This window comes from Impatiens glandulifera, chromosome 7 (genome assembly GCF_907164915.1).
Source record: "Impatiens glandulifera chromosome 7, dImpGla2.1, whole genome shotgun sequence".
Taxonomy (NCBI): Eukaryota; Viridiplantae; Streptophyta; class Magnoliopsida; order Ericales; family Balsaminaceae; genus Impatiens; species Impatiens glandulifera.
The window spans coordinates 48,640,698-48,710,086 of record NC_061868.1 but is presented as its reverse complement, the minus strand read 5'-3'; the positions used below and the strand labels follow the sequence as shown (position 1 = coordinate 48,710,086).

Genomic DNA, 69,389 nt, shown 5'->3' with positions numbered 1-69,389 from the left:
ATGTAAGTCAGTTTTTCCTTCATATCCCTAACAATTTCCCTGGTAAATGAATAACCACCTTTTATCAGGATCTTCATCAAATGATTTGTCAGGTCTCGACCAGCCAAATCAAGACGAAAGGTTGTGTGTGGAATGGCTTGTCCATTGTATATGGGGACTGTGTGACTCACACCTTCACCCGATTCCAGCACAATACCTACCTAGATGAAAAGTACAAGTATTGAATGAGGGTCACTATTCTTCTTTTTTATCAAATTCACATAAAGAGATTGCATTAATTACTTTAAATGACTTACCGTTGTAACGACCACTTGCATATAGAGAAAGTACGGCCTGATTGACAACGTACATGGAAGGGGTGTGAAATGTCTCAAACATAATTTGGGTCATCTTTTCACGATTAGCCTTGGGGTTAAGAGGTGCTTCAGTAACAAGAACGGGATGATCTTGTGGAGAAACCCTAAGATCGTAGAATGTTTCATGCCATACTTTCTCCATATCGTCCCAATTGCTCACAATACCATCCTCAATTGGGTATTTTAAATTTAAAAAACTTCTCAACATCTCAGCTTTATTACCGACGTAGACATCTTTCTGTCTTCCAAGCATCACACGCATGTGATGCCTTTCAACCCTCACACGCATGCGACGAAGACGACCCACAATGTTAGGAAAGAAAACTAGTGGAGCTTCATCTCCGGCAAATCCAGCCTACCAAAATTGAATTTTTCCGATTGCAATTTAGTAATATATTATGTATGAAAACTCATGACTCCATTTGAAATACCTTAATCATTTCAGTCCCATTCTCGCACACAATTGGCTTAATGTCTTCACCTTCTAACATCTTATTTACTGTCCACATATTCAAATAAGAAGAGATAAGATCACGCATCATCAATTCTTTGAAATCTTAACTAATAATTATGATAACTTTAGTGGCAAAAGGTTAAAATTAGCATCCCATCATATAATTATAGTCAAAAGAGATAATCATTCAATCCACCTATTTTGGAAAACAAAGATGATAAAGATTGTAGGTCTTTAGCTTAAAATGTTAAAAGATCATATTGCATCAAGTTCAATTGACAAATTATAGATCTGACTCTACACTTAATGAGATAGTGTGAATTTTAACAATTCATACGGAAAAATGAATACAATAAGCACAATAGACAATGAACACGAAAGCATAAGATATATTTATTGCACAGATCAGATAACTAGCAAAGATTATGAAGTATCATCATCTAAGTCAGCCAGAACCAACATTAAACAACTATTGTAATATAGAAATGGATAGATACAACATAGAGAGAAAGAGGAATCGGTTAAGAAATCTTACATTAAAAAAAACTAGATCTGCAGCTGAACAAAAAGAGAAGAAGATAGATAGAGAGAAGGGAAAATGATCGATATATCGAATTTTAAGGAATAACCGTAAGAAGTTTAAAAAAATTCTGTATGTCTATTATTTATAAATTAATATATATATATATATATATATATATATATATATATAATACTTATAAAAAAAATTAATATTAATTAATTATAAAAATGTAAATTTTAAAAATCAAATCAAAATTCAATTATGTTATATTATTCCATCTATATATATATATAAATTCTAGAATTCTATTTTAGAAATATAAAATTAATTTTATTTTATTATTTACTTTTTTAAATAGATCTATTAGAGTCTAATATATTGTAAAGATAATCTCAAATATAAAACACAAAAACAATTACTAAACATCACTTTTAAATAAAAGTAAAACTTAAGGATATAGGTAATAGGATCACGAAAAAAAAACCTTATACTCTTATATATGTTTTTGTGTAAATTATTCATGGTCCATATATTTTTATTTATTATATTTTTTTTATTAGATATATATTTATTCATTGTTGTTGATGGACAAGCGTGTAAGTTTGTAACTACACAATAAACAATATTGACTAGCTATTATTTATTTTAGTATGTTTAGTATTTTTTTATTTTTTTTATTTTGTCAATCTTATCGATGTAAAAAATTATTAATGCATTTTAAAAATATTTTAATGTTTTTAAATATTAAATCAATTTAAGCTATATTTAAGTCACAATTTTAATTTTAAATTTTAGACTAACATTTTTTATTTATTTTAATATTTTAAGTAGGGCTGACAATTTTGGACACGACACGAAAACACGACCCGGACCGAACACGAAAAAATTAGGTTAGGGTCATGTATTTTTTTGTTCGGGTCAAAATCAGGTCGACCTGTTTAACCTGAATAATAAACAGGTCAAAATCGGGTCGACTTGACATAACCCAAAGTAGACCTGATAATCCGTTTCAAGTTTCTTTTGTTGAGTTTTGTGTTATTTTTTCTCAGTCGCGAAGCATGTATCAACTTTATCATCACCGTCGCTGGATGATGAGTCGTCTGAATCGCTATCGGCCCATTTGCTATTGATTTCAGTAGCTATCAGAGCCTTATGCTCTTTTCGGTTCTCCTTTATTTGGTCGCTGCCCTCACACAGTTGAATCAACTTCTCCCAAATTTCTTTAGCAGAGGAGCACAACTTGATCTTACTAAACATGTTTTTGTTCAGCGACTTGAACAAAATGTTTTTGGCAACATTATCCAGGTTATTCATCTTCTTATCTTCCGTCGTCCATTTGTATCTTGGCTTATCAATCTTTATCGGACCATCAGTAATAACATACCACATGTCGTCGTCTTGTGAGGCCAAATGCACTTTCATCTGTATCTTTCAATCAACATATTCTTCGATGCAGAACATGGGGGGCTCGTTGATGAAAGACATGATGGTATTCGATTGCTTGAGTGTTAAGAACCTCGCTCTGATACCACTTGTTAGGATCGGGGATGCCCTTGGAGGACCGGGGTGTTTCCGGTTTTAGGAAGGGTGGCCGCTTACACAACACAACACACTTTGGTGATAGTCCGGTTAGAGACTATAACCGTTCTTAACACTACACAGATTATCACAGGCTCTTGAACCGAGTTCAAGTGCGGAAATGTCCGTTTCAATCTGAAGCAACGAATACGATTTGGATGAGATTTATGAGGAGTCGGTTTAAGGAGTATGTATAGACCGATTTTGATTATTGGAGTAGGATTATATTTCGGTTAATGTATTTCGGTTTTGGAGTAAATAAGCGGGAAATAAATAAAAGACACGAGACAAGATTTTTTATGGATGTTCAGAGCAAACTCTCCTACGTCACCCATTCTTCTCAGATTATGAGAAGGATCTCTACTAACTTTCAAAGTTACAACAATTACAATGCCGGTCGAGCCTAATTCGCTACTCGCCGGTTACACCAACTCACTCTTGATGTAATACAATAACACAACACAATACAACTTTCGGTAAATGAAACAATAGATTTCTTTCTCTCTCTTAATAACTTTCAGAAACGTTTTTGACAATTTGATGCTTGACAAAATTTCTTCCTTGGCTTCTATTTATATGAAAAATATGACAACGGTCATATTTTCTCTCTCCAGGAGATTGGCCGCTGGAAACCGGTAATGATCAAGAGGCTTGCACGCCTTCCTTCTTGGACAGATCAATTTGGACACATGGCAGACATGCACTTAACCGGTTTGCATTTTGGACACATGGCAGACATGCACTTAGCCGGTTTGCATTTTGGACACATGACAGACATGCACTTAGCCGGTTTGCATTTTGGACACGTGGTAGACATGCACTTAGCCGGTTTGCATTTTGGACACGTGGTAGACATACACTTATCCGGTTTGCATTTTGGACACATGGCAGACATGCACTTAGCCGGCCGCCTGTTTCAGAGATTTGCTAGAGATCTTGGATAAACCTACCTAACAGCTACCTGCTACTTGGAGGTTGCTTATGGATTTAGACAATCATGCCTGACAGCTACCTGCAGTTTATTTAATAACCGGAGCATTTATTACGATTGGAGCAACTCATTTAATAACCGGAGCTTGACAGCATTTAATCAACCGGAACATTTATGACCGGAACATATTTATGACTGGGGCGACTGCATTTAATCAACCAGAACATTTATGACCGAGCGGCTTCATTAAGTGTCCGTTGACCGGTCCGGTTGACCGAACTCCTTGACCGAGCCGGTTTGACCAGAGCCTTTTACTTCAAACCGAACGATGGTCACCTGTGTAATAGACAGATGTATTTACCACTACGCTACAACAACTTCTTGTTATATTTAAACCAATTAATATATTTGATATGACTTAGCGGTTTAACATATTTATTTGAACTTCATTTATCTATTCATTAAACCTTTCATAAGTTCTAACAATTATTTTCTAACAATTTCTCCTTTTTTGATTATTTAGAATAAATATTCAAAAATTGTAATGTGTGGCCGGTTTAAAATTAATCTACTTAATTTTTCTAACAGTGTTTCTTTGTCTTTTTCGTTGTTTTTATTAGTTTATGAAACGTGTGGTCCATTTTTGTTGTCTTCTGTTTAGTATATTTTTTTGCCATTAGGGTTTCGCTAGGTACCTCCCGATTCGCTAAATACCTCCCGATTCGCTAAGTACCTAGCGATTCGCTAAGTACCTAGCGATTCGCTAAATACCTAGTGGTGGCCGATCATTTTCTGGTTTTTTGTTTATGGATTTTGGTCTTTGCATGTTAAGTTTAAGTGTTTGTTTCAGATTTTTTGTTTAGGGTTTTTGCATGTTAAGTTTTATTGTTTGTTTCTGATTAGTTATGTATGGTTAATGCTGTCTTATGTTCAGTTAACGGTTTTGCTAGGTACCTCTTGATTCGCTAAGTACCTCCCGATTCGCTAAGTACCTAGCGATTCGCTAAGTACCTCCCGATTCGCTAAGTACCTCCAATTCGCTAAGTTCTTATGGTGTATATGTTTGTTCTTACATTTTTGATGATGTTGTTCCTTTTGTAGATGGCAGAAACAACAGTTACTGAGTTTCCTGGTTGGATTTCGTGGAAAAGTGCCCTCACCCTGAAGAAGATTGTTAATAAGTTCGAGGAAATGGATCTTTTGGAGAGTGTGTACAATACCTAGTTCAGATCATTATTCACAGCCCCCCTCTTGCAGTTCTCAGGAACTATTGTACATCATATGTTGATGAGGAGGTTAAGCTCAAACTCCAAGGAGATAACTTTCATGGTGAATGGGCAAAAGCTTGTATTTGGTATGAAGGAGTATGCGTTGATTACCGACCTATGTTTCAGCATTTTTCCTGAGTTGGACCAAGAAAAATTGCGTTGTTGTCCACCTTTCTCGGTGAAATATTTTAAAGGGAGCATGAGTGTGAAAATGTGCGACTTGGAGAAAGCTTTTTTCAAATGCAAAGACAAGGAAGATGCATTCAAGATGGGGCTGGTATCCCTGATTTTCCAGTACCTATTCACATTTGACCCAAAAAGAGTTATATTTCCAAAAATACTCAACATGGTGGAAGACAAGGACACTTTCCTCCAATATCCATGGGGGAAGGTCACCTTTAGAGCCACCCTCAAGGGTTTAAACAAGAACATGAAACATCTCAGTACCTCATATTTTGAGAAGAAGGAGGAGGTTGAAGATCATTATGCTCCTTTTGCATATAACATATATGGGTTCGCATTGGCACTTCAAGTGTGGACGTATGAGGTCATCGAAAACTTTATTCCTAAATTCGCCAGAAGGAATCAGATTAATGACCCTCTACCCCCAAGGTTGTTACTCTATCATTCCAACAAGAAAAACACATCGGTCGAGGTAAAGACTGCCCTAGAGACCACGGATGTGACTAAGATGGAAGAGTCCTCCATGGAGAAGAGGTTATACAGTGGTGAGGAATTTGAACAAATCGACGAGACAACTGATGATTTTTTGAGGGATTTACTGATGGGAAGGTAATAAAAGATGATTTTGATGAAGATGAAGAAAGTGAACATGAAGAAGTTACTCCCAATCCCCCCAAACTTGCCACCAGGAAGAGAAAGGCTGATGCTACTCTTAAAGAAGCAGCCAACTTGAAGAAGAAGCTTGATTATGAATCGATTCCGGCCCGCATTCTTACTTCCCCCCTCCGCGACCTCAAGTCCTCGGGCTCATACACCTTCTCCTCGGGCTCCAACACCTTCTGTTGGATGTGAATTTAATGAGATGAAGGAGGAGCTGAAAATAGAGATGAAAGAGGAGCTGAAAAAGCTGAAAACAGAGCTCATCAAAGAGCTGAAAATCACAATCCAAGAAACTCAAGAAACTCACCTTGAGTCGTTCAAGAAGATGGTTTTTAGTATGTCCAAACAGTTGTTAGATAAATCCAACAAAAGGATGTCCATATTATTAACCAGATTAGATGATATGGAGGAGAATATAAAGAAGAAGAAGAGTAAGAAGAAGGATTCTAAGAAGGATGTGAAGGTCGAAGAGGAGAAGACTACTGAGGTATGGAGATATTGAATTTTGCACTTTACATTTCATTTCGCTAAGTACATATCTGATCTGACCAGTACCTATTTTGCAGGTTAAGGATTCTAAGAAGGATGTCGAAGTTGAGAAGAGCAAGGTTGAACAGAAGGAGGAGAAGACAGAGGTATTCTGCGTACTTGTCGTTTCGCCAAGTACTCTTCGTTTCGCTAAGTTAGTACTCTGCGTTTTGCCAAGTACTTGTCGATTCGCTAAGTTAGTACTCTGCGTTTCGCCAAGTACTTGTTTAGTATTATGCGTTTCGCTGAGTACTTGTCGTTTCGCTAAGTTAGTACTCTGCGTTTCGCCAAGTACTTATCGTTTCGCTAAGTTAGTACCACTAGCTAAGTACTGACCAGAATTTTGTCTATTTTGTAGGAGATGATAGCGATGCAGGAGACTGTGGGGGATGATGAGAAGGTGAATGATGGGAATGATGGGAAGAAAGATGATGTAAAGGAGCACGATGAGAAGGTGGAGGACGAATAGAAGGTGGAAAATTATGAGAGGGTGGAGGATGATGAGAAGATGGATGAGAAGGTGGAGGACGGTGAGAAGGTGGAGGATGATGTAAATGAGAACGATGCGAAGGTGGAGGACGTAAAGGTGGAGGATGATGAGAAGTTGAATGGTGTGGCTAAGGTGGATGATGTGGAGGTTGATCTGAAAGTGAAGGTGAAGGATCTGAAAGTAAAAGTGAAGGATGAGAAGAGTGTGGGTTTGGATGTGAAGGCACAGACAAATGAGGAAATTATGGGAGGAGATGACAATGATGAGAATGATGATTTCCAGTTATACAATACTCCTCCTAAAGGAAATTATGGGAGGAGAGTGAGGAAGCCGAAAAAAGATGACTCGTACACCAACCCTTCTTTGTCAAAACTGCCCAAGACAAAGGATCCAATGAAAGTGAATCACCTTCAAAAATTTGAAGATGAGCTGCTGGATAAAGTAAAAGCGTGGTTGGTTGATCCAGAAACCGATAATCAGACAAAGGATGTACATCTTTGCCAAGCAAAGAAGGATATGTTTGTTAGAGTTATAACAAGGTTGACATGTCTTGAAGACACTATAAGTCGTGCAAATTAATTCATTCATGGATACATCTTGCATGTGATAAGTTCATGTGCAAACCTGAATATTGAAATGAAAGTGTCGATGGAGAAGCAAAAATGTTAATTCAGAATTTAGGATAAAAGGAAAATACAGACCGAAACCCAATAAACAATTGGGGTCAGAGATGATTTGAATCTTCCATGTGTCCGAAAATTCATAAATAATTCTTCATATTTTTCGGACACATGTAGGAGAAGTCATAGACACTATACGATGCACTAGATGATAAAAGATGTCCAAACATCTTCAAAAACAAAATATTTTTATTTTACAAAATGTGTAGAAAATTAATTCTAATCATTATATATATTTTTTTCAAATCAGATTTTTTTCTTTTTTAATTATTTAAACAATTCTGGATTAAAAATTTATTTAACAAACCATGAGTTCAACCCAAATTAGGCTTAGTTTTTAGTTAAATTCAATCAGCCGGCTAAAGCTTTTGAACCGGGAGAAGTCATGATGGACCGGACTAGGCAATTCCTAATAACATTTTGTTTTTTTCACAAACACAAACTTATGATGAACTAATTCTTTACCTATCTTGATTAGGTACATTCATTACTAATTTACTACTAACAGCATATCCACGTATATTTACTATCTAGACACCATATATCAAATAAATCATAGAATTTTAGACAGGGAGACCATACAAATTCAAATATATTAATTATAAATTTTTTTAAATTAAGGAGTTAGTAATTATAAAATTTATCAAAAACAAAATATACATCCAAATTAAATAATAAAAATATTATTTAGGAGTTAGGAGTTCTTCTTTAATTGTATATTTTTTCTCTCCATAAACATACATTTTTGATGTCCCTCTAAGAATCGTAACGGTTTCAGGAGCGAATAATAAAAAGCAGAAATTGTGTACGATTTCTGCATCAATAATAAAAACATGAATGGTGTGTGCGAGTGTTGTGTATATATAGTTCCACCAGGGAACATTTTTTTAATAGTTATCCACAACTGTTTCTGCAAAAATGAGTGATGAAATGAAAGGGAAAGGGAAAGAGAAAAAAAAGGATGATGCTGGAGTAGAAGCAATCAAAAGACTGTTAATGATGATGTGCGCGGAGAAAGTTGATCCTAAGGAAATGAAAGAATGCGGAGAAGAATTTAACTTACTAGAAATAAGGTCATGCTTCCCCCAACCATTCAAGGAAAGGCTCGACGAAGGGAGGGTAAGGAAAACGCTTTCGGAGATCGTTATTTGTTTTTCATCGAAAACGAAGAAGGTTAACGTAGTCAAGCCTAGGGTGCGTGTTATCTGAAGGGAACACGCTTTTTCGACCGCGGTTCTATGATTGCCGGGCCTCTCCTCGTTCCGCCCGCTGGCCTATTGGGATAGCATCGTTGCATGCCCTTTCTAATAAAGAATTCCGGCTCGGCCTGGGAAAGCGCTGGCAAAGAAAGGAAGGGGTCCATGTAGCTGCTGCGTCCGCCCCCTTCTTAGTCAATGGGGCAGCAGGTTCGGCATCTACTACAAAAGATAGAATCCACTTTAGATAACCACACCTCTGCTAGGCAGCGTGTGGAATGGCCGAGAGCGGACCTTTTTGGATATATAATCCAAGTCGAGAGTAGAGTTACGGGAACAGCCGTCTGATGGAAAACAACTTTCACGTTCGGTTCAGAGAGCACTTTTTTCGTTGAGAATGATTCGTTCCCTTTCGTGTGAATTCCCCAACGGCGAATTAAAGGGCCCTATCTATTCCATCTCTCGAGCCCCGAATAAAAACCCCCTCCCCTTCGGAATCCATATCTCTTTTGACTCTATATATGTGGGCACCTGATATCTATGAGGGTTCACCCACCCCGGTTACAGCATTCCTTTCTATTGCGCCTAAAATATCTATTTCTGCTAATATTTCACGTCTTTCTATTTATGGTTCCTATGGAGCTACATTGCAACAAATCTTCTTTTTCTGCAGCATTGCTTCTATGATCTTAGGAGCACTGGCCGCCATGGCCCAAACGAAAGTGAAAAGACTTTTAGCTCATAGTTCTATTGGACATGTAGGTTATATTCGTACTGGTTTCTCATGTGGAACCATAGAAGGAATTCAATCACTACTAATTGGTCTCTTTATTTATGCATCAATGACGATAGATGCATTCGCCATAGTTTCAGCATTACGGCAAACCCGTGTCAAATATATAGCGGATTTGGGCGCTCTAGCCAAAACGAATCCTATTTTGGCTATTACATTCTCCATTACTATGTTCTCATACGCGGGAATACCCCCGTTAGCCGGCTTTTGTAGCAAATTCTATTTGTTCTTCGCCGCTTTGGGTTGTGGGGCTTATTTCCTAGCCCCAGTGGGAGTAGTGACTAGCGTTATAGGTCGTTGGGCGGCCGGAAGGTTACCACGAGTAAGTCAGTTTGGGAGACCGAAGGCAGTTTTCCGTGCACCGGACACGTAGCTTACCGAATCCGTTGCGACACAGATGGGAATGCATGCTACGAAGGATAGAGTCGAGTCTGATACATCAACCGTCTACTCAATATCCTTGTACGAGTCCACAATCACTACACGAGATGAACCTTGGTTTGGTGAATTGAAGTTGGCCTTAGGTGTAATAGGACTCCCAGTTACTGCGCGCGATCGTATACTGAGGTACTCTCTGCCGGTTGTTGGAACGACGCGAGCCGGGCCTCGATTCAGAAAGATGAAGGGCCCAAAAGTTTAAATAGGGGGTTCCAAATTCCCCATCTCATTGAGGGCGGAAACGAATCGACATCTCGATGTAATACAGCCTTTTCTATTTTAGTTGGGAAAGAACGGTGAAGTCCATCCCAACCGTCCAATGAAGAATAAGAGGAGAGCGTCAATGGCGCGCGAAGCGCATGCGGAACGGGCACAAAGATAAATTAAATAAGTGTGGAGGAAAAGCAGCCGAGCTCATTCCCTTCGCTTCCTGGACCCAAAGCAGTGCATTTCTGGCCAAATCAAGGATTTGGGGCTTCTTGGTATGGGACTTAAATGAATCCATTTTTTGAGTAATATATATGAATAGAAAGATAAATCGGATAGGATAGATGGATGGATTTCTCTTTTAATATCTAAAAAATAATCGATTGAATTCAACTTTGATTCAAAGAACTGCGCTTAGCCCTCCCGCTCATGAAACGGCTCTGCTGTAATGGATGGCAGAGGGTCCGTAGTACCCGAAGCACTGGAGTGATCCAGTAGCCGAGAAGGGGCCTAGAAGTGCCTACTACGGAACCACACTACACATTTACAAAGTTCACCCCTGTCCAGTGCCTGGCAGAGCTAAGGGGGCTTCAATCCTTACTCCTTATCCCCTCGTCGGGGTCTTACTTATGAAGGGGGAAGAGTGGAGAGCCTCGAGAAGCACTGTTGAGAGGAAGATCCTTATCCCCTCTTCATTCGGGTTCCAAACCTTTCTTCAACATAGGTGAGAATTCACGAGGCAGAGATGAAAGAGATCAAACACGGGAATAAAAAGTTAACTACGTCAAGCCTTTTGATCATTTTTAAAGAGGGGGATGAAGAAAGTGGACAAAACAGACTCGCTTTTCCCAGCAATCTCTGGTATGCGGCTTTAGGCTTTCCGCGCGCTCCATCCCTTGTTGGGCTGGGCCTTTTTTGTCTCGCATTTATCATCGAACAAATACAGGAAAAGAATCATATTGAAAACGCTCCTAAGCCAAGCCCTTCCTTCATAGAGCCGTGTATTGTAAGTGATCCGAACCTGCCCGGAGCGATCCTCCCATAGAGGCAAGTTCAGTTGGTGAGCCGTATGATGGGCAACTATCTCCTGCGGTTCGGAGAGGACTCAGCTGTTAGTTAATACCCCTTTGGTTTCGGGGTGGACCCTTTCACTCTATTTTATTATATACGCTTAGCGAAAAGAATGTTTTTTGATACACCTAGGACATGGATTCTATATGAACCAATGGATCGTGACAAGTCGTTACTACTAGCAATGACTTCCTCTTTCAATACTTTATTCTTTTCATATCCCTCTCCTTTGTTCTCAGTTACTCATCAAATGGCACTCAGTTTATATCTTTAAGTTCTCTTATTGACAAGGTTCAAAGAAAGGGTGGGTCGAAGATTGTAAGTAATCATAAAGAGCACCTTCCCCCACCCCAGGGTCTCAGCTCCTAGTTACCACATAATCCATCCGCGATTGCATCTTAGTATGTTAGGATTTCACAGGATAGAAAACAAATGGTTGTTGAGAAGGTTTCTGAGTTCTCCCTCCCCTTCTCTCCTTTAGTTTAGTTAAGGGGGGCTATCGGCTGCTCCATTGATAAGAACAGCCTTCCGGAGATGTGATTCTAGAGGATGAACTTGCGTTGGAATTATATAAATATATATAACATTTTATAAAGAATCTCCGCTCCGTCTTTGATTCCGTAGAGAACCGTCTTTGTCTCTCCGCTCGAGTAGGTGCTTTGGTTGACTTTGATTCATCAAGGGTCCAGTCCCAGAGCTTCCGTCAAGTGGGCTTGCCCCGCCCGAAAGTGGTTTACATGGGGCTGGTGAGACATAGTAGTCACTCTCCTTAGGGAACTGGTTGACTGCAAGAAGTTCATCCGAAACCCTCCTAGTTAAGGAGCAAAAGTCTATCGGCGGTGTACTATAATAGTGCCGGTGCACTATAGAAGAAGAGAGAAGGGAAGACTCTGAGTGTACGAAAAGAGCTTAAAGCACTTACTCGAATTTTGAAGTTATGACTGACCGGCCAGAAGGAATCAACGAATGTGCTTAACACAGTCTCAGCGAAAGCCGCAAAGGATACTCCACTTTCCTACCAAATCTCTCCTTATTTTGGTTACATACCTCCTGCATGTACTTATTGATTCATTTCCCTCTCCACCTACTTCCTGGTGGCTACTATCTCCCATCTCGCTTTAGAAGAGAAAGGGGGGAATAATACCTGGGACTATCAAACAAAGGTCCCACAGCGCCGACAACAGCCTAACCGGAATTCTATCGTGCCATTTTCTCCTTTCCGGGTGGGCAAACAACTAATGTATTGATCAGGACTAAAACGAAACTCATTACATTAACATGATTGTTGCTTAAAACGCGGTTTCCTTGTTATCATGTACGTACCCCGACCCTTAATAAGTTTGAAAAGCTGTTTCCTCGCTTATCAGTTGGCCTCCGAATCCATATTTGAGCTATTTACTTTTTTCCCTCTACTGGTGAGGTACTTAGACGAAAGGCAAGAAAGATAGTAACTAACCGAAATTACTGGAGTATACCTCTCTCCTTTATGACTTGCCCGCGCTGATTAGCTTGCTTTGCTGAGGAATGGAGTTGGTGGACAGACTCCCAACCTGGACAGAGCGATTTGAAAGAGCAGAGATTGGAGATTGATTCAATAGCTTTGGACAGCCGGGTGTGAGCAACTCTCGTACTCTATTTACTGGATCGTGCGTGGGGTGGGCTACCCATCATATGACGAGCAATCCGGCTGCATTTTTCTCATCCTTTTGGATGATAAGGCATGCCTATCTATGTGTTATCTAGCCTTTGCTCTACTATCAACCACCGGAATCCTTATTTTGCCTGCCCCGCCGTCCTCTCCCGCGGAAAGAGCTCGTTCGCCAAGTCCGAACTCCCACTTTATCATCTATGACGGCTCTCTTCGATGCTAGCAACCGCCTTTTACCCTTTTCTGCTTCTTTCCCGTACATTCTAGGGAGAGACTTGACCTTTACTTAGAGAGGGGCAGCGGTACCACACGAGACATGAGCGAACGAAATCCCTGTATCCAATGAAAGAGGATCGATCGGGCATGAGCCTTCGAGCGCACAAAGTATGTGATCAAAGGAAAGGCAAAGACATGAAACTTAGAGATCCTGAGCTACTAGGTCTTCCTAAAAGGGGAATTGATGAACTACTGTGTCTCAGTGCCATGGCATACTCATGTCTTTGAGCATTCCATACGTCGACTCATTCATACGAAAAAGTCGAACCCAAAACACAAAAATACATCTCGGGCTCATCATCCCCAGGCGCACACATCACAAAAGAGCTCTACTCTATTTCGACGACACAAGACGAGACGGATTACCTAACTGAAGACCTTACCAACGAGAGACTTTGGTGAGCTCAGTGACATCGGTAATGCCGTACTATACTATGCAGACCACTTGGATTCCTAGGGGCACACGGGACCTTATTAATAGAGCATGCAGGAATTTTTTGTGGGGAGACAAGCCGGAGCGGAGAGGCATCCACCTAGTAACATGGGATACGGTGTGTAAGCCCAAGCTTGCGGGGGGCATGGGGCTACGAGATTCCCAATTGTTGAACCTAGTAAGTTAAATTCTTCTCCGCATTCTTTCATTTCCTTAGGATCAACTTTCTCCGCGCACATCATCATTAACAGTCTTTTGATTGCTTCTACTCCAGCATCATCCTTTTTTTTCTCTTTCCCTTTCCCTTTCATTTCATCACTCATTTTTGCAGAAACAGTTGTGGATAACTATTAAAAAAATGTTCCCTGGTGGAACTATATATACACAACACTCGCACACACCATTCATGTTTTTATTATTGATGCAGAAATCGTACACAATTTCTGCTTTTTATTATTCGCTCCTGAAACCGTTACGATTCTTAGAGGGACATCAAAAATGTATGTTTATGGAGAGAAAAAATATACAATTAAAGAAGAACTTGTCCTAACTCCTAGATAATATTTTTATTATTTAATTTGGATGTATATTTTGTTTTTGATAAATTTTATAATTACTAACTCCTTAATTTAAAAAAATTTATAATTAATATATTTGAATTTGTATGGGTCTCCCTGTCTAAAATTCTATGATTTATTTGATATATGGTGTTTAGATAGTAAATATACGTGGATATGCTGTTAGTAGTAAATTAGTAATGAATGTACCTAATCAAGATAGGTAAAGAATTAGTTCATCATAAGTTTGTGTTTGTGAAAAAAACAAAATGTTATTAGGAATTGCCTAGTCCGGTCCATCATGACTTCTCCCGGTTCAAAAGCTTTAGCCGGCTGATTGAATTTAACTAAAAACTAAGCCTAATTTGGGTTGAACTCATGGTTTGTTAAATAAATTTTTAATCCAGAATTGTTTAAATAATTAAAAAAAAAAATCTGATTTGAAAAAAATATATATAATGATTAGAATTAATTTTCTACATTTTGTAAAATAAAAATATTTTGTTTTGAAGATGTTTGGACATCTTTTATCATCTAGTGCATCGTATAGTGTCTATGACTTCTCCTACATGTGTCCGAAAAATATGAAGAATTATTTATGAATTTGGGTCATCTTTTCACGATTAGCCTTTGAGTTAAGAGGTGCTTCAATAAGAAGAACTGGATGATCTTGTGGGGAAACACTAAGATCATTGAATGTTTGATGCCATACTTTCTCCATATCGTCCCAATTGCTCACAATACCATCCTCAATTGGGTATTTTAAATTTAAAACGCTTCTCATTATCTCAGTTTTATCATCGACGTAGACGTCTTTCAACATTCCATCCATCACACGCATGTGATGTCTTTCAACCATCACACGCATGTGACGAGGACGACCCACAATGATAGGAAAGATAGTTCATGGAGCATTATCTCCGGCAAATCCAGCCTACCAATTGAAATCTTTCGATTACAATTTAGTCATATATCTTAAATACTTATTAAAACTCACTCCATTTGAAATACCATAATTTTTTCAGTCCCATTGTCGCACACAATTGGCTGAATGTCCTCAACTTCAAACATCTTACTGTTGGGTCAGCTCATTTGGCAGTTGGGCCTAACAAATTAATAAAGCTCATTAGGGCATATTTAATTAAGGGAAAAAAACACATTAGTTTTTGGGGTTGGTTTTTCTCTCTCTCTCTTCCAGCAGTTCTTTCTCCATTGAAATAGCAGGTTCTTCTTCTGATTTCCTTTATCTCTTCTCCATTTGGTTAGCCATCTTTAGTGATGATGATAATGTATGTGAATGACAAGTTAGGATGAGGTCAATTGATAACTTTTGTTAGATTACCTCTAGGCTTATATTGAACAACATTGTATACCCATTTGATATAGTGGATGATTTAAGTGGCCGAAGTGTCCCGTGGTTTTTACCTAATTTGAGTTTTCTACGTAAAATCTTGGTGTTCTACTCTCTGTTTTTGATTGTTTGATTGTTTGATGCTCAATTGTTTTGGCTGTCTATTTGATTACACAAAAGGGAAAAAAAATTGTTAGGCCTTGTTGTAGCTTGTTTGTTTCTGAATTGCTAAACAGGTGCTATTATTCGATTTCTTACAACAAGTGGTATTAGAGCTGAGTTCGTTTGGTGGTGATTCTTGTATAATTCAAATGGAAGAATCGTTGAGCAGTAATGGAACGATGATCAAACTCACAACTACCAATTACACAATCTGGAAGTCACAGATGGAGGACTTATTGTGTAATTATGATTATGAAGACACTATTTTGGGTGATAAAGGGAAACCAGTGGCTATGACAGATGCAGATTGCAAGAAGCTGAACAGAAAGGCAGTTGGTAAAATCAGGCAATGGATTGACAACAGTGTGTATCATCATGTGGCTACTGAAGTTAATGCCTATAAGGTGTGGACTATTTTGAGTGAACTGTATGAGAAGAACAACACTCAAAACAGAGCATTTCTATTTAGGAAGCTTTGCTCGTTGAAATATCAAGATGGGTCTTCTATGTCTGAGCATCTAAATGCTTTTCAGGGGATTCTAAATGAGTTGGCTGCGATAGGAATGAAATTTAATGATGAGCTTCATGCTATGTGTTTGATTAATTCTCTACCTGGTAGTTGGGAAACACTTGTGGTTTCAATTACCAATTCTGTTCCACAAGGTAAGCTCACTTTGAAAATGATGAAAGAGAGCGTGCTGAATGAAGAGGCTAGAAGAAAAGAACAGGGTTTCTCTACTCCAAGTCAGGTGTTCGTGATTGAGAAAAGGGGTATAAGTAAAAGTAAAACTCCAAAGAATCGCAGTGGCAGTTCAGACAGGTCACGGGGAACATTCAGCTCGAGAAAAGAGATTACATGTTATCATTTTGGCAAGCCAGGACACAAGAAGTATCAGTGCAGATCTTTGAAGCGGGAACAAAAGGAGAATAAACAAGATGGAAGTAGTAAGGTTGCAGATGTGTGTGGTAACGACATTGATATTGTTTACGACAATGATAGTATCAACCTTGTTTCTCAAGATACACAATGGGTGGTAGACTCAGGTGCTTCTTATCATGTTACCAATCGTTGTGATATATTTGCTTCTTACACTAGTGGACAGTTTGGTTCAGTGACGTTGGGAAACCATGTTACGTGTAAGATTGTTGGAAAAGGAGATGTATGTTTGGATACTAACACTTCGTGCAAGCTACTTTTGAAGAATGTTCGACATGTTCCTGATATTCGGATGAATTTGATCTCTACTGGTATTTTTGATGATGAGGCCTATCATAGTTACTTTGGTGAAGGAAAATGGAAACCCACTAAGGGGTCTTTGGTGATAGCTAAAGGAAAGAAGGTCGGTTCTCTTTATGTGACAGAGACTAAGTCTTACGGGGGAGAAGCAAATGCAGTTAATGATTGTTCAGCACAGCTTTGGCATAAGAGACTTGGTCACTTAAGTCAGAATGACACGCAAGTTCTCTCCAAGACAATCGATCTCCAAGGCTTAAAGTCCACAGATTTGAAGACATGCACAGATTGCTTAGTTGGTAAGCAACATAGAGTTTCCTTCAAAAGTTTCTCTCCATCTAGGAAGCCCAATATCCTAGATATGGTTCACACAGACATATGTTTTATGGATTCCTTGACTTTAGGTGGTGCTCATTATTACATCACTTTTATCGATGATTGCTCAAGGAAGGTGTGGGCATATTGCTTGAAGACTAAAGATCAAGCATTAGATTACTTCAAGTTGTTTCACGCTGAAGTGGAGAGAGAAACTAGGAAGAAGTTGAAATGTGTTCGTTCGGACAATGGTGGCGAATACAGAGGGCCATTTGTGGAATACTGTAAAAGTCATGGGATCAAGCTTTTGAAGACTGTGCCAAAAATACCTCAACAGAATGGAGTTGCAGAGAGGATGAACAGGTCTATCAATGAGAGAATTTTGTGTATGTTGTCTCATGCTAAGTTGCCAAAATCCTTTTGGGGAGAGGCAATGAAGACAGCGGTTGATCTGATAAACCTTTCACCCTCAACTCCTTTAGATGGCGACATTCCAGAAAGAGTTTGGAGAGGTAAAGACGTCTCTTATGATCACTTGAGAGTTTTTGGTTGTAAAGTGTTTGTTCATGTTCCTCGAGATGAGAGAGCTAAGCTTGATAGCAAGACGAGACAGTGTATCTTTATTGGGTATGGCCACGGAGAATTTGGGTACCGATGTTGGGATCCAGTTAACAAGAAACTCATTAGAAGCAGAGATGTGGTATTATTTGAAGATCAAACCATTGAAGACTTTGAGAAAAAAGAAAAGCCGAAGTCTACAGAGAATGAATTTCTTGACAATGGTAGGATTCGTACACCACAATCACAGCCCAATGATGTGGAAAATGCCCAAGTTGAGGTTGATGAGACTCCTCTAGTTGATGTTGAGCCAACAAAGGAAGCTGAACAAGATGATGATAGTTCTTTAGAGCCACCTAATGATCAGCATATTAGAAGATCTAGTAGGCAGAGACAACCTTCTAGTATGTATCCTCCCAATGAGTATGTGATGTTGACTGACAGGGGAGAACCAGAAACCTATCAAGAAGTATTGTCTCATGAAAACAAGAACAAGTGGTCGGTGGCAATGCAAGAAGAGATAAATTTCTTGCAAGAGAACGAAACTTATGACTTGGTGAAACTTCCAAAAGGAAAGAAGACTTTGAAGAACAAGTGGGTATTCAAGTTGAAGCACCAAGAGAATAGCTCACAACCTCGATACAAAGCAAGACTGGTTGTGAAGGGCTTTGGACAGAAAAAGGGGATTGATTTTGAAGAGATCTTCTCACTAGTTGTGAAGAGGTCATCCATCAGAGTTGTGTTAGCATTGGCTGCTAGTCAAGATTTGGAAATTGAACAACTGGATGTGAAGACTGCATTTCTCCATGGTGACTTGGAGGAAGAGATCTATATGGAACAACCTGAGGGTTTCAAAGTTAAAGGTAAAGAAGACCTTGTCTGCAGGTTGAGGAAAAGCTTGTATGGGCTCAAGCAAGCGCCTAGACAATGGTACAGGAAATTTGACTCTTTCATGGAAGCAAATGGGTACAGTAAGACTACTTCTGATCATTGTGTTTTCATCAAGAGATACGGTGTTGATGATTATGCTATTCTTTTGCACTATGTTGATGATATGCTGATTGTTGGGCAAGATATTGCGAAAATTGAGAAGCTCAAAAGGGAGTTGAACAAGTCTTTTGCGATGAAGGATTTGGGTTCAGTGAAACAGATCCTAGGCATGGAAATCACAAGAGACAGAAAGAACAGAACACTTTGGCTATCATAGGAGAAGTACATTGAGAAGGTACTTGAGAGGTTTGCAATGAAAAATGCAAAACCGGTTTCAGTTCCACTTGTAGGTCATTTCAAGTTAAGTTCTAAACAATGTCCTACAAGTGAAATGAAGAATTTACCTTATGCCTCTGCAGTTGGTAGTCTTATGTATGCCATGGTATGTACAAGACCGGACATAGCACACGCAGTTGGTGTTGTTAGTCGGTATCTCTCCAACCCAGGAGAAGAACATTGGTTGGTTGTTAAGTGGATTCTCAGATATCTTCGAGGCTCTTCGAAAGCACGTTTATGCTTCGGAAGTGATACTCCTATTTTGGAAGGCTTTACAGATTCTGATATGGCGGGTGATGTTGATTCAAGAAAATCTGTATCAGGTTTTTTGGTTACCTTTGCAGGCGGTGTTGTTTCGTGGCAGTCAAGGTTACAAAAGTGTGTTGCTTTGTTTACTACAGAAGCTGAGTATATTGCAGCTACTGAGGCATGTAAAGAGGTGTTATGGATGAAGAAGTTCCTACAAGAGTTGGGTCAAAAGCAAGAGAAGTTTACTTTGTTTTGCGACAGTCAAAGTGTCATTCATCTCTCAAAGAATTCAGCTTTTCATTCGAGATCCAAACACATCGACGTGAGATATCATTGGATACGTGATGTGCTTGAGGCAAAAGAACTGAACTTGGAGAAGATTCATACAAGTGAGAATGGTGCCGATATGTTTACGAAATTCTTGCCTAAGGACAAGTTTGAAGATTGTCGGGAGAGAGCGGGTTTATTGGAGCCCGCGAAGTTGCGCTGACGGGGGAGATTTGTTGTGTCAGCTCATTTAGCAGTTGGGCCTAACAAATTAATAAAGCCCATTAGGGCATATTTAATTAAGGGAAAAAAAACACAGCAGTTTTTGGGGTTGGTTTTTCTCTCTCTCTCTTCCAGCAGTTCTTCCTCCATTGAAGCAGTTCTTCCTCCATTGAAACAGCAAGTTCTTCTTCTGATTTCCTTTATCTCTTCTCCATTTGGTTAGCCATCTTTAGTGATGATGATAATGTATGTGAATGACAAGTTAGGATGAGGTCAATTGATAACTTTTGTTAGATTATCTCTAGGCTTGTATTGAACAACATTGTATACCCATTTGATATAGTGGATGATTTAAGTGGCCGAAGTGTCCTGTGGTTTTTATCTAATTTGGGTTTTCCACGTAAAATCTTGGTGTCTTTCTCTCTATTTTTGATTGTTTGATGCTCAATTGTTTTGGCTGCCTATTTGATTACACAAAAGGGAAAAATAATTGTTAGGCCTTGTTGTAGCTTGTTTATTTCTGAATTGTTAAACATGTGCTATTATTCGATTTCTACAACACTTACTTACTGTCCACATATTCAAATAAGAAGCGATAAGATCATGCATCATCATTTCTGATTTTTGAATTACATTTAACTAGTAAATCATTAATAACTTTAGTGGCAAAAGGTTAAAACTAGTATCACATCATATAATTATAGTCAAAAGAGATAATCATCCAATCCACTTATTTTGGAAAACAAAGATTGGATGATTATAGCTAAAGTCCTACGATATATATTTTAGTCTTTTTTTTTTTTTTTACAGATGTTGATTACAAATGCACAGTAGGATGAATTTGGACCTTCTATTGTTCACAGGGTAGTGTCTCCGTTATAGAACAACTGAGTACTATTTGTTAAAAAATGTTTTCTTTATTTGTTGTTTCTGGAGTTGAATTTGAACACCCTTGAAAGGGCGATACTTTAATAGTTTCGTTCGGTTTTATTTCAATATTAAGCGATGCTTGCTTCTTCTCTATTATTCTTCAATTGTGTCATTTTGGTTTCATCGGTTATGTTTGCATATATACACACATCTATAGATTCTAAGCAGAAGAAAGTAGACAAATTAAAAAAATCAAAATCAAGAAGAAGATGATAAAATTGGATGGGAAATAATATGAGGTTATACATACATTTGAGCTGGAGTAGCACTGAGTGATAGCTAGCCCATCTTGCCTTGTTGATCTTGTCTAGAAACTTGAGAGAAGCTTGCTTTTTTAGGTTGTGAAATGAAGAAGCCATGTTTTTTTATGATAATGTGGAAATTTTGGTGAAGTTTTATGGTGACAATGATGTTGGAAAAGTTTATTTTAGTCAACAACAACTACCTACTTCAGCTAGTAATTGCCCATCATATTGACATATTTGAATGAGATTGACATGCCTCGAGTTTATGTCTCTGGGATTATTTTAGGATTAGCTTGAGTTTTTTATCATTTTTTTTAATTATATAAGTAAATAATGAGTTAAATTGAATAAAATTATTAAATTAGAAGGTAATATAACATTTTTATGGAAAAAAAAGTAGACTTGAGCTCTTTCCTACCCTAACACGTAACTACTTGTAGATTCGTCCATTTTAATGTTACAAATAAATATTAATTAAAGACGTCTTAAGATTTTAGATTCAACATTTAATTGAAATCACATTCATATTGAGCAAAAACTATGTACTACTTAATTTATTCTCTTTCCCATTTAAAAAACTTATAAATGTCTAAATAAAATAAATATAATAATTAATATTTTATTTTTATTTGTATGAATAATATACTCTAAAAGTCTAACCCATCAAGTAGTTCAGTGATAAAAGTCACCTTAAAAAATCAATAGGTTACGGTCCTTACGGGTTCAATTCTATCTGAAACGCTTTGAATTTACGTGAGGAATTTATCAGGCTATATATATATATACTCAAAGAGTGTAAATCACCTTAATAATATTTAAATAATGCTTTTTTAGATATTTTTTTAGTTTAATAAATAAATATAATAAATTATAAGTTTAAAAAGGTAGAAGGAATAATTTTTATTTTACTTTAGAAAAAGCTTAGAAGTTTTTATTTTTTTTTTTATGTTTAGAGACTCTGAGATTATTTGGTTAGGTAAATTTGTGTACTTCGAAATCACCCAATTAAATATTTAATATTAATAATATATTTATTTAATTTTCATATTTTAAAAAGTTTTAAATTTATCTTTTTATAATAATATAAATTTTAATATATTATAATATTATAATATTAAAAAATTAAAAAATTATTTAATATAATTTTATCAATTTTTTTTATTGAATATAGTATAATTAGGGGTGTAAGCGAATCGGTTTGGTCGGTTTTTTTTATCAAAATATTCATCCCAACCGTTAGTATGGTTTTTCAAAATCTTTACTTGTCGGTTGACGGTTGAACGGCGGTTCGGTTTGATCGGTTATAACATCGGTTCGGTCGGTTATGCATAAAATCTTTTCAATTCCCCAATTTATCATACAATTTTCAACCATATTACCAATGGTCACGCCTTCATGATTTGAAACTTGACAAAAGTTTACAATTTTCTTATGCAAATTCCAATTTGCATCTATCCAATGTGCAGTTAAACACATGTAATTGATGTTTTGTATTGAAGTCCATGTGTCTGTTGTTAAACAAACACTTTGTGATTTCAAACTTCTTTTCGAATTTTTCCCCTTCAATCACTCTAAAAGACATCTCATCAATAATAATCATTGAAGTCAAAGCCTTCCTACAAACTTCGGCATTGTAATGCACAACCTTAATAGAATTGTCAACACCATTTTTTTTTTTTAAAACACAAAACACCTTAGTCATGTTTTTTCTCATAAAACCTAAGTGGTGACTTCATACATTGATTCCTTAAATGACCCCACATATTGCTTGTTCCATCTCTTTTAGAGGTACAAGCATAATCTTTTCCACAATAATTACAAATTGCCCTAGGAAAGTTTGGAATACAATCAAAATGATTCCAAACTTCAATGATTTCCTAGATGGAGGAGTAACTTCACTTCCACCACCTAATTCCCTTTTCCTTTTTCCATTATTATCATTATCATCAGCAACAACAATAACAGGTATTTGAGAAATCTCACCAAGAGGCTTTGTAGATTGAACTTGTTGAGATTGTGTAGGCCGACTTTGTTGAGTAAGTTGCATTTGTTGAGATTCGTTTTCACTATCCATCTAAATAAAAATAATACATTAAAATAAATAATTTATTTTACTAATCAAATAAATACTAACAAATGTAAGTCAGTTTTGTGTTATAATTTGATAAAAAGATCCAAATTCTCAACAGATTCTGTGTTTATTTTAATTCCTATGTAAATCCTAAAAACTTTTAAATATCATATTCAAGAATGAAGACACATAATATACTAAGGCAAAGTATAACCTAACATAATCTGTAAATAAACTAATATAAGCTATAAATAACTAACATAACTTACGAATAATATATTCAGTAATCACAAGAACTTAAATAAAGATATATAAACTAACATAATTTGTGAATAACAAACTAACAATTTTAAAGTTAATACTAGATTTTAAACAAAATAACAAATTAATAGTATATTAACATTTAATAACCTCTAACCTAACAAATTTGTAAGAACTAACAATAATAGTAAAGAAATTAACAAGTAACACTAGTTACACTACTAATATTTGACATTTACCTGAAGGTCTTCAAAAGTTTGGGAATTTAGAAAAGAAACGATAATATGTATTCCATATGCCTTCACGTGTAGTGTTGGATTGAAAGTTCTGATTTAAGAATGAAGGATAGCAGATTAAGAAATAGAAGAGAAATATATATATCTTTGTAGAAGAGTAGCTATTACTTGTTCTTGGAAGAAGAAGGGTTTTTCTTGAAAATCGTAAACTTACATTGCAATCATTTTGAGTTGTTGATCACTCAAGCGAAAGAGAAGAGATAAAGATCTTTTGTAATTATTTTGGGTTTTGAGTTGGATGTTTAAGAGAGAACTCAGTAACGTCCTCTGTTGTCTTGCCTGCTTTTTGCTGATTGACGGTTTGACCTAGGAAGAGAAGAGAAATTGAAAGTTTCACGGCAATTATCTCACATTACACTCCATTAATGTTCTGACATGCTGTCTATTCAAGTTATCAATAGAGTTTTCACATTTCATAAATCTAAAACACACCATGACCATGGTCTTGTTTTGTTGGATTATTTAAAAAACTCAAACAAAATCAATTTTCTAATTAATCACTTCTCAACAATCACATCACTCATTTCATTAACTAAAATATTAAAATACTCTTTATTTTAAATTATTATTTTTTATTTTATCTATATATATCAATACCCTTTAAGTCTTTTTACCAAAAATAATCATCACCAATCATTATTTATTTTCTTCCTCTAGGTTTTTTAAAAAACCTGAATCCGAACAAGGCCCAAGTAAAATTTAAATAAATTATTATATATGCGGATCGGTTCGTTCGGCTGACCGACGGTTATAAAAAATATAAACCGGAACCCGAACCGGTCAAGCTCGGCTGAGCGTGTAGCAGACCGGCCAAACTTCGGTTTGGACGGTTCGGTCTTATTTCGGTTGGTTTTCTAACGGTTCGAACCGGTTTTTTAGATTTTAGTTACACCCCTAAGTATAGTTGTCACGTCCAAAAATTCTACTTATCCCGACCGAGAGCGTTCGGTCCTGGTTAAGACTTAGGACCGTGTGTTTCGGTCAACGATCCTGCAGATGAAGGATTTTCAGGCAAACACTCTTTCTTTACGTTTTTAAAACCCACACAATGCTATTTATTCATGTATTTTATATAAACGATGTATATGATTTTCAAAGTATGTTTTCATTGCAAGTCCATGGTTTTCTAAAAAATGAAGTTTTAAGTTAAGGGCTATGTAATTTAAGAGATAATCATGAAGGAATTGACGGATACGAGAGGATGACTACCAGGATGAGCTCTGGTGGTTTGATGCTCTCAAAATATGGCTGAAAGAATTGACGGTGGATGCCTACCCTTCAGGATCAGCTCTGAAGGCTAAGGGTCCCAAATATGGCTCAAGTATGTAACTGTACATGATTGATTGATGAGATACCCTTCCTTAAAAACCCGCATGGATGCAATGTAGTAAATGTATTTTATGTCTTCTTTTATAATGCTTGTTGGGTCTATCGACTCACAATGCTTGTGTGGTGTAGGTGGATCCAGCCAACGGATTTTATGACAGGTGAAGGAAGATTTGGAGCGAAAGCGTGGTGCCGGAGATGTGTGTGGGAGGAGGGACCGAGACCGTATGATCGACTTTTAGATCAACATTTTCAATGAACATGTCAAATAGGCACCCTAGCGTTTCCGTATTTATTACTGATTTTAGGCAGAATTAGGTGTAGGAATTTAAGAAATTAGGGCGTAACAATAATAGTGGCCAAAGAGGTTTCGGAATGGATAGTAAACAAAATAGAATCGGACAGTAAACGCATTTATCGCACCAATCTATTTTTTTCCTGTTTGAAATTACTTATAAATAATTCGTATAAAATCAATCATCACTTACGAAGATGATGTTATTAGGTTGGAGACTTTCAAAAAAAAATAACATTATTGAATAGATTTAATATATTGTCAAATTTCTAATAATTAATTCAAGAATTCTTATAAACTATTACAAATTTAATTTATAGACATCATTCTCAATTATTTTTCTCCAGAATAATTTCTTTATTGATCAAAACAAATGTCCTTATAACATATGAATATATATATGTATTATAATTATACCAAAATTGCTTGCGGCTCTACCATGCACCATGCTGATCGATGCTTCCCTAATATAAATGATCGAAACAACATACAATCTAAAAATATCATACTTTATACAATTTTACAATGTCATTTATAATTTCTCCAAAATACTTATGTAATTTGTTCGTGTTTTAGTAATAATCTCGACTGAAAATAAAAATAGCAATAAATATCTTACCAAATACCCGACTTAAAGCACAATTGACAATAAAATATCGGATCGAGTGTTCAAATGGTTATTTCCATCTTTTATTATCCAGTATCTGATAAACGAGTTGGATATCCCGTTAACCGCCTCGATACCCAATTATTTTATTTTAAAATGTAAGAAATTATATGTTTTTTTTAAATATAAAGATAAAATAACTAAAAAATATTTGAGGTGGTATAAAGCAATCCAAATAATAATATTAGTTAAAACTTGTTGTTCACATTGTTTATATAAAAGTTAGTACTCATCCAAATCTATAGTGTTTTTTTATTCATATAAAATTTTAGATATGACTTTTCAGTAAAATTTATAAAAATAACAAATTAGGTTATTTCAGTTATCATATAATTATTTTGGTGGAACATTCTTATTTTATTATTTTTCAAATAAAGAAAAAAAATACAGTACTTAATCCTCACCAGGGTCAGACCCTATCTAATCTTTATTTCTCAAGTCATAGTTTCTTTCTTCATCTTCTTCATCAAATTATGTTGTTGATTTCTAAATCATTATTTTGATTCTCATTTCTCTCTGTAATGGATGGTCTCGCCCTAGTAACCGCCGCTACAACATCCTCCTCCATCGTCGGTGTCGCCGGCGTTCGTCCTCCCTCCTGTATATCACCGCTAATTAGAACCAAACGCATCTCCTTGCGTAGAAACTCTTGTAAATTCGTTGTTCTCGCGTCTAAAGATGACTCAAAACTCGACCCCTGGATTCAGATGGAACTCAAGTTCGGTCAGATGCTCGGCGAAGACCCCAAGCTCACTATGGCCAAGGTTCGTCAAGCTTATTTACTTATCTCTTCACTTTTTCTACATATATATGTTTATTCTAAGTGACCGTTCTCATTTTATGCCTAATGTTTAGTGGATGAACTTGAATTGAAAATGTCTAATGTTTAGTGGATGAACTTGAATTGAAAATGTGTAATGTTTAGTGGATGAACTTGACTTGAAAATGTGTCACTTATTTTTGGTATTATTTACTGGTTCAAGATTATGGCTAGAAAATCAGACCCCGATGCATCTTATCTCGCTGTTGAGAAAGAATTTTACGATAAGAAGGGGAAATACGAAGAAGTGGAGGAAGTCCCATTTGATCTGGGAATTGACAGTAACACTGACAAGAAGTTATCTACATCTTTGGGTGGATTGAATTTGATTCGTCCAGTGCCAAAGAAAGGAGTGAAGTTCGAAAATGAAACTAAGCCTGCAATATCAGAGTTGAAGAAACCAAACCAATCAATAAAGAAGCCAATAGATAACAAAAGAAGTAGTGTTCCCAATGTTATTCTTCGGAAGCCAACAACATATGCGGAGGAGGACGACATTGGAGCTTCCAAAATTAGAATGAAACCAAATTTATCATTCGGTACAGGGAATGATCAGAAGAGAGAGACGTTCAGTGACATCACATTGTTAAAGAAGCCGGCTCCATTTATTAGCAAGGAGAATCTTGATGATGAGCAAGATCCTATTGTTGAACGAAGGACCAGAATTGAAGGCGATGGCATTGAGGTTTCTAGAAGCATCGATGCCACAATTTTGAGGCATCCTGAAAGGATGGATGTAAGTCTAACTTCAGATGACAGTAAACTGACTAAGGATAATTCAGAAAGCACAAAAGAACCTAAAGGGAATGATGATACAATAGAAAGGTTAAATGCTTCATCCTCTGCTGTTCCTCCACTGGAAATTGAACCTGCTGCAGGTGAGCCTATTTGGAAACACTTATTTTGTGATTCAGACTATTTTGTGATTTTTGTTGCTTCATTCGGTATATGAATAATTTATTAAACTTTGATCCAAATTGTAGTTTTTTTTACTCATTTGGTACTGCGATTTTTTCACGACCATAATGAGATTGTTATTTGGATCATAACCAAATGGTTTTTTAGATGATTGTTAACAAATGTAGATTTTTCAAATGACGATCAACTTGAAAAAAATTTGATAACAAAACAGCCCAAATTAAATTGCATAATTTTGGAGTTTGGAGCATTGGAACATGATTTTATGCTTATTTATTTTCAAGGATTACAGCCTATTGAGTCTTCAGAAGAGGAGGCAACTGAGAAAGAATCAGTTGCGGATTCTGAATCCAGGTTCTCCATGGAAGCAGCATTGCTGCAAGGCAAACCGACCAGGTAATGGGGGTAAACACTAAACACAGTATCTTTCTAAGCATAAACTCTTTTATACTTTATACTGAAATCCTCTGTTCTATAGAATGGATCAATCTCTTAAAGAACCTCCAACACTTACTACAGAAGTTACAGGAATTCAGAGTGCTGGATTAATATATGACGGTCCTTTTGAGTTTCAAAGTTTTGGTGAAACATCACCCATTAAGGTTTTGACTATTTTCCACTTTCTCTGGTTTTGATATACATTCTAATTAATGTAATCTACAATCTTGTAAAGCAACAATATGAATGCAGGAACATGAAGATATTTACTGGAGCAAGGTAGAAGAATTGAACAGAACTGGAGGAAGAGAAGAAGTGGATTTGATAAGTGCGAGTTCGAGAGGATTTGTTGTGAGTTTTTTTTTTCAAATATACATCATCTAGTTTTATGTTACTACGATTATTTTCTATATTTGTCTCGATTTGGAATTATACCTTTTATATTTATTTCTGTATTGTTTTGCAGGTTTCTTTTGGTTCTTTGATAGGATTTTTACCATACAGGAACCTTGTAGCCAGATGGAAGTTCATAGCCTTTGAGTCATGGTTGAGGAAAAAAGGCTTAGATCCATCTAAATATAGGCAAAACTTAGGAATTGTGGGAAAAAGCAATTCGGACAACATTTCGGCCTTGGACACAGCTTCAGCTACTAACATTGATCAAAAGTTTGAGGAAGAAATTTTACCAGATATGAAACTGGATGATCTTTCGAGAATCTATGACCAAGAAAAACTCAGCTTCTTGTCTTCTTTTGTGGGTCAGGTGTGAGAAACTTGACTCCATATTTTTCTATATTGTTAACTAGCTCACATCAAGTTAATAATCTTATTTCTGTCAGAAAATCAAAGTGAATGTGGTGTTGGCAGACAGAAAGACCAGAAAATTAGTATTTTCTATAAAACCAAAAGAGAAGGAAGAAATGCTGACGAAAAAGAGAAGCCTTATGGTAATCTTCTCCTCTGACAGCATCAAACTCTCTGTAATGGCTCGTCACAGTCCTTAATTATCTCGTTGTGTACATATTAATGGTTGCAGGCTCAGTTAAGCATTGGAGATGTTGTGAAATGCTGCATAAAAAAGATAACTTATTTCGGTATTTTTGTTGAGGTGTGTCTTTTTATATCTATGGTTAATGGTACCAGATCCACTTTTCTAGTTTGATGACTTTGGCTAGTGAAACTCCATTAATATTTTTTTTTGCTTGTGCTATTATTTGATTTAAGTTATCCTTTACAATTGGGTTGTTTTGCTTTGCCTTGCTTTATCAATTGAAGATTGATGGTGTGCTTGCACTTATTCACCAAACTGAAGTGTCATGGGATGCCACTTTAGACCCTGCTTCATACTTTAAAGTTGGTCAGGTATTTGTCTTACCCATCATGTTTGTTGGAATAACATTTCTTTCTGTTATGATTATGCCATTGATTTGAGAAATGTATAAAAATAAATCATGTAAAAGGGTTTTGAGCTTTCAAAAGTATCAACTAATGAAGAAACTAGCAAAACATAGGATATTATTATCTTGAATGCTTCGACGAAAATCTAAATCACAGATTTGTTACATACTTTTAACTCTTCAACTTTTTTTAATCAGACCGTGGAAGCTAAAGTTCACCAGTTGGATTTCTCACTTGGACGCATTTTTCTCTCACTGAAGGAAATCACGGTAAATTTTGTGCATTCATTCTATATGATGTGTTGCTAGCGTTATGTTCTCTATAATTGTGCCATTTCCTCCACTGTATGGCAGCCAGATCCACTAATTGAGGCTTTGGAGGCTGTAATTGGTGATCCCACTTCTTTAGATGGAGGATTAGAAGCAGCCCAAAAGGATACAGAGGTTTTATTTTTATAAATTTCCATGCTTTAATATGTTTGTTTTGTTTTCTATGCTTTAATATCATTTTCTGAGAAAGCAATTGTAAGAATGGGTGCTAAACTGAAGTGTCCTGTAACCTAACAACATTACTGTTATATTTTATACATATGGTCTGAAATTTGAAACTTGATTGTGCAGTGGGCAGATGTGGAAATACTTATCCAGGAACTTGAAAAATACGAAGGAATCCAGAGTGTATCAAAAGGTCGATTCTTCTTAAGCCCTGGATTAGCTCCTACTTTTCAGGTATAGAAATGGAGATCTAGAAGCTTGTTAATTGTCATTTTTTGGGGGGATGATCATATCCTGATATGAGTGCAGGTGTATATGGCATCCATGTTTGAGAATGAATACAAGCTACTTGCTCGAGCCGAAAATAGAGTACAAGAGGTATATAATCATTTCAAATAACCCACTTCATCGAATTATAATCCTCGACTTTGAAAATATTCTAAATAGTAGTAAGTACCCATTAATTGCAGGTGATTGTTGAAACATCTTTGGGTAAAGAGGAACTGAAAAACGCCATTACAACTTGCACCAACCGAGTCGAGTAACTGCTCGGTTTCTGTAAATAACTTAACTTTTATGCCCACCAATCAATCTATATGATTTTAATGATGACAAGCAATTCCTATTAGAGATATATGTTTGTTTGTTTTGAAAGGATGAAATCCATTTTATTAATCTAAAATTTTGAAAATAAATTGATTCAGCTTAATCCACATGGGCACATACATTCTTTGTTATAGATAATAATCAATTATTATTAGTTTTTGTCATAATTTCCTGTGATTAAGGTATTTCAGTTTCAATTTTTATTTAATATATAAATAATAGATTTATATCCTATATTCAAATATCAGTTTGGTTTAAGTTTTGAATTAGATTAAATTGATTTTTGATTATTGGATATAAAATTTTATATTTATCAATTATATAAAAAAAAATTGAATATCTTAAATACAGAAAATAAGGACAATAAATAATAATTTATTATATACATTCTTGAATGCTGGATAAAGATCTGTAATTTTAAATAACTATTAAATCTAATTTTGGGTATTTTATAAATTGAGATTACATAATAAAAATGCTTAAATAATTTATATAACAATAAATTTATCACATAGTGTTATACATGTAAATAATATTTTAAAATTTAAAAAATATAATAACAAAAGGCGCCTTGAAAAATGTTTATTTTTAATTACAATCTATTAAATCAATTACTTTATAATTAAAATTTTGAAATTTTCACAATTTTCTCAAAAAAACTCAATCTTTCACCAAATTACCATTTTAATAATCAAATTACTTAAATTATCAATTAAAATACAAAAGTAATTACAATAATTTTATTAAATTTAAATTGTAAATATAAAAGAACATTTACATTAATCTTACAAAATTCCAAATAACCTATTTCTTTTATAAAACAAGATTTTTCAATAAACCCACAATAAAAATCCTGAAAACACAAGATCAAACAAGTTCTTGATCTTGCATAACACATAATCCTCAACTATCCAGTGCCCTTAAGATTTGTGTTTATAAACTTGTCTTGTTCTCTTTATCTCCATTTAACAACCTCTGCAAAACATAATCATCTTATCTTAAGAAAATGTGGTATATTTTTGGAAAGTCCATCCATGAACCTATTATAAGTAGCAATATCAGGTATAAACCCTTTATCCAACATCTCCTCTATCATAAGACACCCTTCCTTCTTCTTACCTTCCTTAGTATATCCCAAAACCAGATTACTATAAGTTGTTCCATCCGGTTCTAATCCTTTTAAAGAACCCAACAACCTTAACGCGTTTGCTTCGATACTTCTTCCTCTATCGCACATATCCCGAATTAAACAGTTATAGGTAACAATATCAGGAACAACATTATCCTCTTTAAACATCTTCTCCATTATCGCAGCTGCTTCTTCAATTTTCCCCGACTTCCTTAAACCCTCTATCAAAGTTGTACACGAAATCAAACTTGGAACATTCCCGTTGCTCCATAACTGCTCTACTAAATCCTTTGCCTTTTCAACGTTTCCTTTCTCACAAAGCTTTTCAATTAACTCAAAGTAATCAAAATCAGATGGTAAAGCTCCTTTCTTTGAAAGATCCTTCACTAGATTGCAGGATTCCGATATCTGATTCACACCAGACAAAGCTCCAATCAAAATCTCGCACGTAACTCTCGAAAGATTGTAACCCAATTCGATCATTTCATATGCCAACCTGATTCCCTCGTTAAACTTCTTCTCCCTAAAGAAACCCTTGATTAGAGTATTGAAACTAACCACGGTAGGGCTACAACCATTAACTCTCATCTCCTTGAACATTTCCAAGGCTGATTCGAATTGGCGATTGCGACAGTAACTACTGATCAAGATGTTAAAGGTGAATACATCGGGTTTAACTCGTTCCTTAATCATTCTACTATACAATTCACATGCTTTTACATGCTGATTATGCTTAACAAAACCATGAATCAAGATGTTATACAGATCTACACTAGGCAAACCATCAATTGTTTTCTTCATGTAATCAAATGTAATAAGGGCATCGTTCAATCTACCAACTCTACAGTATGAATTAATGGCGAATCGGAAAGTAGATTCTGATTTAGAGCAAGAGAATATACCGTCTGAGCATGGACAAGGGTTTGATACCATGAATTGGAGGACAAAACCTAGACCTTCAAATCTATCGGTGACGGCTAGGGTTCGGACCATCCATTCAAAGGTTGAGTGATCATGTCGAAAGGAATCGATTGAAGCGGCGTGACGAAAGATGTGGAGATCTAGATGGGCGAATTTAGTGTGGTAACGGAGGCGATTTTTGAGGAAGGAGAGAAGATGTTTTGGAGTGAATGAGGGTTTGAGATGAGTTTCGAGGAAATGAGTTAGCTGAGTGTGGGTGGCGGCACTTGATAGAGAAAGTGTGGGATTATGAGGAAGAGGAGAGAATTCCGGCGGAGGAGGAAGAAGGGAGAGATCGGAGGGACCGGATTTGACCACCGGCGATGGAAGCAGTCTAGGTTTTAGCAAATTTTTTAGAACCATTTTCTTTGGTAGAGAATATGAAGAAGAAGATGATGATGATGCTAAAATATTGATTTCAAGCCCAAAAACCAATTCTAGATAGCCCTTTAAGAATGATTAGGATTTTAGTAAACAGATAAACAAATAAGATTTTATTCATTAAAAAAACTAATAAGACTTACAAATCAAATATTAGTTTATAAACAATAAAAATTAATATCTTAAAAATTGAAATGGACTAAATAAAAGTTTAAATATTAAAAATTCTTAAGAAAATCATTCAACAATTCTAGTAGTCTGGCGATATTTATAGTCTTCTGGAGGGTTCTGGTTTAAATTTGTCTTTTGCGTCTGGTTAAATAGTTTAGCGTGTTCGCAGGCTACGTGCTTAACCCCTTATAATCACATTTTTTTTTATTCATTGGCGACATCAAATACAAACTCATATAAGTTACATAAGTGATGAGAGCGATCGAGTCAAACAAACCTATAAAACAATGTTGAAATAATTTCTACTCAAAATTTTGAGTGGTAATTAAATATGTCTTTGCCCTGGATTGTGGAGTGGCATCAAAGCAGATGGTCTTCTAAAAATATACCTAGACATCATATTACATATTACACCACTTTGACTTGTTCATAGAGGTAGGCCGATGACTAGAGATCGTTTAAATAGATTCATGACTATCTCTAATACTAGTTGTGTCATATGCATTGATTGTGAATAGTCAATCTCTCATTTATTTGGTGAATGTAACTTCATTAAAGATTTTTGAAGAAAGTTTCTCAATAATTTAAGTTTACAAATTCCCTTGTTTAATTGGAGTTGTATAAGAAAATTAGTGCTTTCAAATACTAAAAGAATCTTATTTAAGACCAATTTATTTAAATGTTTCTATGAATGCCTTTGTATCATGTTTGGATGGAGAGAAATGCTAGAGTGTTCTCTAGAACAAGGAGAAATGAAGAACATGTTTAGAATGATATTGTTGTTGATGGTTTATATCTTATTCATACATGGAGAAGAATTTCAATCACTATAAAAAATTGGGAACTTTGTTAAAGATATCTCGTTTGATGAAGTCACAAAAGGAAGCAATATTCAAGGTGAGATAGAAATTTATGCTGATTATTGGTTGTTTTTGGATACTCAAGATGTTGTTAGTTTTTGTTAAAAAAATGTTATTTGCTTGCTGTATTTTTTTTGGGTTGGTTTGTATGTTGTATTTTTTCTAAGTGTTAGAACTATTAATTCCTAAGTTGTTTTTTTTTAAATTAGGACAAAGGATTGTTTTATCTAATTTTAAAATTCTTGTATCTTTTACCCTTTAAAATTTTTAATTACATGTTAACTCGTTTCATAAAAAAAAAAAAAAAAAAAGATGTACTTGCGCAAAGTTAGAAAGTTTTTTTTCCAGAGTTTTTATATAAAAGATTAACTCCAAAATTCTTTATTTAGAAAAAAAAAAGAACTTCATATCTCTCATTTGCTGCAATAAAAAGAATGTGCACGGTCTCTAAAAATTATCAATGTATATTGGACAGTATAAATTATCATGTTTAATTGCATGGTACAAGACCCATGAAAGATTGAAAATATCATTTGAATTAAAAAAATCCAAGGCGACCAACACAAATTCGACTAAATAAATTTTCGTACCGAACAAAAACAACACATCAACTCAACGACTAAGTGATGAAAAGATAAACAATGCACTTTGATGCTAAAAAATTAATTGAAGTGGCATTTTAAATTATTACTTCTTTTTTTTAGTTTTTGATCAAATAAAGTTACTTGTTTATACAATTTTTTATTTTAATTTTAAAATATTAGTACAAATACTTTAGTGAACTTATTAGCTACAGTTAAATATATATAAAAAAAAATTAAAAGTGAAAAAGATTAATTCATAACGATCTAAGTTGGTGGCGGTGCCTAGCTGGCAGCACATGGTTGATGGAGGTTTTTCTAATCCAACTATTTGCCTAGTATAGATTTAAGAAATAGAAAGGACACGTGTAATCCTCCTCATAAATGAATACACTATACCAAAGTCAACCTTCAACCCTGTCAACAGCAACCAAATTCATTATTCAAACTCCCCCCCGTTAATTTACTCTATTAACCTCCATTAATCATACTTGTGACCCTGTTTGATCATCCATCAAAATTATACTTTAAAACTATTAAAAAAAACCTTAATAAATGAACAACTCCCAAACAAGCCCTATATCTATCAGTTAAAAGTAAAACCAATGGCCGTCCTTAACAACTGACCAGCCAGCCGCACATATCATCAATTATGTTTGCCTTTTCAACTGACATAAAGGTGGCTAAAACACTGACTAATAATAAACCACTAATAATACTAATAGAATCAGCCGTAAAAATAAGTGTTTTTTTTTGTTTTTTTTACCTATTTAGGTCAAATAATGTTCAAGCAGTTCTATTTTTACTTAGGCAATACAGCATTAATATGCAGCACAGAATTGATAATTGAGAGAAAGATGATAAAGATGTCAGAAATGGGCATTTCTGCCATTTCAGCATCAACAAAACCTGACCCATTAGATATATATATATGAACAAACCAATTGATGCCAATTTATTTAATAATGAATGATAAATAATGAATAATGAATAATAATAATAAAAAAAAGGGGGATTTCCAGACCTGATTTCTCCCATTAAAGAACAAACTTCAATTAAGAGAGTGTGTTTCCATCATCCCCACTTCTTCTCTCATCAGGTTGTTTGTTAATAGGCTTTTTGGCCGGTTGTTATCATTTTGCTCCATAAAGGAAATCAAACACAGCTCCTCTTCTTGTCCCATTTTCCAGTCACCATTGTTCACTGCTTTAACCAACCAACCAGATCCATTCAAGAATCAGGAAACAGACAACAACTTCTTCTCTCTTATTATTATTAAGAAGAAAAAGAAAAAGCTGATATATCCATTTCCTCATCCCATGGTGAATCTCCCTGCAATCATTTTCCTTCTAATTCTCTCTCTCACTCAAGCTTCAAACTCTCGACCAATCCCATCATCAACCCAACAAATGCTAACTACCCAATTCTCCTACACTTTCTATCATGTAGCTCCGGTCAGGACTCCAATTTATGGAGATTCTAAGAGAAGCACTCCTGGTGGGCCAAACCCACTTCACAACAGATAAGTTTTTACCAGATTTAATTAAGATCATGTGCTATAATGCATATACTTGATCAAAAATATATATATATTTGTCATCTTGATAGATATTTTGTAGCAATTGGAAAATATTGTATTTGTAGTAGATTTAATAAGAGTGGAAATAAGAATTACAGATTTTTATGATTGCTTTCACTTTCAGCTTCCTCTCTTCTCTTTAGTAGTATTATCTTCTATTTCAAGAGCTGCACAACACTAAAGCTTAATTATCAATATATTAGAAAAAAATGGGAATCCACCTGATTATAAATAAAAACAAGCTAACCTCATCAGGTAATAAAAGAAGAAACAGCAACCCCATGACAGACATATATCTATATGAGAATGTTATATTACTCATCTGACCAATGATCTGAACAGCTTAGAATATAATAGAATAGAAACTAACCTTTTTACATAATCTCTTTACCCACAGGATCCACAGAAAAATGAACAGAAAGAACTCTTTGGATGATGGGTTGCAGTTTAGAACTCCAAATCTGTTTTTTTTTTCAAAAATTAAATCAATAATTAGTGATATTATCCAAATTCATAATTTAGAGAAGAAGAAATTCCAGCAGCTTCTAAAAATCTATCTAGGTTCACATTTTTTTTTATGATGGGTTAGAATAATATAGAGATCAGCAAGAGACAAAATCAGGCAAGTCCATTCATGTAGATGAAAGGAAAATCTTAAATGCAGTAAAGATGTTTCTCTTTTGAGAATGAGTTGATGGTAAATAAATTGATATGAATTCAACTTTAATTCTCTTCTTGGTGTACTATATAGAGAGCTAACCTCAAGGCACTACTACCTTATAAATTGTAGATTCTTAGATTGTTTCGAAATGTATGACTATGTTTCTTCAATCCGAATTGTTATATATGCAATTATAACAAGTAATTTTAGTAAAAAAAAATTAATGCCCTTAAAGAGTAACCATATATTGAGTGTATTTGGTATATCATAAACATTACACACAAGAAAACAGGACTGAAAATGTATTTCACGCCAATTGTTGATATCAAGAAAAGAAAAACATCCTTACATATTTGTACTCTGAACTTCCCATGAATATTTCAAAAGCCTCAGCTGCAAAAGGATATCAGGTTGTCTAACATACTCAGTTATCTGATAGTGAGGCACAAATTATAAGACTATGGATTCTTTTCTAATATAACTTACAAGAACGGAAATGTATCATCAATGCATGTGTATATTCTCTACTATCCAGATTGATATTTGAACCTGAAAATGAATGTTATTATGAGTAAAATACTACTCTTTTCAATATTCGAACAAGACAGCCTACTTGAGAAAGAGTACTAAGAAATGTTAGAACTTATAAGCATTTAACTGAGCAAGGTGACAAAGTAATTAATTGACCAATTACCTTGAGTAGCTTGGACAATTAAGGATGGAGATTCTTCAATCAGCTTTGTCATAGACAATAAAGCATCTTCAACTGGTCTTCCCCTTGCACTCTCAACAAATTCCATCAGAAGGATGAAATCTAAACCATTGTTGAAATCCTGTGAAATGAGATTCATTAATAACTCAAAAAAGATAACAGCCTAAACAGGAAAGAGTGAAACCACAAACCTCCAAATGAGACGCATTTAAATAAAGGGACTAAGCCAATTTTGACACATCTATGTAAAAGCAAGATCCAAGTTCCTCAGTTGATGCAAATGAGTATGTTGACAAAGACTGTTATTTTTAATGTCTCTTCAATGTAAGTAAGAACATTTCCTTTATTATGAATTAATGAATGCAACATCTCCTCAATTTATGGAAATGAGTATGTTGACAAAGACTGTTGTTTTTAGTGTCTCTTCAATGTAAGTAAGAGCATTTCCTTTATTATGAATTAATGAATGCAACATCTCCTCAATTGATGGAAATGAGTATGTTGACAAAGACTGTTGTTTTTAGTGCCTCTTCAAAATATCTAACATCTCCTTTAGTATGAGTTAGAGAATACTAACTATGGATTTTTGTCATATTGGATTATGTCCAAACATGAACTGCAAACTTAAGGGAAAAAAGAAGCAACTTTAGAATAAGGATTCTCACGAATGAGAAGCAAGATCCATAACATGTGAAGATAATTGTCAAGTTAGTAAAGTAGCAATTGTAACCTCTCCTTTCCGGAATATGGGAAGCATGTCATCTTCTACTTCTGATTCGTAATCCACATTAATCAGTCCCTGTATTGTCTGACAAGTATAAGTCCAGGGAAGTGCAGTGCAACAAGATGAACTAGATGACTGTGAAAATATGCATGTTCACATAAAGAGAAGACTGTTTCAACTACACAAGGAGAAATATGTACAAAGGAATTGTGTATTGGTGTTTACATGATAGCTCGTACATGACAATAGGGCATGACATGTTCCACAAGAACTCTCAAGTAGAAAGAATTCTCATAAAACCTTGCAAGATCTTCCTTCCTCTGGAAGCGCATGTAGACAGCATGGGTATAATCTCCATTACTTTTATCAGATAGACGTCCTACAGTAGAGAAAAAACATTTTACTTCAACTGAAAGGGGGGGGGGGGGGGGGGGGGGAATAAGTAGCTCTAAATATAAATTTACATGTGATAGGCAGTATGATAAACCAAATATTTCCGAGTTTATTATTCTGAACTGGCAATTAATAGGCAACTTTATCTTCAATTACTGGCTACGGAATCAAAGATATAGAACCAAGTAGCTACAAGTTTTTATTTCCTTACTGCTAGATATAGCTGCAATTGTTTTGGAACTCTATAGGATTGAAGGATGCAACTATAGGGCCTAAGAGGGCATACTATTTAGCATATCATCTAAGTATGCTCAACTTCCAGTGGGTTATGTCTCGTTCTGTAGCAGACTTTTGAACTCAATGGATTGAATGGTGCACAGGGTCAACCATTAGTCTCGAATGGAAGATCATCCTACTCATTATATGGTGGACTGTCTGAAAAGAGAGCAATAAAAAGACATTAAGAGGAAAGAGGGTGAGAAAAGAGAGGATCATGAGCTTCTTTCTACACATGTTGACTTCTATCAAAAAATGAGGGATTTGCACAAGATGGGGACTACTATGATTTGATAGGAATCTAACATCTACATTTAGTTATTGTCCTTCTCGTTTATTTTCCTATTCCTGTAAAATGATCTTTCATACTAAGTTGACCCTCTTTGGAAAAAATACTATTCAGCATATATAAGTGCCCAAAGTACAGTAAAAATGGTTACACATATACTGAACGTAATGCATAAATATATACTATTTATTAATATACCTAATTATATCTGCCCACTTATACTGGAAATATTATAAATTATACCATAATTACCTTTGAACCTTTGTGAAAGATTAGTAACTTAAACATATCACCAAGTCGTTGTAGTATAGTGGTAAGTATTCCCGCCTGTCACGCGGGTGACCCGGGTTCGATCCCCGGCAACGGCGTTAATATTTTTTCAGCAAAATTAAATTATTCTTCAAGCAAAGGACTTAACCTAAAGATATAGCCACAATGCCTCCCATCTGGTATTGAGTTGTATAAAGATAATCTATCATATTGCTTTCTTGTACATCAGTTAAGTTTTCCTTTCCTCTGAGCAAGCATACATGCTCCACAACTTTCCTGCAATATATCATAAGTTTCGAATGTCAAACTTTTTCGAGACTTGAGAGAAAAAACAACATATAGAAAAATAACGTAGTCATCTTTGCACTTGGGGCAATAACGCGGCTTGTCAGGTTCTAAATGAGGCGTGTCAATTGCTGGTTGAAAGAAGGATATTGTAGTCATCATAAGATATCAGAACTGGATACTAGATTACTATTTGTAATTAAATAAGCATATCAAAGGATCAAACAATCAGTTTAAAATCCACGAAATTGTCGCAAGAACTTAGAACACAAAATTGGCTACAAACAGTTGTAATTCTTCCAGTGGGCTATAACTCTATATCAGGAAAGAAAAAACCGGGACATGCCTAGTTCATTGCAGTATCGTCACCAAGACAATACAGAAAACAATGTGAATAAAACCTGAGTGTCCAACCATCCACTTTCAGAAGTATATGGAAGTGCAAATTAGAGAAATTAAAGAAGAACCTTTTCCTCGAATCAGGATTTGAATTTGGTTCATCAGTAGCTGCAAATACCAGACCACACTTCTTTTCCTGGACAGAAATGTCCACTTTCCCAGTCAATTGGCTGACTGAAATAAAAATGACTCAAAAGTAAGTTGCAATATTATGAAAGTTAAATGATGAGAAAAACAAAAGGATCATAGGAGTTTTTTACCATTTAATCCCCATTTCACTGAATGGGAGGAAAGCCTTCTATTGTACCCAAACAGGCAACCTCTGCTGTAAACCACTAATCTGAAGATGCAATCTGACCAAAAAGTTGAACAAAATCAACTCAAATTCTGAAGATCCCTTAAATTTGCTATTAGAAGCATGCTTGTTTTCAATACTTCAACACTTAAATGGTATAAAGACGTCTTACAAGTCATAGCAGTCTTTTTACTATCCTGACCTGAACATGCAATCTGACCAATAAGTTTAACAATTTCATCACAAAATCAACTCAAATTCTGAAGCTCCCTTAAGTCTGCTATTAGAAGCATGCTTGATTTCAACACTTTAGCACTTAAATGGTAAAAGGATGTCATAACAGTCTTTTCACTATTACTTGACTACAAATAAAGACTATAAAACAGATAATTTAGATCATAAGGTAATAGTAATCACTTTTGTACTTGTATTATATATCATAAGATTATTCTAAACTTAGTATAATATCATAACAATTATGCACGAATTTAAGTTGACATTGATGTCACTTCATTCTCTCAAATCTTGCTTACCTTAATTTAAGCAATCGTTTGTTATCATTAAATTCGTCTGAATAATAATAATTAAAAAAAATAGTTCATCGAATGCACATACATACTCAAATTAGATTCTGATTTTCACTAGTCCTGACGGCGCAAGAGTTAAGAGATCGTTTCTTCCTATTTCTTTCCTAGATGAAGCTTCTTTGAGATCAGAAATAGTAAACATACCTATAGAAGGTCCCGTGGCAGCATTTAGGGCTGTTGATCGGTCTCGTTTAGTCCGGAGCTGAGCGATGCCAGGCACAGGAAGAGATAGATTATGCATGTGAATCGCCATTTTCCAGATTTCGCACCTCGCGATTGTTGTTGCCTGCAAATCTTGTAAGTAAGAGATTTGAGAGAAGAAAAAGAGCGTGAAGGAAGTCCTTCGTTGAAATGGGTGGACTAGGAGAAACGGTTCATTTAAAACCCGAGAATCTAATTGCCGCCTTATTATCTATCATCCATCATTTTACATACATATTTCACAAGATTCGCTTCTTTATTATCAAATCTAACTCAATTATTATTATTATTATTTTACATATTTTAGTGTTATATTTTTTAAATGGTCACTTCTGTGTTTTTTTACCACTTTTTAAATGGCTTTGTGTGGTCACACAATTCTTTATTTTACTTTTTTTTTTTTTTTTTTTTTTTTTTTTTTTTTTTTTTTTTTTTTTTAATACTTTTTCCTAATGGGTTATAAAATTTCCTATTAGTGTTTTTTATAATACTATTTATTCTTTTTATATATATATAAATCAATACATGCAAGGTTCTATTCATATATTTCAAACTGTCACAACTTTTTTACAATAAAAAAGTCAATTGTCTGTCGTTCAATTCAAAAATTAATATAACACAATGTTATATTTACGGTATATTACTTCCAAAACAAAATCTATATAGATTGTATCGACCGAGGTGTAGGTCTTTCTTCGTTTCTATGGAGTATTTACGACTTTAGAGGTTTGTTATCTAAAATGGTAATCAATTGGAATGAAGTCAATAAGCACACTAAAAAATACATTACGTACATTTTTTTTATGTTGAATCAATTAACATATAAATAGTTTAACAAGGGAAATTTGATAATATGACCCTAAAAACTTGAGTATTTTGAAATTTAACCTCACTAATTTTGTTTTTGTTTTTTAACCTTTTTTTATAATTTTTTCCAATTATACCCCTGAATAACCTTTTCAATATTTTTTTTTCTTTTTTCTTTTCTTTTTCTTTCTTTTCTTTTCTTTTCTTTTCTTCTTTTCCCCCGCTTTCCTCTTTCTCCCTTTCCTTCCCCGACCGTTGCACTCCCCTTCTCCCCCGCTTTCCTCTTCATCTTCCCTTCCGTTCTTCTTCTCCGTCACCTCCCTCCCCATCCTTCTTCCGTTTCCGTTTCTCCACCGACGCCAAGCTCCACCGACGTTCGCCAAGAAGCCCAACCATTCGTCGATCGCCAAGCCGAACTTCTAGCCAACGGACGATTTGAGGTTAGTTTAGGTTTATAGTTTAGGTTTATTGTTTGTTGTTTGTAATATTTTCGTGCCCTAAGGAGCTTCGTTCGGTTTGTAATAGTTAGGTTTATAGTTTAGGTATTCGGATATTCGGTTTGTTCTTGGCCGTTTTACTATCTTTACTCTAAGTATCTTTGTTGATATGTCAGTGCATTGATATAGATTGTGCTTAGATTGTTGAATAGTTAGATATACTTGAGATTGGTGAAAATGCTAAGATTGATATAGTTTGAAATGCTGAGAATGTTTGTGAATGGTTTGTGAATATTTGATTTGCATGTTTTGCTTATTATGAATATGAATGTTTGTGAATGTTTTGCTTAGCTGGTATAGGGTTTTAGGGTGGTGAACATTAGGGTTTTAGGGTTTTAGTTTAGGTTTAGGGCTTGGTGTGGGGGTTGGGCGTGGGGCGTAGGGATTAGGCGTGGGGGTTGGGCGTTAGGCGTGGAAGTTGGGCGTGGGGAGTGGGTTTGGGCGTGGGTCTTGGGCGTGGGGCGTAGGGCTTAGGCGTGGGGCGTGGGGAGTGGGCGTGGGGGCTTGGGCGTTGGGCGTGGGGAGTGGGCGTGGGGGCTTGGGCGTTGGGCGTGGGGGTTAGGCGTGGGGGCTTGGGCGTTGGGCGTGGGGCTTGGGCGTGGGGCGTTGGGCTTGGGCGTGGGGGGTGGGGCTTGGGCGTGGGAGTTGGGCGTTGGGCGTGGGAGTTGGGCGTGGGCGTGGACGTGGGCGTTGGGCGTTGGGCGTTGGGCGTGGGCGTTGGGCGTGGGGGTTAGGCGTGGGGCGTGGGGCTTGGGCGTGGGTGTTGGGCGTTGGGCGTGGGCGTTGGGCGTGGGGGTTGGGCGTTGGGCGTGGGGGTTGGGAGTTGGGCGTAGGGATTAGGCGTTGGGCGTGGGTAGTGGGCGTGGGGCGTGGGGGTTAGGCGTGGGGAGTGGGGCTTCAATTATTAATATGATTTTATTGTTTTTGATCAACCAAACATTGTGTTTATGATTTTAATGACTGTTTTTGCAGATGGCACCAAAGGAAACCATTCTCAATGATTTTAATGGCCGTGTTTCATGGAAATCCACCGGTCCTAGCTTGGCAAAGATAAAGGAGAGGTTTACTCACCATGATCTTTTGGATAGGGCTTTGCAGACCCAATTCAAGTCTATATTCCAAGCCCCGACATTATTATTTTCAGGAACCATACTCCATCAGATGCTTATCAGAAAAGTTAGTTCAAATTCGAAGGAGATAAGGTTCATGGTCAAAGGTAAGGAGGTCTGCTGGGGCATGAAGGATTATGCATTGGTGACAGGCCTCAACTTTGGCAGATTTCCGTTGGTGGAGGAGGTTGAAGAATGTCCACCCCTTGTCCTCAAATATTTTAAGGGTAAAAAGGATGTTAAACTGAAAGAGCTTGAAGACCTTTTCGTCGGATGCTCTGATAAGGAGGATTCATGGAAGATGGGGCTCATATTTCTCATTTACCAGTATCTGTTCGCATCTGATAACAGGAGGAAGATAAGTTTAAGAATCTTTCACATGGTGGAAGACATGGAGATGTTCCTCCAATTTCCATGGGGAAAGGTGTCCTTCAGAGCTACCCTGCAGGGTATTGACAAAGATATCAAATACCTCCGTGGATTATATCTCTTGAAGAAGAAAAACTGGAACAAGAAAGGTGTATGTGATGTCGCTTATATTATACATGGGTTCGCACTAGCATTCCAAGTGTGGACCTATGAGCTTATCGATACATTCGTCCCCAATTTTGCTGAAAAGACACCGGAAGATGATCTTACAAGCCCAAGGATAGTGCTCTATAAATCTTTTAGGAGTTATACCGGACCTGAGGTATCTACAGCCATCCAGGAGTGCACTGTTCGAAGAAAAATTCATGAGTCTGCGGAGGAGAAACGAATGTACTCTGGGGACGACTTTGAAGATATGACAAACAACATTTATGATGAATTCTTTGGATGTGATACGAGGAAGAGAAAGATTGAGGTTTTTGAAGAAGAATAAAAACATGAAAGGACTCCCAAACCGCCGACCAAGAAGAGTAGACATATTAGTCCCAAGGTCCCTGAAGTTAGTGGTGACACTAGCCAAGAAAGCTCCTCTCATTCAATCCCTTCTGCGACGACTCCTATTCCAACTGTGTCTACATCTTGTGCACCAAATCGAGTGTCTCAAGACTTAACTGCCAAACTTGATGTGCTGACAAATGTTGTGAATGAGATTAAAAAGGATGTGAATGAGATTAAAAGTGAAATCAAGCTCATGAAGGACAATCAACAACTTATAATCACATTATTGGGGCAAAGAAATGAACAAAAGAATGGTGGAGGAGAAGAAAAAGAAGAGGCAGGTACAGCTGCAATTGATACTCAGAAGAGGACGACAAAGAGAAAGAATAATAATCTTACACTTGTTGAGAATAGAACGAAGAGGAAGAATGATGATGTTGATAATGAGAATAGGACGAAGAGGAAGAATGATGAGTTGATGAACTCTAAGAGGAAGAAGACTGAGGATGATGATGAGATTACAAGAAAGAGGAATGAGAGGAAGGAGAGGCGAAAGAGGCTGGCGATTTTGTCAAAGAAGAAGATTGATGATGAGTTGGCCAAGAAGAGGAATGCTGAGAAGTTGGCCAAGAAGAGGAAGGCTGAGAAGAGGAAATCGAAAAAGGTACACACCCTAAACCCACACGCCTAAGTCTCACGCCCCACGCCCACTACCCACGCCCCACGCCCACTACCCACGCCCCACGCCTAATCCCTACGCCCTACGCTCAACGCCCAACCCCCACTCCCAACGCCCAACCCCCACTCCCAACGCCCAACCCCCACGCCCCACGCCTAACCCCCACGCCCAACGTCTAACCCCCACGCCCAACGCCCAACCCCACGCCCAACGCCCAACCCCCACGCCCCACGCCTAACCCCCACGCCCAACGCCCAACCCCACGCCCAACGCCCAACCCCACGCCCAACTCCCACGCCCAACGCCCAACCCCACGCCCAACTCCCACGCCCACGCCCAAGCCCCACGCCCAACACCCAAGCCCCCACGTGGAGACTTTGGAGAAGGACGAGGAGACTGAGGAGAATGACAAGGTATGGTATAGAACGTGCGAATCCCCACGTTCCACAATGTATATATATTAATCTGATTTTTCATTGTACAGAATGATGATTCGCCCCCCACGCCAAAAACCTCTCGCAAATTGGTTTTTGATGGCTCAGAGGAGAAGAATGATGATGTGCATGAGAACAAGGAGAACAAGGAGAATAAAGAGGTGGAGGAGAACAAGGAGGAGGGGGAGAATAAGGAGGTAGAGGAGAATAAGGAGGAGGAGGTGGAGGTAGAGGGGAATAAGGAGGTGGAGGAGAACAAGGAGGAGGGGGAGAATAAGGAGGTAGAGAAGAATAAGGAGGTGGAGGAGAACAAAGACAAGGAAAAGGAGGTGGAGGTGGAGGTGGAGGAGAACAAGGACAAGGAGGCGGAGGTGGAGAAGGAGAAGGAGGTTGAGAAGGAAGCTGAGAAGAATGACAAGGTATTGCACCACGCCCTACATTCCAATTCCACAATGTATATTAATCTAATTTTTTGATTGTGCAGGAAGAAGATTTGCCCCATGTTCCAAAGGAGAAGAAAGAGGAGGTGGAAAAAGAGATTGTGAAGGAGGTGATTGTGGAGACTGAGGAGGAGAAGAAGAAGAAGGAGAAGAATAAGCAGAAGGAGAAGGAGAATGAGGTGAAACAATTGACTCTCTCACAATTTGTTGGTAAAAGTTTTCGGAGAAAGAAGAAGTCGAAACAATTGGGGGAATACACCGACCCTGGTGGGAAAGGGTTTAAACTAAATGATCCGGTTAAGGTTAATCCTTTGTTACGAATTGACGAGGAAAAGATGAAGGAGTTGAAGAAATGGTTAAATAGTGATGCAAAGGATTTCAAGGAGTTGACGACTTGCTCTGCAGATCGTTCTTTATTCAACAGATTGCTCAAGCCTCAACAATGGTTACACAATACGGTAAGTATTTCTGTTCTCTATTTTTTAAACCCCACGCCCCACGCCCTACCCTCACGCCCCACACCCTACTCCCACGCCCAACGCCCTACCCCCACGCCCAACCCCCACGCCCAAGCCTCTCACCCCACGCCCAAGCCTCTCACCCCACGCCCAACGCCCAACCCCCACGCCCAAGCCTCTCACCCCACGCCCAACGCCCAACCCCCACGCCCAACCCCCACGCCCAACCCCCACGCCCCACGCCCAAGCCCCACGCCCAACGCCCAAGCCCCACCCCCACGCCCCACGCCCAAGCCCCACGCCCAACGCCCAAGCCCCACCCCCACGCCTAACCTCCACGCCCCACGCCAACCTCCACGCCCCACGCCCAACCCCCACGCCTCACGCCCAACGCCCACTACCCACGCCCAACTCCCACGCCCAACGCCCAAGCCCCACCTTTTGTTCTACACCTAATAATTTTGCTTAATCTATAATTTTTTTCGCAGGAGATAGATGAAATCTGTCATCTACTGAAACGAAGGGTTGAGGAGTTCCCTAAGACATATCCAAGAAATTTCTCAATTGCTGACTCCAATTTATCTCAGAAGATGAATAATCGCTATGAAGTGTTCACCCCGAATCCTGCAGGCTACAAATTCGACGATCTCATGGAATACGTAATTGGTGAAGGAAGTAATCCTTGGAATATTGTTGATATGATATATGTACCCTTGAACATAAAGTAGAAGCACTGGGTCCTGTGCAAGATTCATCTACAAGATTGGTGCATATATGTATATGACTGCGAACAGAATATGTTCCCAAAGGATGAATATGACACATTCTTGGAACCAATGTGTGTAATGGTGCCGTACTTGCTTGAACAGGGGTTCAGCACGAGCGATAAACAAAGGTTTCCACAGATCAAATTGGATGCGATGCCATATTCCATAATACCACACCCAATAGTCCCAAAGACAACCAAAAGTGGGGACTGTGGGGTTTTTACTATTATGCATTTGGAATACCTTACTGCCTCATTGGATATATCAAATGTGGTCACTGAAAATATGAATTTTTGGAGAAACAAATGGGCAGTAAGGTTATTCCATCAAATTGTAGACCCTTGATCTAAATTCAATATAAATAGTTATTTTGTTTGCTTCAAATTTCATTCTAAAATTAGTTAATTATTGTTGTCTTTGTTAGATTCAAATGAATGAGATTTTCCAGTAATATGTATAACAAAACCTTAAATTAATTCAAGTAAATGATATGTAAAGCTCCAACGCCCAAGCCCCACGCCCAACGCCCAACCCCACGCCCAACGCCACGCCCAACTCCCACGCCCCACGCCCAAAGGCCCACGCCCCACGCCCAATGGCCCACGCCCCACGCCCAATGGCCCACGCTCCACGCCCAATGGCCCACGCCCAATGGCCCACGCCCTACGCCCAAAGGCCCACGCCCCACGCCCAAAGGCCCAAGCCCCACTTATTGCCTTTGGGAACCTGCACATCAGATCTGTTACAATAGAAAAAAAGTCACCTGCACATATACCACCTGGACAAAACTACCACCTACATATATATATAAAACATCATATGGAATAGTCACTAATTCAGTTGGTGCAAAAACTTACAATTTAACAAAAAGATACAATTTAACCAAAAGAAATATTGTCTAGAGAATGTGGCAAAGATGAAGATTGTGAAGGTTGTGCCAATTGTGACGGTTGTGAAGGTTGTGAAGGTTGTGAAGGTTGTGAAGGTTGTGCCACTTGTTGTCTTGAAGTAGATGGTGCAGGCATCACTGCTTTGCATGTTGCCCTGTTATGGCCTCGACCGCCACATGAGTTGCACCGTCTCTGTTCCTTACGAGGCTCACCTTGTGATGGCCTACGCTTTGTTGTTGGCCTACCCTTCTTAACCTTGATGGGGGGTTTTAGACAAACTCGTTCCTTGATATTTTCTGGAATATCCCAAGAACCTTCATCGCAAACTGGATAACATGTATCTACATATGCCATACACCATGCTTCAGTTGTGAAAAACCTGAAAAAAAACATTTAAGTTATATAAATTCAATCTTAGAATTAAACAATGCAATAATTCTCTAACCTTGAGCAGTACTCATAAGGAATAGTTTTCCGAGAACGGGCAGCAGCAAGGGCATGTTTACAAGGAAGACCAGATAGATCAAATACCCTACAAGTACAAGTTCGAGTTTGGAGATCAACTTGAAAATCATGTTGACCGTCATTCACATGAAACTCGAATCTGTTAAGCGGATTAACGGTGTAGAATCTGGCCTTCTCGGCTTGTTCACGTAAGTACTTTTCATAATATTGAGATAAATGTTCTGTGTGGTTAGAAGCTTTTTCTCTTCTATCATGAAACCATTCTTGTAGTGTGATTCGTAAATACTCAGTCAATGTTGATATGGGATATTTCCTAGCATTTCTGCACTGACTATTAAAGTTCTCAGCGTAATTGCTTGTCATTTGATTGTATCGAAAACCAGGAAAAAATGCACGACTCCATCTCTCCACTCCTATCTCTTCCAGATAGACAGCAATACGAGGGTCCTTGATCTTGATCTTGTCAAAATGGAGTTGAAACTTTGGAACTGTATATGCGCGTGAAGCCATATCAAACTCATCGTGGCAGTTATCGGTTTTGAATTTGGCCATAATATTCATTTTGATGTGGTATGTGCATGCCGCGTGATGTGCTTCTGGAAAAACAGCGGACAAAGCATTGGCAATACTTGGGTGTCTATCAGATACGAAGACGAGATTCGGGACTAATCCAATTGCCACTCTTAATTGTTGCATAAAATATATCCAAGAGTTATTATTCTCCGAATCAACAACGCCAAAAGCAAGGGGAAATAGTTGTTCATTCGCATCCAATGCAATTGCAATCAATAATTGACCTCCAATCTTGTGTTTAAGAAAACTAGCATCGACGGACAATACTGGACGACAATACTTGAAACCTCTGATTGAGCAGCCTAGAGACATGAACATATATCTGAAATGACCATGCTCATCCGTCTGAATGTCAGTTATGGTACCTGGGTTACTCTTCGCCAACATGAACAAATATGATGGCAATTTTCCATATGATTCCTCCACTGTTCCTCGCACTGCCATTAATGCTTGTTCCCTAGACCTCCAAGCCTTATTATATTTCAGCTTAAACCCATAATTTGTCTGCATGTCTTCCATTATTTTTTTAGGCATGTAGTCATGGTGATGGTCCATATACTTACGTTTGATGCACTCCGCAATTACCCATGATGGTGCTTGCCTCACATTCTCTTGCCTCGTCAAAATTGAGCATGTGTGTACATTTAGTAATTTTCGAATCTCAAACATCTCTTGAAATTTCCCTTTCACAGCACGCAACCTCCACTTGCAATTCTCATTCACACATTTCACAAACCAAAGAACTTTTGTTGACTTTTCGATTTTGAATTCAAAATGATTAGCCATCGCATATCTATGCACCCTCAATTGAAGTTCTTTTTTGTTCTCATAAAACGTACCCACTTCCAATCCGTTTTCAAGGGTTAATTGAGCATGTGTTTCAACCGGGATTGGTTCCTCAACATTAATGGATGTTTTCCTCATAGGGGAAGTGGCTGGCCTGGGTTCAAAAGGGGGGGTACTAGCAACCAATTCACTCGGATGAAGAAATGGGACTTGTTGTTCTTCATTTACTGCATTGTGTATGTCATTTTGGGGGAGTGGATCTTCATGCTCAAATTCAGAAACCTCCTCTCTTTGGATTTCATCCGTTGGGTGTGAAGGTTGTGACTTCTCTAGTAAAGATACACAAAGAGGAGTGTTTTGCTCTTGGTGTGAAGTCGAAATATGTTGCACATAGAACATCACATCGGATAACAGCAGGAGGAGCTCTTTTAAAAAGACAATTATACTTCACTTTCAACACTAAATCATATCTCACTTTGTCCACGCGAATAGCATCATAGACGATTTCAGTTAATTCTTCATATGTAGTATTTCGGGATAGATGCACACCTACTAAAGAATTTGCTTCAAAAGAACTAACACCTTCATCATCTTTCAGCCACTCACCATCATATAGGACAAAACAGCTAACATATAAATTGGAATCTGCAATTGATAGAAATTTAAATGTTAGTGTACAAAAGAAAACCTACCATAAATGGATCGTTGGGCTTGGGCGTGTGGCGTGGGGGTTGAGCGTGGGGCGTGGGGCGTGGGTCTTAGGCGAGGGGTGTGAGACTTGGGCGTGGGGTGTGGGCGTGGGGGTGGGGCGTGGGGCGTGAGACTTGGGCGTGGGGTGTGGGCGTGGGGGTGGGGCGTGGGGCGTGGGGCGTGGGGCGTGGGGCGTGGGGGTTGGGCGTGGGGCGTGGGTCTTTGGCGTGGGGCGTGGGGAGTGGGCGTGGGGCGTGGGGGTTGGGCGTGGGGCGTGGGTCTTTGGCGTGGGGAGTGGGCGTGGGGCGTGGGTCTTTGGCGTGGGGCGTGGGGAGTGGGCGTGGGGCGTGGGGGTTGGGCGTGGGGCTTGGGCGTTGGGCGTGGGGCTTGGGCGTGGGGCGTGGGCGTGGGCGTGGGGGTTGGGGGTTGGGCGTGGGGCGTGAGGGTAGGGCGTGGGGCGTGGGAGTAGGGCGTGGGGCGTGAGGGTAGGGCGTGGGGGTAGGGCGTGGGGCGTGGGCGTGGGGTGTGGAGGTGGGAGATTATGCGTGGGGCGTGGGGCGTGGACCGATTTTGACAGCATTTCGTTTACGTAGCATTTCCCAGCATTTCTCAGCATTTCAACCATAACATTGACAGACATTCAACCATAACTTGAATGAAATGAGATTGATAGAAATGAACGTACCCATTTAGATGGTCTCGTCGTCGCGGGGTCTTAGTTGGGTCTCAGGCGTCGCGGAGCTGTGTCGTTGGCGTGGCGGCAGTTGACTACGGTGGCTGGCAGTTGGGGGAAGGGAGGGTGGTGGGGTCGCGGTGGAAAGGAAGAAGAAAGGTGATTGGGGGAAGAAGGGAATGTTTGGGAAATGGGGGACGTGTGGGGGATGGGGGGTGGTGGGGGACCAACGGGAGGGGAGTGAATGAGAGGAGAGAGGGAAAAGAAAAGAAAGAAAAAAAAATTAAAAAATGAAAAGGTTATTCAGGGGTATAATTGGAAAAAATTATAAAAAAAGGTTAAAAAACAAAAACAAAATTAGTGAGGTTAAATTTCAAAATACTCAAGTTTTTAGGGTCATATTATCAAATTCCCCTACAAATCAATTTCATCATAAAATAATATATATATATATATATATGTCACAATAATAAAAACTAACTTATAAACTATTAACTCAGGCTTAGATGTCTTGTGTTACTAATATCTTTCAATCGAGACTTAAATGTTATGTTTTAACTTATAACCATTAATCGAGACATAAATGTTATGTTTTAACTTATAACCATTAATCGAGACATAAATGTTATGCATAGACTCATAATCATCAACCAAGACTTAAATATTCTGCGCTGACTCATAACCATTAACCAAGACTTAAATATCTCGCGCTGATCATCAACCGAGACTTAGATGTTCCGCGCTGACTCATAACTAGTATAAGCACTCGAGGCATATGTAACTAAAGTCAGACCCAGGTAAGAATAGTTAGATGACCGATTAAGGCCCCCTCCCAAGGGAACCCAAAATCTGAAAAAAAAATATATATATATATATAACACCGATAAGGTTTGATTTGTAAATCATTATAGGATAACAAACTATTTAACCAACTATAACTATGATAATTTTATTAAATAATATAAATTTATTATATTTATTTAATAAAAAAAAATATAACTACGTTTACATTCTCATGACTGCTACATTAAGTGGTCGTCCAATGTAATAAAATAATTTTACCATTTTATTCATATCTTTTCAAATCATTTTAACAAATATATATATATATATATTAGTGAACTATGTAATTTTAAATTATCATATAATTTACTTTTATAACAAAATAATTTTAAACAAAAATTCACTTTAAAAACATAATATAGATAGAGATTGAATAATGGATGCACTAGTCAGTATTAAATTATTAATTTAATACACGTGTCTAGCATGCATGTGTAGTGTGTACTCAGGTGTCGGTTAAAATAACATTACAGCTGCCTTCAATTTAATATTAATTATAATAATATTTAATTATTACATATACTACATTTACTCTCTCAAAATTATGTAAAATATACACTTCATAACAATTAAAATATATTCATTCTTCAAAGACTTGTTCTAATATAAATATGGATAAAAACCATAATGGATCCCAACTAGGAAACACTCATCCACAATTATTTGAGTTTGGATTTTTTTTAATCTATATATTTTTTTTTTTCTTTCAAGTATCTCATCAGAATTAATGAATATTAATTTAGGTGAAATCATATTTTGAAAAATATTTTAACTATACGTATATTCATGTAATAATAACACTTTCAACTCTAAATAAAGTTTTCAAATTGAATTGAATTGAATTAAATAAGGAACAAATTTAAATAATCAAATATTAGTAAAATTGATGGTAAAAAATTGGGCATACAAACAAATATAACAGTTTGATGAAAAAAAAGATAAAGACATCACTCAAAAGACCATAATTTTTTTTTATCAATAAATAAATATAATAAAATTTGAAATTGGACAATAACCCATTAAAAAAATTTTAGAGACTTTTAAACATTAATATAGCATTTGAAAATTAAATGAATGGATTACCCATTTTTAACAAAAATTTCAATACAGACTCCTTAACATCTCAAATCATGACATTTTAAATAGAACTTCTTAAGTTGAAAGAAAAATTATGAATTAAGTTGAAAAAAAATCATGATAGTAAGTTAATGCTAGCTTTAATCTTAATAATAAGAATATATGAAAATTTCTATAAGCAAAAATCTAAAATCTAATCATTATCTTGTACTTTCAAAACTTTTTTAATCAAACATAATCTTTTTCACATTTTCATTTAATATCTCCTTTATATGTAAATGTTTTCTCCTTAAGTAACTAACCAATTCACTTCACTCCATCTCATAACATTTGAGAGAAAAATATTTATTAATCTAGTAACAATTAAGAGAGAACAAAATCTTGATGAATCTTTATAATTAAGTTTGAACTAAAAAAAACATTAATCTTGTAACAATTAAGAGAAAATTTTCTTCAAGGAAATAAATTTTGATTTAATTTAATAAAATCATAATTTATACTAATTTAGTTTAACAAATATTGTAACTGTAATTTTAACTAATAAATTATCCGATAATAGTATCAAACTAGTAGCTCTTTTTAAGGCCATTTTTTATTTTCTATAAGTAAAATTTGAGCCCATAGAAAGAAATAGTAGAGAGAGAAAGAGTTTGACAGTTTTCATACGGTCTTCTTTTCCGGCTTAAAAATGGTGGTCGGCGAGTCACTAGATTGGCTTCCCTCCGGCTGGACTAAGCATGTCAAGCTATGCAACAATCGGAAAATCAAGGTAACCGGAGCATTTCTCCGGCGATGCTACTTGTTTCTCGTTAACATTCATAGTTTTATCGGCTTTATTTTCTCATAAACTGCTAATCGATGATCGGAAAAAGTAATTTTCTTTTACAATCGAGGTTAATTGACGGAGATTTAGCTAGATTCGTCTTTTGTTTTGACATGCACGAGTGCATGCAAGCTAATAATGAGTTTGTGTTCATGAATATATCACGATCATGCACGAAAACTGACAGTCGATTTCATCTAGTGATGTCCTTTTTCTAGAATCTTCATCGCATTTCTCATCCAGTGTTTCTAGTTTCGATTGTTGGTTAGTATATAGGCTGCTGCATTTTGTGCTTGATGAAATTTGTACAGGATTGAACAGAATACTCAATTTTAGTTTGATATCAAATCAGATGTCAAGGAAAGGGGATTTTTTTAGGGTTATGTTCTTATGTTGATGATGTACGAGCACATGCATCTAATAATTAAACATTCTATAAACTGCAATTTGTTGTTTATTACATTTCCACCATTTTTGTCTTACATTGATGGCTTGATAGGGCAAAAATTCATAGTTCTTGTTAAATGCTTTTAGTTGTCTGACCATTCTAGTTAATTTGTTACAGTCCTACATTGAACCTGTGACTAATCGGAAGTTCTATTCGAAGCCAGAGGTGTTACGTTATCTGAAACATGACAGCAGCACATCTAAACCAAATGCCACAGCAGAAGATGATGATGATCTTTATGAACTGGAGAAATTGGACGATGATTATTCTCAGTGCAATGTTTGTTATCATACCCTTTTAATCTTTTGTCCTGTTCAAAACATTTTTATTGATGGTCTATCTTTGATTTATGGAGTCTGATCATGTTATTAAATACATGCACTACTAATTTAGGCATATGAAAAGCCTGACTGGTTGCCTCATGGATGGACAATGGTGTTGACACCTCCGAGGACTAGTTTGCTAAACAGTAAGACACAGAAGGTAACATAATTCTAGTGAATTTTTTTTAACATCTTTATTGGCATTTCTATTATAATTTTATTTCTGAAATTGGCTGGTTTATAGGACACTCTTGGGGACCATGATTACTAAACAGACCTAGGAATATAATTTCCTTTTGGACTGTATTCTGCATGACAGATGAATGCATGTTTTGCTGAGATAAGCAGCAATCTTGTGCTAATTATGTTTGTATTGCTGAAATTTGTGTGCTTTACAATGATTTTAACCTTGTAACATAGGCTGCATATTTCATAAACATGTGAAGGGATGCTTATGTTAGAATTTAGAGAAAAGAGAAAATATTGTATTGAGGTCTCCTCTTTCATTAGATAAATTGTCTTTTTTTTAAATGGGTCAGGGTGAAGACTTGAATCCATGACCCTAAGGACATTAGTTCAAGTGCTCCACCAGATTGTCTTTTTTATAAACATGAATTATGCATATAAAGAACTTAGTATAATAATAATATGGTAATAGTGTGATAATATTCTTACCATATATAATAAATATAATAAATATGATGATATAACTTCATATTTTAATTTTGTTCTATTACAGTTCATTATGGACCCATTGACTGGATGGAAATTCTTTGCATCACCAACAGAGATTTCGTATCTCATGGCTAAATGTGGTCAAAACGAATCTGAACAAGAGAAAGGGGCAGATGGATCAAAGGTGTTTCTCAGATCTTCAAGTATTAAACTTACGTCATGCTTTCCATGTGACGACATTTCTATATGGACTAAACATTGGTGGAAACTGCTAAGTAACAAAGATCTGTTTATATGCACATTTTGCTTTATCTTATGATATATGTCCTCTCTTCAAGAGAAAAGGACAGCTACTATATGAAGCCAAAGTTTTTATTTTCTTTATAGATTAACTAAAATATTAGGACAATTCTTCATTTCAGCTAGCCAATTGTTTAAATTCAATCCATCTAAGTTCTGAACTTTCATTTGTGCCTTGTTTGTTTGCTAAGATTAACATCCCCGTTTCAACCTTTAAGATTCTTACTTTAGAATAATCACTTCATTTTTATGATGAAAATGGTCACTATGGTTCATTGAACTTGTAATGTCAACCATTGTAGGTGTCAAAAATATTACTGAATTCTTCTGATGGATTTGCTTCTTTCCCTTTTTTTCAGACTGACCAAATGTGTTTGAAGCCAGAGAGTTCTGAAAATCTGGAAACAACAAAGGAGAACAATTTCTCGTCTGAAATGGAGAATAGGAACAAAAATGTTTGTTTCACACTATATAGACATTATGATGATATCTTGAAACCTACAATTTTGTTATGACATAAACATCTTCCTTATCTAGGTTTATATTGAACGGAAGAAACCAGATGGGTTACCTCCTGGTTGGACAAAAGAAATCAAAGTTACAACAACAAACACAGGACGTGTGAGAAAAGATCCGGTACTTATCTTTCATCTTTCACATTTTTATTTCAGATTTTATTCTCTTACTGTTAGTTTTTAATTATTGAGGATTTATTCAATACAAAATATGAACTGCAGTACTACACGGATCCTGCAACTGAATATGTGTTCCGTTCCAAAAAAGATGCACTGCGTTACCTGGAAACTGAAGATATCTATCAATGTATTATGACTCCAAGGAAGAGGGATGAACTAAAGTTTCTAACTGATGAGACCTTGGTAAGAATACTTTTATTTCTTAGCTATGCTGAAACAATGGAGATTGATTATGATACTTAAATAAAATGGAATAATAAACACTTCAGAAATTGATGACTATTTTTGTTAATATTCCGAAATTGGAAAAACTATTTCATTAACGTGACTAAAGAGCTTAGTGCTTATACTGAACTGTCTTTTGTTTCAGGCAATAGATGAAGAGGATATAAATTCTACAAAGCTAAAGGATTACCCAAATCAAGAAACAAAAGTGGGGAACACTTTCACTTCTGAACAGAATGAAATAGTCTTTGACGACGATTCGCAGGAAAAGGTCTTTCTTCTTGCCTAAAATATCTGCCAGAACTTAATAAATTAACCACGCACATAATAGCTAATAGTAACGTTTTTGCAATATTGTGAACCATGTATAGATTATGGTAGCTCAACAGACACCAAATAACCTTCCTCCAGGTTGGACCAAAGAAATTAAAATCCAGTTAAAGGGCAATGTTATCATCAGAAAAGATCCGGTAACTATAGATCACAATCTGTCACAAAGTTTGTCTTATAAGAGTCTAATATGAAGGTGCTATCTATATGTAATTCCTGCAGTACTACACAGATCCTGTGAGTGGATATGTTTTTAGGTCAGAAAAGGATGCACTACGGTTCTTGGGATCAGGAGACATTCGCAAATGTTCTATCAAACCAAAGAAGAGGGATGAACTTGAATGGCTAAAAGGAGAGACCACTGTAAGTATTTGCATTGGTCATTTTATCGAAATAACTCAAAATTGAAGTTCTTGTTGTCCCTTGTTCAATTCATCAGCCACCGCCTGCTGCAACTGGTATTTGGAAATCGAGTAACCAAACTAGGAAGAAACGTTTGTTTACGGAGGTACCTTCCCCTTCCCGTTCTTCAAAACGGTTGTCAGCTCTCAAGTCAAATGATGGAAACCAGCAGCAGCCGACAGTTTTAACAAAAGAATCTCTGAGGAAGCTGCCGAGTCAGATAGATGAGGAAGGAGATGGGTCAGATAAAGATTCACTTGAGAATCATCAGGGGAGCATAAAAAGTGATGATGATGATGATGATTATGAATTGGACCCAGTTGAAGATGTTTGTTCAGACCCATGCATAGACTTTGCATACAAGACTCTTACAGGTGCCATATCAATAGAGAATGTCCTACAAGAAGCCGGCACTTCGAACCTACGACCCAAGACAGGTCCAACCAACTATTCTCAGCAGGCTGGAAAACCGCATGTTCCTTAAGAAACGAAAATGCTAAGCTGTTGGTTACTAGTTACTACTACTACCAGGTTAATCTTTTTTTGCTGTTATTTTTCCTTAAGAAACCTTTTGTTGTATTGTAACATACAGTTTGTTTGTGTATGTGTATGTGTAATATATAGTTAAGATGGATTTAAGGGGTATTTTGGTCAGACTCTACTTTTGATGTCTTACTAATATGTGAAGAAGACTGTACCTTTCTTACTAACCCCATATGTTAAATCTATGCCTTTTTCTTTTGGGTATTCCTCCATCTTTAAATTTTATAATTTCTAAGATTTAACATAAACAATATATTTCTGCTTCACTATGTAATTATTTGAGTTATAAGTGTTAATTTAATTATGAGTTATATTGTTAACTTTAAAAATAACAAAATAAATTTGTTAGTTAAAAATATAAATTATGTTATTAAAATTTTAAATATGTTATTTTAATTGAATATTTCCCTTATAACAAATTTACACATACAAAAATATATATATTCTGATTTGATTTTATAGATATTATTTTCTATTATTTGTAAATTAATTTATTATATACAATTTCTTATTTAAATTAAATGAGAAATATTTTTTTAATACAAAAATAACCATGAGAATTATTTTTTTATATTAATTTTTTTTTTCAACTTGATATGCATGTCTTTGCTAGAATGAATCTGTTTATGTTTTTAGTTGGATAAGCATATAGATAGAGGTCAAAACACAAATCACAATCAATATTTCTCACACAGAAAGCACAACAAATGAATCTAATAATTGTTTTGTATTTGAAACCCAGGCAAAACATGTTCAATAGACAAAACCTTATGTAATGCTCCTATATATAAAATAACGTTTTCTAAATACTTCAAAAACAAACATCAATATAAATGTGTACCATTCTCATTTCGATTCCTCGACAACAAGCCTCCCATCGTTAAACTCGCAACTTTCAATCGGGATCCCCAACTGCTTCTCCAGTTTCTTCACAACAAACACCTCCCGATCCTCACACACAGTTACCACAACGCCTTTCCTTCCAAGCCTACCCGTCCTACCGGCCCTATGCGCATAATGAGTCGAATCAGTAGGCAAGTCGAGATTAACCACCAAGTCACATTCCGACACATCCAGACCCCTAGCTGAGAGCTCGTTCGTCACCAAAACTCTAATATCACCGTTCTTAAACCTCTTAAGAGTAGTTGATCTCGCCAGCTTATTAAGATCCCCGTGAAGCTCCGCGGAATCAATCCCGCGAGCCTCAAGCTTGTACACGGCGTCCTTCAACTGCCTCGAATGGTTCATAAACACGATCACTGATTTCGCGTTGAGCGCGTTTATGCACCGCCTCAACGTGTCGACTTTGTGTTGTATACGTGAAACGGAGTAGTAATGTTTTAAACCGGGCGGTAGAGTCGATTCTGGTGGTGAAGGTGAAGGAGGGCTGCCCGAAACAGACGAATTAACTGAGATTGAAGGACGGGAATCTTTGAGCGGGGTAACGGTTTTCGCTTGAACGAGTAACGGATCTTTTCCCCAGCTTACGGCTGCCCTAATCACGGAGAAAGGAACAGTTGCAGACACCATGATAATCCTACGGTCGGGGCTGGCCGTGCTCGTTACCCGGGCAACTGCGCCAGCTCTCCGACCGACGTGTTCCAATATTCGATGCATGGCCTCGTGGAAATTAAACGAGAGAAGCTCATCGACTTCATCTAGAACTAGGTAACGGCAGTTGTGAGTGTGAAGTTTTCCAGCAGTGCTAATCTCCGCGATTCGACCTGGAGTTCCAACGACGATAATCGGTTTATTCTTCTTTAAAGCCTCTTCCTGTCGTGATCGATTAGCTCCTCCGACAAGCTGCTGAACAAGTCTTTTATCCACCGGTCCTAACAACTTCTCGACTTCTCTAAATATCTGAATTCCCAGCTCTCGTGAAGGAGCCACGACAACCGCTTCAATCTCACGTTTGTCACTTTTTTTCGATGAAACCAGTTCGGATAAAATGGGGAGGAGATAGGCCAATGTCTTACCAGAGCCCGTGTAAGATTGAATCACAGCATCGTGATTATTACGAATAACCGGAACTGCAGTCGATTGAACATCGGTTGGAATCTTAAACCCTTCCTTATCGAGTCTCTCCAACAACCAAGGTGGAAGACCGAGGTCTGAAAACGATTTCGCAGCGAATGGGGCTCCTTCTATATCAAGTGAACTTTTTTTTAAGGCCTTCTCCATTCTAATAGTCCTCGAGACTTTCTCTTTGATTCTGAGAGCTTTGGCAGCGTCGTTTTGTTTATCAATGTCTATAGTTGTGTCGAGTTCGAGTTCGTTTCTGAACCCTAGGCTTGCGAGAGTGAGTGGCAGTTTTTTGTCATGGGCCTCATGGGTATCATGTCTCAAGAAACGTAGAGTGGTGTGTATTGGAGATCTAGTACAAACCTGTCGTAATTTGCTTAATGCAAATGAATCACCGATGAAGAAAAGGAATTGCGTTGAAGCTAGCGACGGCATATCTTTAAAGATATAAACTATTCTCTGCATCAATTCAATTCAATTCAAATCATAAGAAAGAAAATGGATCAGCATTCAACAGTTTAATAGATGGTTCAAGCATTTCATCAAACACCTGGTAGGCAAGTTTTAGCATGTGCTATCAGATAGTACCAAAACCTAAAGTAATCAATCAATCATTCTAAAATGGCTAATACCGTATTGAATCTAGTAAATGATGATTAAATAACTTCAGACAAGGATAGAATCGCGCATTCATATAGAGAGAAAGAGATTAACTGACCTATTGAGAAACGGAACATGTGAAGTATATACGTCAATAGCGTGCCTGATGAACCGGCGATAGCGATTCTAGGCGGCGGCGATAGCGATTTTGGGCGGCGTTGGATGAGAATAAGAGATACAGACCAGCGGCAGTGGCTTCAAAAATCAGATGTTATCCTTACTTGAGATTTGAGAACGAAAGAGAGGCATAAATTCATTATAGTCCTTTAACTTATGAATAATATTTAAGTCATCTATTCTATTTTTATTTATATCAAATTCAAACCTAATGATTTGTCACCCAATCTGAGCGATTTTCTCACCCTCAATACAAAAGAAGGAAATTTAAACCATTCTCATGACCCAACCTAACTTACTTTATTTTATTTTTTTAATTCAAACAAAAATGCCAATTTTATGCACAAAATTGATTGGAATTATCAAATTCGTTTATTAAGTTTTGAAATTATATGATGTATATGTGTCCTAATTTAGGAATTCATTGAGAAAGGAAGCCTAGATAAATTGCTATGCAATGCTTCATCAGAAAACTGTTTGGCTGTTACCGGGTAGTATTTTCTTTTTTTAACAAAATTCATTTCATTAACAATGTAAAAATAGTATATCGTCATGCCCAACGCAAAAAGTACCAACAAAACAAGATCAGTTAATTCTGATGATGTCAAAAAAAAAAACAGGAAAAACCAAAACCCAACCCACATATAGAATATGCTCAAAACCGAAACCACGAGTCATTCAGTGAAACGGTTCACTCAAACAAACCGACTAGACACAAAAACAAATTGTATCTCTGACTATTTTTCTCTAAATTGATGGCGTGAATTAAAAAAATATTTAATATTTGGTGGCAGATGTGCTATTTTTCTCCGAATTGAAGACGTGAATTAAAAAGAATATTTAATATTTAGTGACAGAGGTGGATAAAAAAACAAATTAATAATTACACCGTAGGATAAATTTAACACGATTTTGTCAATATTGTATATATAAAATTGACATTTCTACCCTTTATTTTATCATCCATTTTGTAAACCAGTTTTAACCACTATTTATAAATATAAATACTTTATCTTAAACAAAATATTGCCAAGACAATTTAAAAAAAAAAAAAAAAACTCAGCATAACAATAATGGGCTAATTAACAAAAAAAAAAAAAAATTAAAAAAATGATAATAGTATATATTATCTATAAACATTTATGACCAGCCAATGAAATCTGGTTATGCCTACGGGTACCACAATCTAGAAGTTTCTTTCAAAAGACTAAGCAACTACCATCAGTTGGATTATTGACACGCGTCAACATCCAACTACTCTAATCAGATCGCTAACCAAATTACATTTACTTTTCTCCTAGCCGACGATCACTCCTTCCATCCAACGGTTCTAATTTCACTTCTCTTTGTAATTGCGTCTGCATACGATCACGCCCATGATCATCTTCTTCTTCTTCTTCGGTGGTCTCCCTTGCACGTTTCAAACCAATCGATACACCGAATAATCTAGGGTTCATCGCTAAATCGCAATCCGTAACACCGCCGCTACCGCTGCCGGAACCCTCGCCGTCGCCGTCGAGTTCATCCATGCAGGTTTTCGTCGCCGGCAACAGATCCAACGCTCTACATTGTTTCTGTTGTTGATTATGATGATGATGATCCGGCGAATAGTTCGTCATTAGATAAACAACGTCGTTACATAGACTCCGTAACCGAATCAGTTCATGATTCATATGAGCGTTTTCTCTCCTCAATCGATCATTCTCCTCCGTCAGATCCGTCGTTGTTCCTCGATTCATATCGGTTATAATCTCAGCTGGATATGAATTCGACGAAAGAACCTGCTCCTGTTCCTGCTCCTGTTCTTCGCCGGAGTTTGTTACGGATATCGCTCTCACCGGAGGTATAACCGCCACCGTAACCGTTACCGCCTGCGCTAATGCGGCAACCGGAGATGGAGATGGAGATGCTGTAATCAGAGAGATCTTCCTACGCTGTATATCACGAAGCAATACCTTTTGTCCTCTACGAAAACAATCGTTGGCAAATTCCCACCGATCTGGAACAACCTTCTTGAATCCCTACATTCAAAGGAAAACAAAATTCAATCGATTGAATAAACAATAGAGAAAGAGATTGAAAGATGTACATACGTAAGTGTTCAATTGGCGAACGAAACTGGAGAAGTTGTTATGTTTGAAGTATTTAGGTAACAAATCTCTAGCGAATTCAGCAGGTCGCCATACAATGAAAGTAGTTCCATCATCGTTCCATGAAATGGAATCATCAAAAGAAGGATCATCTACGAGCTGATAAGTTTTGGTAAGAAATGGAGTAGGTATAGATCTGTTGGATGAATCTTCGAGACCTGGTGTTGTCTTCTTCTCAGCTTGTAATGGCGCCATCTATAGAGAAGAATGAAGATGTAAAAATCACAGATCTATAAAATTAGTTAACGAAAACGATGGCAGAAATTGTGGATGAGCGATTGGAATAGATTTCATAAAGATTATGATGATGAGAGAGAAAGAGAGTGTGGACTTTGGGAAGAAGAGGGGGAGAGAGGGTTTTTATTTCTAGAAAGTTCTAGGTAGAAGATTGGAATGAGAGAGAAAGGGTAAATATAGAAAAATAATAATAAATAAAATAAGAGGAGGTTGAGTGAGGGACCAACCAAGAAAGAAAAAGAATAATATAATATTAATAGGAAAATATAAAATAAGAAAATAAGGAAAGGAAGTTGCGAGAAGGCGCTCTTTTTATTTCTTTCCTTCTTTCTTATACTTTCCAGAACCATCATAAAGTTTTCTTTCATGTGTTCTTTCCGTGGTCATTCATATTAAATATTAAATATTATTTTCCAATAGAGTCTTCAAGATAGAGTTATACAAAATTAATATATATATAATATTATGCGATTCATTTATCCAGTCAAGTGAATATCTCCATTCTCATATCTACGGTGAGTATATCAAGCGACATGTTTTTGTTGGCGAGTTATATATTTAATCCGCGAAAATTAGTCGCATTTCAAAGAGAATCGAAATTAAGCGTTTTAAAAAATATGTGATTTATTCAGTTTAAGTTAGTAGATTATACATTTTTATTTATAAAATGTACACTAATAATGTTTTTTAAATAAATATATAAAGAAAATAATTTTTTTTTAATTTAATATTAATAAAATAGTTTTAACCCTCCTTTTGTTGGAATACTTTTAAATTAATTAATATATTAGGAATTTTTTATTCTCAAATACAATTATAATTAATAATTTATTTAAAAATAGTACTAAAGTATTTTTATTTTTTTTTAAATGTTCCATATATATTAAAAATGAAAAAGTCATTTAAATACAGCGTCCAAGTATTATATTAAAAAAAAAAAAAATAATACTTAAAAAGTTATCGAGCTCGTAAACCTTTGAGAAGAAGGATTAAATTCCCAACGGATTATACTGACTTTCCTGAACGAATCTCAGAAAGTATCATAATAATAGTATTATGAATGATACGTATCGGACTACTACAATCATTGAAAGTTCGACAATTTTCCTCTAATTAGATAGTCCACCAAAAAATAGTTGAAATGGAAACTTAAATATGTAGGTATGTCATATATATGAGCCTCATCAATCCAAATTTTACAACAATTACCTAAAGACTCAACTATCACCCAATGAATTTCAGTAATGCTCCACAAAAGACTACAAATACTAGTCACTCATCGACAATGCAAAAATAAGTGAGTTGTCGAATTACCTCTTCTTGACACATACAACTAGCCATATAGCAAACAAATTATAGCAATGACACCTGAAAACTATTCGTATCTTAACTTAAGTATTTCTAGTATTGATCTAATGATTTTTTAGTTCTCTTATCAAGTAAATGTTATGTATAAAAAAAATGATTTTTTTAATTCATTGTTTAAGGTTATTTTTGTTTGAGATTAAAAATAATATAAATAAATTGTTTTATAATTGGGTATGTGAATATTTTGAATCACATTCACTTTTGGTTTTAGTAGATTGAGTCGATTGTCTATGCTTAAAAGGGACATTAGTATCATAATTTTTCTTATAAGTTGCATGTTAAGAAAAATAAGTTATTATGAATCAGTTGACAATATGATTATGTATTTTAATTAAGTTCAAAAAAATTATAATAATTAAAGTGATTAACATATATATATATAGTTTTAAGTAAATTTGTTTCTTATATGATGAGAAATAATTAATTTAAACTAAAATTATATATAAAAAGAGAAAAAATATGTTAATTCTCTCCTATTAAAAATAATTTATATTTTAAAATAATAATGTTATAAAAAAAAAAGAGTAGAAGGAAAGGAGTGGGGCTGGGTCAGACATGAAAGTTCATAATAAACTAATTTGTCATTTTCTTAATAAATAAAAAAATCAAAACATTATCTGTTTTGTTTATAATAACCAATCAAAATTTATTACTGAAATTTCCCCCCAATCAGATAGAGACACTGTACCCATGTCTTGAAAAGGGCCCTTCAACTTTACTAATTGTGCAAATAAACTCTTTTAAGTTCAAAATTATAAATTGATATTCAATTTGACACGTAAAATTGATAACCATTTATTTTGGGGAAATTTGATGAAATGGCCCCCATAACAGGGGAAATTCCAAAAAGGGCCCCCGCCTACTAAAGTTGGCAAAAAGGGCCCTTTTGCCCTGCGAAATGTCGAAAATACCCCTTCGGCGCCATTTCTTACGCTCAAAGACGCGAATTACCAATCACGCGATTCATCTAAATCGCGTGAGTTCATCACCGCGATTTAGATGAAACGCGTGATTCGTAATTCGCGTTTTTAAATGTACGCGATTTACCATGCACGCGATTTAACCTAAATCGCGGTGATTAACTCACGCGATTTAGATTAAATCGCGTGCATGGTAAATCGCGTCTTTAGTCGTATATATAATTTTTCGGCCCTAATTTAAAACAAAACCACCCCGATTCTCCCTCCCACTCCGACTTCCAAAACCACGTCTTCTCAACTGCCGACTTCCTTCAACATCGATCAAGATCATCGTTCACTCAACATCGTTCCTCGTTCAACGTCATCGACTTTCCACTCTATTCGACATCATCGTCTTTTTCCGCCGTCTATTCGACATATTCCGGTAAGTTTAGGGCTTTCAGTGTTAGGGTTTAGGGTTTAGAAGTGTATTATGTCGTCTATATTGATTTATATTGATGTATTTAGGGTTTAGGGTTTGGTTCTCGTTTCGTTGATGTGTGTAAATGCTTTTAGTGTATATGACGAGTATTGTATGAATGTTCTTATTCTGCATGCATGCATTTCACGCTTATTCATTCATTTCTCGTTTAAGAAATGACATTTCCGTGTTTGTTATGTTCTTGTGAAGAAATGGTATTTCTGTGTTTTCTTTGACTGTGTAGGCTTAGGGTTTATCTGTTTTGTTGCTTTACTGCTTCATTTTCGTCTGTTCTTATTCTGCTTTACGTTTAATAGAATGCCAATGAGACAGGATGAGTTGTTGATCTAAGAAATGACACATCATATGCTTAATGTCTTTAGAACTGTCCATTACTGCACCTTAATGTATTACTGCACCTTTACTGCACCTTAATCTATTAAGAAATTTGCAAGCATTTCTCAATGGTTAATTCGATTTGCTTATTCCCATCTTCTTCCTTGTTTTGTAGATGGAGTCCACTACAATACCCGAGTTTGCTGGGAGGGTATCCTGGAAAACCAATATGGGAAATATTGCTGCCAAGTTTGCCAAGATGAATCTAACTGAAAGGGTAGAGGAAACCCAATTCAGATTCTTATTCAAAGGGCACCCGTTACTGCGTTTCTCAGGAATGATTATACACCACATGCTCCTCAGGAAGTCCAGCTCAAATTCTATGGAGATGAAGTTCCTTGTGAATGGAGAAGAGCTGTACTTCGGGATGAGGGAGTTTGCATTGGTTACAGGTCTCAATTTTGGGAGATTCACTACTGAGCAAACAATTTTCAACCAGGTTGAAGAATCTCCAACTTTGGTTCTTAAATATTTTAAACGTATTCCACTTATTAGAATAGGAGACCTTCATTCAAAATTCCTGTCCTGCTCTGATAGGGAAGATGCATGGAAATTGGGGCTGGTATACCTTGTTTCCCATTATCTATTTGCCCTTGACCCGAGGAGGATAATAAATATGAAACTCTTCAGCATGGTCGATGACATCGACACCTTCCTCAATTTTCCATGGGGAAAGGTGGCCTTTAGAGCAACCATGAAGGGTTTGACCAGAGACCTTGATCGCTACAGGAAGCTGTATCTGCAGAAGAAGGATGCCGCCTCGGGGAAGAAGAACAAAGACAAAGACAAAGATGTCGATGTTTCTTATACCGTATATGGGTTCGCACTAGCCTTACAAGTGTGGACTTATGAGGTGATCCAAACTTTTGTCCCCAATCTTGCAATTAAAACGACGCTTCAAACTGAAGAGCCTGTCTGCCCAAGAATAATACAGTACAAATCAAAGAGGAAGAGCACTGCCTCTGATCTTCAAACTGCCCTGCAAGGCACGATTGTTAAGAAAATGGAATTGTCTGAAGAAGAGAAGATCTTATATGCTGGGGATGACTTTGAAGATATGGGAGGTAATGTTTATGATGTCTTTTTTGATCTTGACTGCAGAAAGAGGAAATTTGGAGATATTGACGATGGAGTTCCTCATAAAAAAAACTGTCATGAGGAAGAAAAGACAAACTACTCCAGCCAAAGCCAAACCTTCCACAAGAAGAAGAACCCGCAACCCTACCCCCAGCACCAGCACCAGCAGCTCTTATTCTGTCGAGAGCGCCACGAGTAGAAAAGACGAAGAAGAAGAAGACGAAGACGAAGAATCCTCTCCCCCAACTCCAACAGCAACAACTCCCCACGATAGATGTAGATTGGATCAACTTTCGAAGGAGCTAAATGAATTCAAAACTGTAATGAGAAACGAAATGACTCTCTTCAAAACTGAAATGAGAAATGAAATAAGTCTCATCAAAACCGAAATGAGAGATGACATAATTCTCATTAAACGGATGTTAAAGCAACTACAGCAAGGGGAGAAAAAGAAGGAGAATGAAGAAGAAAAGGACGAGGGGGATTTTGAGGTGAACACTGAGGACAATGATGTGGTGATTTTGGAGAAAGACAATGCTGTGCTTGTGGAGGAGAATGAAGTTGAGGTATGTATTTTTTGTATTTCCTTGAATTTGGATAATTGGTGCATTTCTTGCATTTCGACTAATTGAAGGCTTTTCTGTTTATTGTAGGATGGACAAGAGGAAGACAATGATGTGCTGATTTTGGAGAAAGACAATGTTGGGCTTGTGGAGGATAATGAAGTTGAGGTATGTATTTCTTGCATTTCCTTGCATTTGTATAATTGGTGCATTTCTTGCATTTCGACTTATTGAAGGCTTTTCTGTTTATTGTAGGATGGACAGGAGGAAGACAATGTTGGGCTTGTGGAGAAAAATAATGTTGAGGAGGACAATGAAAATGAAGAGAAGACAGTTGAAGATGGTGTTAAAAATACTGAGGTATGCATTTCTTGCATTTGGTGCAATTCGCGCACTTTTCCTAATTCTGTTTATTGTAGGATGGACAGGAAAAAGTCATTGTTGGGCTCTTGGAGAAAACCACTGTTGGGGAGGACAATGAAAATGAAGAGCAGACAATTGAAGATGGGGAAAAAAATTTCGAGGTATGCATTTCTTGCATTTGGTGCAATTCGCGCACTTTGCCTATTTCTTGCATTTGGACTAATTGAAGGGTTTTTATGGTTTTTGTAGGATGGGCCGTTGTTGGAGATGGAGAATGTTGGGAATTTGGAGGAGAAGACAGTTGAAGATGGGCAAAAAAATTTCGAGGTATGCATTTCTTGCATTTGGTGCAATTCGCGCACTTTGCCTATTTCTTGCATTTGGACTAATTGAAGGGTTTTTATGGTTTTTGTAGGATGGGCCGTTGTTGGAGATGGAGAATGTTGGGAATTTGGAGGAGAAGACAGTTGAAGATGGGCAAAAAAATTTCGAGGTATGCATTTCTTGCATTTGGTGCAATTCGCGCACTTTTCCTATTTCTTGCATTTGGACTAATTGAAGTGCTTTTCTGGTTTTTGTAGGATGGGCTTTTGATGGAGATGGAGAAGACAGTTGAAGATGGGGAAAAAAATTTCGAGGTATGCATTTCTTGCATTTGGTGCAATTCGCGCACTTTGCCTATTTCTTGCTTTTGGACTAATTGAAGGGCTTTTCTGGTTTTTGTAGGAAATGGAGAATGTTGGGAATTTGGAAATGGAGAAGACAGTTCAAGATGGGGAACACAATACTGAGGTATGCATTTCTTGCATTTGGTGCAATTCGCGC

At 36.6% G+C, this 69,389-nt stretch overlaps 10 protein-coding genes, 1 non-coding gene and 1 pseudogene across 12 annotated transcripts in view; 5 read left to right on the top strand and 7 right to left on the bottom strand.

Moving 5' to 3' along the window:
* The window catches only part of LOC124910121 (actin-66-like), a 3,926-nt gene extending 3,079 nt beyond the window's left edge, over positions 1-847 (bottom strand). The window contains exons 1-3 of the mRNA XM_047450739.1: positions 788-847; positions 297-711; positions 1-196 (exon numbers count right to left, since the gene is read on the bottom strand). The exon at positions 1-196 is cut by the window's left edge and continues 415 nt beyond it. Of these exons, the coding sequence (XP_047306695.1) occupies positions 1-196; positions 297-711; positions 788-847 (671 nt within the window). The remainder of the gene's footprint in view (positions 197-296; positions 712-787) is intronic.
* Positions 848-8,723: 7,876 nt separating this feature from the next.
* LOC124910556 (NADH-ubiquinone oxidoreductase chain 2) lies at positions 8,724-11,666 on the top strand. 2 transcript variants are annotated; one of them, XM_047451223.1, is made up of 2 exons: positions 8,724-9,938; positions 11,442-11,666. In XM_047451223.1, exons 1-2 carry the CDS (start codon positions 9,369-9,371, stop codon positions 11,628-11,630), a joined length of 759 nt encoding a protein of 252 aa, XP_047307179.1. In that variant the 5' UTR covers positions 8,724-9,368; the 3' UTR covers positions 11,631-11,666. The 2 variants fall into 2 exon arrangements, with proteins under 2 accessions (XP_047307179.1, XP_047307180.1); XM_047451224.1 differs by having other exon boundaries at positions 8,724-11,666.
* Positions 11,667-14,862: 3,196 nt separating this feature from the next.
* Positions 14,863-15,341, bottom strand: LOC124910119 (annotated as a pseudogene).
* Positions 15,342-26,417: 11,076 nt separating this feature from the next.
* Positions 26,418-30,844, top strand: LOC124944694. Its single transcript, XM_047485021.1, has 14 exons — positions 26,418-26,749; positions 26,969-27,683; positions 28,008-28,119; positions 28,202-28,325; positions 28,414-28,512; positions 28,628-28,924; positions 29,001-29,108; positions 29,198-29,269; positions 29,437-29,523; positions 29,757-29,828; positions 29,913-30,002; positions 30,180-30,287; positions 30,363-30,431; positions 30,524-30,844. Exons 1-14 carry the CDS (start codon positions 26,507-26,509, stop codon positions 30,596-30,598), a joined length of 2,271 nt encoding a protein of 756 aa, XP_047340977.1. The 5' UTR covers positions 26,418-26,506; the 3' UTR covers positions 30,599-30,844.
* A 777-nt stretch (positions 30,845-31,621) lies between these two features.
* LOC124945119 (pentatricopeptide repeat-containing protein At2g36240) lies at positions 31,622-33,146 on the bottom strand. The gene has a single exon (XM_047485497.1). It carries the CDS (start codon positions 33,109-33,111, stop codon positions 31,648-31,650), a length of 1,464 nt encoding a protein of 487 aa, XP_047341453.1. The 5' UTR covers positions 33,112-33,146; the 3' UTR covers positions 31,622-31,647.
* A 3,166-nt stretch (positions 33,147-36,312) lies between these two features.
* Positions 36,313-41,464, bottom strand: LOC124910118 (stress-response A/B barrel domain-containing protein UP3). The gene is made up of 12 exons (XM_047450738.1): positions 41,356-41,464; positions 40,590-40,691; positions 40,398-40,503; positions 39,794-39,921; positions 38,657-38,796; positions 38,424-38,492; positions 37,676-37,814; positions 37,468-37,530; positions 37,331-37,374; positions 36,691-36,781; positions 36,568-36,616; positions 36,313-36,487 (listed from the first exon to the last, which is right to left on the bottom strand). Exons 1-10 carry the CDS (start codon positions 41,462-41,464, stop codon positions 36,695-36,697), a joined length of 987 nt encoding a protein of 328 aa, XP_047306694.1. The 3' UTR covers positions 36,313-36,487; positions 36,568-36,616; positions 36,691-36,694.
* Positions 39,672-39,743, top strand: TRNAD-GUC. The gene has a single exon. It is a non-coding gene; the product is annotated as a tRNA-Asp (tRNA).
* A 6,884-nt stretch (positions 41,465-48,348) lies between the features above and the next one.
* LOC124910117 lies at positions 48,349-49,917 on the bottom strand. Its single transcript, XM_047450737.1, has 4 exons — positions 49,764-49,917; positions 49,432-49,700; positions 48,806-49,020; positions 48,349-48,739 (listed from the first exon to the last, which is right to left on the bottom strand). Exons 1-4 carry the CDS (start codon positions 49,915-49,917, stop codon positions 48,349-48,351), a joined length of 1,029 nt encoding a protein of 342 aa, XP_047306693.1.
* Positions 49,918-54,155: 4,238 nt separating this feature from the next.
* LOC124910116 lies at positions 54,156-55,230 on the top strand. The gene is made up of 4 exons (XM_047450736.1): positions 54,156-54,236; positions 54,478-54,554; positions 54,825-55,017; positions 55,132-55,230. Exons 1-4 carry the CDS (start codon positions 54,156-54,158, stop codon positions 55,228-55,230), a joined length of 450 nt encoding a protein of 149 aa, XP_047306692.1.
* Positions 55,231-55,804: 574 nt separating this feature from the next.
* LOC124910662 lies at positions 55,805-57,260 on the top strand. Its single transcript, XM_047451338.1, has 5 exons — positions 55,805-55,920; positions 56,396-56,491; positions 56,574-56,672; positions 56,774-56,914; positions 57,102-57,260. The coding sequence occupies exons 1-5, from the start codon at positions 55,807-55,809 to the stop codon at positions 57,243-57,245; spliced, it is 594 nt and encodes a 197-aa protein (XP_047307294.1). The 5' UTR covers positions 55,805-55,806; the 3' UTR covers positions 57,246-57,260.
* A 1,661-nt stretch (positions 57,261-58,921) lies between these two features.
* LOC124945146 (DEAD-box ATP-dependent RNA helicase 47, mitochondrial) lies at positions 58,922-61,127 on the bottom strand. The gene is made up of 2 exons (XM_047485529.1): positions 60,972-61,127; positions 58,922-60,712 (listed from the first exon to the last, which is right to left on the bottom strand). Exon 2 carries the CDS (start codon positions 60,686-60,688, stop codon positions 59,078-59,080), a length of 1,611 nt encoding a protein of 536 aa, XP_047341485.1. The 5' UTR covers positions 60,689-60,712; positions 60,972-61,127; the 3' UTR covers positions 58,922-59,077.
* A 951-nt stretch (positions 61,128-62,078) lies between these two features.
* Positions 62,079-63,558, bottom strand: LOC124945826 (heat stress transcription factor B-2b). Its single transcript, XM_047486330.1, has 2 exons — positions 63,124-63,558; positions 62,079-63,051 (listed from the first exon to the last, which is right to left on the bottom strand). Exons 1-2 carry the CDS (start codon positions 63,373-63,375, stop codon positions 62,317-62,319), a joined length of 987 nt encoding a protein of 328 aa, XP_047342286.1. The 5' UTR covers positions 63,376-63,558; the 3' UTR covers positions 62,079-62,316.
* Positions 63,559-69,389: the final 5,831 nt, after the last annotated feature.

What these genes read in the sequence shown, in the direction of transcription:
- LOC124910556 (XM_047451223.1), top strand. Translation starts at nt 9,369, where the DNA reads ATGTGGGCACCTGATATCTATGAGGGTTCACCCACCCCGGTTACAGCA. An exon ending in TGACTAGCGTTATAGGTCGT is followed by an intron (nt 9,939 to 11,441) that starts TGGGCGGCCGGA and finishes CCTTTCACTCTA; the next exon opens with TTTTATTATATACGCTTAGC.
- LOC124944694 (XM_047485021.1), top strand. Translation starts at nt 26,507, where the DNA reads ATGGATGGTCTCGCCCTAGTAACCGCCGCTACAACATCCTCCTCCATC. An exon ending in CGAGTTCGAGAGGATTTGTT is followed by an intron (nt 28,513 to 28,627) that starts GTGAGTTTTTTT and finishes ATTGTTTTGCAG; the next exon opens with GTTTCTTTTGGTTCTTTGAT. An exon ending in TCTCACTGAAGGAAATCACG is followed by an intron (nt 29,829 to 29,912) that starts GTAAATTTTGTG and finishes ACTGTATGGCAG; the next exon opens with CCAGATCCACTAATTGAGGC.
- LOC124945119 (XM_047485497.1), bottom strand. Translation starts at nt 33,111, where the DNA reads ATGGTTCTAAAAAATTTGCTAAAACCTAGACTGCTTCCATCGCCGGTG.
- LOC124910118 (XM_047450738.1), bottom strand. Translation starts at nt 41,464, where the DNA reads ATGGCGATTCACATGCATAATCTATCTCTTCCTGTGCCTGGCATCGCT. An exon ending in TGCCACGGGACCTTCTATAG is followed by an intron (nt 40,692 to 41,355) that starts GTATGTTTACTA and finishes TTTGTTCAACTT; the next exon opens with TTTGGTCAGATTGCATCTTC. An exon ending in GATGATACATTTCCGTTCTT is followed by an intron (nt 37,375 to 37,467) that starts GTAAGTTATATT and finishes ATCCTTTTGCAG; the next exon opens with CTGAGGCTTTTGAAATATTC.
- LOC124910117 (XM_047450737.1), bottom strand. Translation starts at nt 49,917, where the DNA reads ATGGAAGACATGCAGACAAATTATGGGTTTAAGCTGAAATATAATAAG. An exon ending in GTTGGCGAAGAGTAACCCAG is followed by an intron (nt 49,701 to 49,763) that starts GTACCATAACTG and finishes TCATGTCTCTAG; the next exon opens with GCTGCTCAATCAGAGGTTTC. An exon ending in TTGCCAATGCTTTGTCCGCT is followed by an intron (nt 49,021 to 49,431) that starts GTTTTTCCAGAA and finishes TATTATGAAAAG; the next exon opens with TACTTACGTGAACAAGCCGA.
- LOC124910116 (XM_047450736.1), top strand. Translation starts at nt 54,156, where the DNA reads ATGGTGGTCGGCGAGTCACTAGATTGGCTTCCCTCCGGCTGGACTAAG. An exon ending in GCAACAATCGGAAAATCAAG is followed by an intron (nt 54,237 to 54,477) that starts GTAACCGGAGCA and finishes GAAAACTGACAG; the next exon opens with TCGATTTCATCTAGTGATGT. An exon ending in ATGATTATTCTCAGTGCAAT is followed by an intron (nt 55,018 to 55,131) that starts GTTTGTTATCAT and finishes CTACTAATTTAG; the next exon opens with GCATATGAAAAGCCTGACTG.
- LOC124910662 (XM_047451338.1), top strand. Translation starts at nt 55,807, where the DNA reads ATGGACCCATTGACTGGATGGAAATTCTTTGCATCACCAACAGAGATT. An exon ending in AAGGGGCAGATGGATCAAAG is followed by an intron (nt 55,921 to 56,395) that starts GTGTTTCTCAGA and finishes CCTTTTTTTCAG; the next exon opens with ACTGACCAAATGTGTTTGAA. An exon ending in TTCTAACTGATGAGACCTTG is followed by an intron (nt 56,915 to 57,101) that starts GTAAGAATACTT and finishes CTTTTGTTTCAG; the next exon opens with GCAATAGATGAAGAGGATAT.
- LOC124945146 (XM_047485529.1), bottom strand. Translation starts at nt 60,688, where the DNA reads ATGCCGTCGCTAGCTTCAACGCAATTCCTTTTCTTCATCGGTGATTCA.
- LOC124945826 (XM_047486330.1), bottom strand. Translation starts at nt 63,375, where the DNA reads ATGGCGCCATTACAAGCTGAGAAGAAGACAACACCAGGTCTCGAAGAT. An exon ending in TTCGCCAATTGAACACTTAC is followed by an intron (nt 63,052 to 63,123) that starts GTATGTACATCT and finishes CTTTGAATGTAG; the next exon opens with GGATTCAAGAAGGTTGTTCC.